The sequence below is a fragment of the Muscardinus avellanarius genome, assembly GCF_963383645.1.
Source record: "Muscardinus avellanarius genome assembly, chromosome: 4".
NCBI classification, from domain to species: Eukaryota; Metazoa; Chordata; class Mammalia; order Rodentia; family Gliridae; genus Muscardinus; species Muscardinus avellanarius.
In genome coordinates, this window is record NC_137789.1 from 102,272,305 (window position 1) to 102,344,393 (window position 72,089).

At 41.1% G+C, this 72,089-nt stretch overlaps 1 protein-coding gene across 1 annotated transcript; it reads right to left on the reverse strand.

Moving 5' to 3' along the window:
- Positions 1 to 11,390: 11,390 nt before the first annotated feature.
- Positions 11,391 to 53,101, reverse strand: GLUD1 (glutamate dehydrogenase 1; the record flags this gene model as incomplete). The annotated part of the gene is made up of 13 exons (XM_080695156.1): positions 11,391 to 11,510; positions 13,115 to 13,177; positions 19,814 to 19,905; positions 21,006 to 21,129; positions 22,452 to 22,532; positions 24,076 to 24,213; positions 24,597 to 24,734; positions 25,861 to 26,040; positions 29,319 to 29,413; positions 32,844 to 32,907; positions 36,624 to 36,679; positions 38,842 to 38,922; positions 52,657 to 53,101. The coding sequence occupies 13 exons, from the start codon at positions 53,099 to 53,101 to the stop codon at positions 11,391 to 11,393; spliced, it is 1,677 nt and encodes a 558-aa protein (XP_080551282.1).
- Between the last annotated feature and the right edge of the window lie 18,988 nt (positions 53,102 to 72,089).

The following is a 72,089-nucleotide window of genomic DNA, read 5'->3' on the forward strand; positions in this document are numbered from 1 at the left end:
CTCCTGTAAGCCCGGTACTTGGGAGGCTGAGACAGGAGGGTCACAGGTTTGAGGACCACCTCAACAAGTAGTGAGACTCTCATCAACATAGAAAGACCTTGTTTCAAAATAAAAATGAAATAGGACTGGGGGGAATAGCTCAGAGGTAGAATGCCCCTGGGTTCAATACTCAGTAAAAATACAAAACAAAAACAAAACGGATGTATACAATAAAAATTGGCTGATGGAGGGGTGGGGGGGTGAGAGGAGGAAGGGCCTAAGTTGTGGAGGGCCTTGCTAAATTGCAGAGGCTTGCCTCAATCCTGGGATCCTCCTGTTACAGCCTCTTAAATACTGGGATTATGGCATGTGCTACCCACAGCTAGCTTGAAAGTTATTCTTTTAGTTATCTGTTCTTAGATATTGAGTTAAAAGGTGTTTTGAGGAGGATGTGGTGGCGCACGCTTGTAATCCCAGCATTTGGGAGGCTGAGACAGGAGAATCGGGTTTGCAGGCAGCTTCAGCTACTTAGGCCCTTTGCAACTCAGAGAGACCCTGTTTCAAAATAAAGACTATAAAAGTAGGGCTGAGGATGTCACTCGAAGGTAGAATACCCCTGGGTTCCATCTCCAGCACTGCAAATAAATAAATAAACAAACAAAAATAAATAAAAGGTGTTTTGATTAAAAAATGAGTTAGCTAAAAAAGAAAAGAATGAGTGTGTTGCTTACTATGTTTCTAGGTTTTCTGGAATTGGCCTCACAAAATTCTAAATAGCCCAGGAATATTCAGTGTCCCGGCTTTGGAATATCTACCACTGTCCAGCTAGAGCTGGACCTTGTATCTTGGTTTGGTTCCTGATGACTTTTGACTCCTCTCATCCACACCTAGGTCCAGAGAGCTGAGAACACTGGGTGGCAGAGTAAATTGGAACACCGCTGGATGGCAAGTCTTCTACTTTTCTTCTTGAGGTGTGAGCAGAAACATACAGGTGCCCAAAGGGCAAAACTACAGATTTATTGTAACATGTTTGCAACAGGAAGTTGCTGAAAACAACCTAAAATACTAATCAGATGTCATTTTAATGGCAAGTTTTGTTCTGCTTATTAGGTTTGCCACACAGTATGGAGTTAACACCTATTACTTCTATTGCATTATTAACTCCTTAGCTAGAAAAATAGAAACTCTGACTGCATGGTCTCTAATAGGGACTGGCTAACAAGTACTATATATATGAAATGGAATATGCCATGGCTATCAAGAATGAGGGAGCTGGGCGTGGTGGTGCACGCTTGCAATCCCAGCATTTGGGAGGCGGAGGCCAGAGGATCATGGTTAACCGACAGCTTCAGCTACTACTTAGCGAGGCCCTTTGCAACTCAGAGAGACCCTGTTTCAAAATAAAGAATAAAAAATAGGGCTGGGGGTGTTGCTTGGAGGTAGAATGCCCTGTGGTTCCATCTCCAGTGTTCGGTGCCACAGCAAAACTGTACCAGTGTGAGATGTAGCCGCAGGTTCTGTTCTTATTTATTTTAGGAAATAATAGCCAGAACTCTTTTTTGCTGTAAGCTTAAGCTATTTTATTATTACAAAGGCAGAAAGAAGGGACAGACTTTATAAAGCACTATGTCATGAAGAGAGTGACATAGTCAAGTGACTTGAAAATAAGTCACTGAAGTTTTGAACATTAGAACAGTTTTTATATGGATTATCTCCTCTTTCCCATCCTGCTTAGCCAATGGTCTTTTTACCTCCCCCTGACCTAACGCAGGCACAGGCTGCACATTATCTCCATGGTGTTACCGTTTCTTGTTAGATTTATGACCAAGATATACAAGATGGCTAACAAGGTCAGGAGTTATTTGGTATGTGCCCACTTCGGAGGAGGCCTGTACTATCCACCCATGTCCTTGGGAAGTTTTCAGCCTCTTTTTTAAAATCTCTATCTGCTAGAAATTATTTATTATGTTGAAAACTTGTCTTTACAGTATGGAGGCTTTGGGATATAACTCTTTGTGTACTTGGTAATTGGTATAGGTTCTCTTAACCTTAAACTACTGTGAGAATTTAGTGTTTGTTTTAACATTCTATGTTTAGCTGGGCTAACAGCTAACTTTTAGCTGACCAAGGTCAGTATTGGCTGCAGCTCTTGGCTAACAGCTTAGAGGCAGAGAAAAGAATTTTATTGTTTTGCCTAAGTATGAAAGCATATTCTTATTAGCAATTAATACAGCTCTTCTTTTTTTTGTGGTATTGGGGTTCCTGGAAGCCCTCCTTCCTCCGGGTTACACTCCCAGACCTATTTTATATTTTTGAAACAGGGTCTCTTAAGTCAGCACGGCTGGCTTCGAACCTGCACGATCCTCCTGTCTCCGCCTCCCAAGCGCGGGGATTACAAGTGTGCGCCACCACGCCCGGCTTAATACAGCTCTTATTAACAATCAATATAGGCTCAATCTTCATCACCCAGTATCACACACACAAAAACAGGGAAATGTACATATATCTTATTAGAACATGTCCAGATGTCAGCCAGGTGTAGTGGCGAATGCTTGTAATCCCAGTACTTGGGAGGCTGAGATAGGAAGATTCCAGATTTGAGACAGCTTCTGTAACTGAGTGAGATCTTGTTTCAAAATAAAATATAAAAAGGGCAGGGGGTGTATCTTAAAGGTAGAATGCTCCTGAGTTCAGTGACCATTGCCCGCACCTCCAGGGGAGGGATCAGTGGAGGATTCTTGCTGAACAGGGTGTAGAACAGTTGTGTTGTTGAACTTGCCTGGCCAGTTGCATGTGAACTAGGTGCCATGGAAAAGGCCACATGCTATGATTTAGACAAAGTGTTCCTTCTCCACGGAGGATTGGAGAAGCACGGCCACATCCCTAACTTTAGTTCGTAAGCTGCTGTCCCTACAAAGAACTTCCTTCCATCTCTCACATTCTTTATTGCCTGTGTATTCCGTAATGAGGGGCAGGAACTCAACCTCAGACAAACTCAATGCATGTTATAAAAAGCAACAGAGAGATCCAGGTGTGGTGGCACATGCTTGTAATCCCAAGACTTGGGAGGCTGAGACAGAAGGATCACAGCCTCCCAAATGCTGGGATTACAAGTGTGCACCACCACACCCAGCTTTTATTTTTGCTTTGAAACAGGTTCTCACTAGGTTTCTGAGAGTTCTCAGCTAGGTTTTCAACTACATTGTGGAGCCTCAGAGAGGCTCAGAGACTTAGCGGAGCCCATCTGCAACTTAGTGAGACCCTGTTTGAAAATAAACAGGGTTGCCGGGCGTGGTGGCGCACGCTTGTAATCCCCGCGCTTGGGAGGCAGAGACAGGAGGATCGCGCAGGTTCGAAGCCAGCCGCGCGCTGGCTTAGGAGACCCTGTTCCCAAAATGAAAATGTAAAAATAGGTCTGGGAGTGTAGCCCCGAGGTAGAAGGGCTTCCAGGAACCCCAGTACCACCAAAAAAAAAAAAAAGAAAAAAAAAAAAAGAAAATAAACACGGTAAAATGGAGCTGGAGCTGGAGCTTGGAGGTAGAATGCCCCTGGGTTCCATTTCCAGTAAAACACACATGCACGTGCGCGCACACACACACAGCAACAGAGAGTTGGGCATGGTGGTGCATGCCTATAATTCCAGCACTGGAGGCTGAGACGGGAGGATCCCAGGTTTTGGGACAGCCTCCACAATGTAGTTGAAAACTTAGCTGAGAACCCTCAGAAACCTAGTGAGAACCTGTTTAAAAACAAAAATAAAAGCTGGGTGTGGTGGCGCACGCTTGTAACCCCAGCATTTGGGAGGCTGAGACAGGAGGATTGCACAGGTTTGAAGCCAGCCTCAGCTACTAGGTGAGGCCCTTTGCAACTGAGAATCTGTTTGAAAATAAAGAATAAAAAAATAGGGCTGGGGGTATCGCTTAGAGGTAGAATGCCCCTAGGTTCCATCCCCAGTACCACAAACAAAACAAAACAAAACAAAACAAAAATAAAAGAAGGGGCTGGAGGTGAATGTAGCCCTGAGGTAGAATGCCCCTGGGTTTAATCCCCAGTACCACACACACACACAAATTTTTTTTGGTGTTGGAGATTGAACCCAGGGGTATTCTACCTCCGAGCTATACCCCCAGCACTATTTTATTCTTTATTTTGAAATAGGATCTAAGTTGTGGAGGGCCTTAACAAGTTGCTGAGGCTGGCTACGAACCTGCAATCCTCTGTCTCAGCCTCCTACTTACTGGGATTACAAGCGTGCACCGCCACTATGCCCAGCCCCAACACCAAAAACTTAAAAACAAAGGAAAGCAAGAGAGAGTGGTGTTAGCAACAATGGTGGAATAAGGATCTCCAAAAACCCTTCACTGAGGAACTCTGTAGGCAGAGCACCCTCAGACCTGACTGAGGCCTGGGACCCCAACATCCTAGACTTCTGAAAGGTCTGCTTAACTGTAGCCCAGGAATGTCCCAGCAGCACTGCCACCTATCACCATAGGCATCTTCAGTAACTCCAGGAATGTCTTCTACTCTTGAGTTGCCTAGTAACAGAAACTAAAGATGGCATGTGGAAAGACAGAACATCTCTAGCATTTCCATTTCCAGAATGGGAGGTGGTCAGTGGACATGGTCACCTTTCTCCTATGTCAGCACTCACAGATTGAATTCACTTGGCCATCAGTATTATAAATACATTGTAAACATTATTTATAGCTACCTGTATATAAAGTTTTAGTGGCTCAGCTTCCAGAGGCCTTTATGTTCCTTTTTTTTTTTTTTTCCTTGCAGTACTGGGTATTGAACCCAGGGGCATTCTACCTCTGAGCTACAGCTCCAGCCCTATTTTATATTCCTTATTTTGAAAAAGGGTCTAAGTTGCAGAGAGTCTCACTAAGTAGCTGAAGTTGGCTGCAAACCTGCGACCTTCCTGTCTCAGCCTCCCAAGTACTGGGATCACAAACCAGGCCCAGCTTTCCTGATATAATGTTCCCTATCTGAAAATTTTTAGGACTAAAGTCAGTACCTTACTATTCTCATGGGAATGAAGCAGGGTAAGGTGGCATTCTGTGTTAGCTTTCTGTCACTGTGACAAAATACCCGAGAGAATCAACTTATGAGGAAGAAAGGTTCTCTTTGGACCACAGTTTCAGAGGTTTCAGTCCATGGTTGGTCGGTCCCACTGCTGTTGGGCCTGTGGAGAGGCAGTGCATCATGGCAGGAGTGCGTGTGGTAGAGGAAACTGCTCACTTTATTGTAGCCTGGAAGCTACTAAGAGAAAAGAGGTGGGGCCCAGTGCCCTCTTCAAGAAGGGCATGCCTGAATTACCTAACTTCCTTCTACTAGGTCCCACCTCCAAAAGGTGCCTCTATCTCCCAATAGTACCAAGCTTACACCATGTTGAGTGTAACAGTCAACATCCAAACTAAATGATAGTGCACCCCAAAGGTCTTAGTTATTTTTGAGTAGTACCCAAGGGCATTCTATCTTCAAGCTACACTCTCAGCTCCATTCTTTATTTTGGTACTAGAGATTGAACCCAGGGGCATTCTACCTCCAAGCCACACCCCCAGCCTTATTTTTTATTCTTATAGTTTGAATCAGGGTCTCACCAAGTTGCAGAAGGCCTAAGTAGCTGAGGCTGACCATGAACCTATGATCCTCCTGTCTCAGCCTCCCAAGTACTGGGATTACAAGTGTGCACCACTACGTTCAGCTTCTGTTTTTTAATTTTTATTTATTTCTTTCTATAGTACTGGGGATTGAACCCAGGGGCATTGTACCTTCAAGCTACAACTCCAGCCCTATTTTATTTTATTTATTTTTGTGGGTCTGGGGATGGAACCCAGGGGTTTTCTATCTCCAAGCTATACCCCAAGCCCTATTTTTTTTTTTTTTTTTTGAAACAGGGTCTCACTGAGTTGCAAAGGGCCTCACTAAATAGCTGAGGCTGTCTGTGAGCTGTGATTCTCCTGTCTCAGCCTCCCAAATGCTGGGGTTACAAGCATGAGCCACCAAGCATGGCTTCCAGCATTAGTATTTGTTTTGAAACAAGGTCTAAGTTACCAAGAGCCTCACTAAGTATCTGAGGCTGGCCATGAACCTGGGATGCTCCTGTCTCAGCCTCTCAAGTACTGGAATTACAAGCATGTGCCACTATGCCAGGCTCCCAGCCCCTATTTTACTTTCATTTTGAAACAGGATCTTGCTAGGTTGATGATAGTCTCACTAGTTGCTGAGGCTGTCCTCAAACCTGCAATCCCGTCGTGGCCATACTGGTATTACAGGCATATGCCACAGCATCTGGTTGGCTACTTTTTCCTTTTGTAACAAATAATTTGTAGTGAGATATTTTGAGATGATCTTTGCCACTAAACATCCATTCATTTTATTATCAGTGGAGACCATTTCTTGGCTTTGTAGCTAGCATGCTGCTATACAAAATTTCTCTTCTGCACTGATTCATTTATTTAGTTATATTAGCATGGAGCCTTTTTTTGTGGTACTGGAGATTGAACCTCTGAGCTACATCCCAAGACCTTTTTTTTATTCTTTATTTTTAGTTTTGATTTTGCAGTACTGGGGATTGAATACAGGGGCATTCTACCTCCAAGCTACACCGTCAGCCCTATTATTTTCTTTATTTTGAAACAGGGTCTAAGTCACAGAGTGCCTAAGTAGCTGAGGCTGGCCAAGAACCTGTGAACCTGTCTCAGCTTCACAAGTACTGGGATCACAAGTGTGTGTGCCACACACCCAGTTTATTTTCATTTTGAATCAGGTTCTTGCTAAATTGCTGAGACTTCAAAGTTGCGCAGGCTGGCCATAGACTTGAGATCCTTCTGTCTCAGCCTCCCAAGTACTGGGATTACAAGTGTGAGCCACCACACACTGGCTGCCATTAATTCTTTATTGGTGAGTTATCTTAGAAGTTAACAGTTTATCTTTGTGAGCTTGGATTATACCTCAAACAGAGCAACCAAAGGCGGGGGGGGGGGGAATTGGACTTTTATGCGCTACTGGGGATTGAAACCAAGGGTACTTTACCACTGAGCTGTCTCCAGGCCTATTTATTTACTTATGAACACACTTTTATGAACACTATCAAGAAAGTGAAAAGAGACTGAGAGAAAATATGTCTATATCTGATAAAGGTCAAGTATCTAAAAGAACCGTGATAATTCAACAGTAGAGACAACTCAATTAAACATGCTGGCCGTGGACCGCAGGTTTGTGGCTAGCCTCAGCAACTTAGTGAGGCCCTCCGCAATTTAGTGAGACCCTGTAGGACTAGGGGTGTACCTCAGACCCTGTGTTCAATCCCTAATACCAGCTGGGGCGGGGGCGGGGAGAGCAGCCAGGCGTGGTGGCACAGAGACAGGACTACAGGTTCACGGCTAGACCCTACAACTTAGTGAGATCTTGTTTTAAAAGAATCAAATAGGGGCCGGGCGTGGTGGTGCACACTTTTAATCCCCGCGCTTGGGAGGCAGAGACAGGAGGATCGCACAGGTTCGAAGCCAGCCGCGCTGGCTTAGGAGACCCTGTTTCCAAAAATAAAATAGGTCTGGGAGTGTAGCCCGGAGATAGACGGGCTTCCAGGAACCCCAGTACCACCAAAAAAAAAAAAAAAAAAAAGAATCAAATAGGGCTGGAGTTCTTTGATTGGTGGAATGATATTCTGTAAGGCTTTTCAAGTAAAAATTTTATGATTATAAAAATAGTCTCTCCCCATTCGAATGTCATACTGTAATCTTTAAGGCTGAAATCTACATATACTCTCTGGGATAGTTTATTTGATTGGAGGATTGATATTTTGTAAAGCTTTTCAAGTAAAAATTTTATGATTATATAAAAAAGGGTATAGCTTAGGGATAGAATGGCCCTGGGTTCTACCCCTAGTACCGCAAAACAAACAAACAAAAAAAACCCCAAAACAAATCCTACTGGGTGTGGTGGTGCATGCCTGTAATCCTAGTACTTAGGAGGCAGACAGGAGGCTCTGTTATTTATGGAAAAAAAAAAAAAAAAAAGCTCAGTACCTGTGGATTCAATCATCACATACAAAAAAAGTTTTTTTTTTTTTTTTTTAACAAATCCTAATACTACAAAACAACAAAAAGCTCTCTTTTCCATAAGGTCCACAATACCATGCTGCATGCTGACTGCTATAATGAATAAATGAATAGCAGGGCTTAGGAAGCCTGCCAGGGACGGTGAGAGAATATGGAATTTACTTGCTTGTGAGTTAAGATGCCAGGCTCTTAAAAAAAAATCAATCAGAACTGGGCGTGGTGGTGCATGCCTGTAATCCCTGCACTTGGGAGGCTGAGACAGGAGGATGGCAAGTTCAAGGATAGACCCAGCTAGTAGTGAGACTCTCATCAACCTAGCGAGACCCTGTTTTAAAATAAAATAGAGCTGGGGTGTAGCTGAGAGGAAGAATGCCCCTGAGTTCAACCCTCAGGATCACACACACACAAGAATTAATCGCCAATCATAGTAACTTACCTGCCGGGTGCGGTGGCGCACGCTTGTAATCCTAGCATTCGGGAGGCTGAGATCTGAGGATTGAGGTTCACAGACAGACTCAGCTACTTAGTGAGGCCCTCTGCAACTCAGTGAGACCATTTCAAAATAAAATTGGGGTGGGGGATAGAGCTTGGAGGTAGAATGCTCCTGGGGTTCCATCCCCAGTATCAAAATATGAATAAAAGCAAATCAAAACAAACAAAAAACCCCCCAACCATTTACTTTTCACCTAATCAGGGTAATTAGGATACCTTGTAGTATAAAGTTCATAAGCAACCATTATTTTCTTGGTGCTACTAAAGTCATCTATGACTTTAGAAGAAATTAGCTTTAGAGTTTCAGGTGTAAGTTTTAAAAATAATCATTAAAAAAATAAGAAAATTAGTTGCTAAGTAACTGACCAGAATGATGTGTGTGTGTGTGTGTGTGTGTGTGTGTGTATGCGTGAGTGACTGGGGATTGAGCCTAGAGGCAGTCAATCTTCAGATTACACTCCCAGCTCTATTTTATTTTGAAACAGGGTCTCACTGGGTAGATGAGAATCTCACTACTTGCTGAGGCTGGTCTTGAGCCTCCCAAGTACTAGGATTTATAGGCATGTCCCATCATGCCCTGCTTGACAAGAACTTTCTAACTCCAGGAACTAAAGTACTGACACTAATGCCATCTCATCAATACTTCATTCCTAAGATAATAGGTTTTCTAACATCAGTAACACAGTTTAGCATTGATCTTTGTGTGTGTGTGGTACTAGGAACTGAACTCAGGCGTGTTCCACCTCTGAGCTATACTCCCAGACCTATTTAACTTTTATTTTTATTTTGAAACAGGGTCTCACTAGGTTGATGAATTTCACTATTTGCTAAGGTTGTCCTCGAAGCTGTGATCCTCTCAGCCTTGCCAAGTACTGGGATTACAGGTGTGTACTAGTATTGTCTTAAATACCATTTTACATTCTACATCTAAATTATTTGAAACAAAACTCCCTTTTATTTATTGTTTTGTTTTTGTGGTACTGAGACCTGAAAGTAGGGACATTCTACCTCTGAGCTACACCCCAGCCCTAATTTGAGAGGAGAGTTGCAGAGGCCCTCACTAAGTTTGTGAGGTTGGCTGTGAACCTGAGATCCTCCTGTCTCAGCCTCCCAAGTATGGGATTACAGATGCGTGGCACCACGCCTGGACTGCCCCCCCCCTTGTTTAAAAAGGCACTAGAATTGCTTTAGAACCTCCCCCAAACAGCAGCCATTAATTATTTAATAAAGTAAAATGCAAAATAATTCAGGAATAAAATTTGAGCAGCTCACAATATAATAAAAGGAATGTTATATGGGCAGTTTAAAAAAGTTCCAAATTCCAGTTATAGTTTTTATCATTTACTAAAAAAGACTATCAAATATAGAAACACAAAAAAGAAACATGAACTTTGGAAAAGGTAGACTTTTAATAACTGCTTTTTATCACCAGGTTAAGTCATGCAGTTACAAAGTAGTTAGAAATTTCTGAAAGGGCATTATTGTTTTTTTAAAAAAAGCGTTCATTCATATATAAATAATACCTAATACTTCACTGGGACACTACTATTCAAAAGGCCCTGGCCCCAAAACTCCCCAAACAAAACACTTGACCCCAGGTTGTTTCAGCCTGCTGTTCCTGAAGCCCAGTGAATAAAGCAAAGCCTCTAAGAGGAGAGGGCACATGGCCAGGCTGAACCCAGCCACCAGCAGCTCTCTGAGGCAGCCAGGGAGCCCAGCAGATTTTTTCTGGGACATTATTTGAACTATGCTTTAGTCAGTACGACAAAACAAATCTTTATTATTTGGCACTGGGGATTGAAACCAGGAGCATTCTAATTTTAAGTTACACCCCCAGCTCTTTTTAAACTTTTTTTGTTTTGAAACAGAGTCTTGTTAGTTTGCTCAGAGTATCATTAAATTGATACATCTGGTCTTGAACCTGTGATCTTTGTTTCAGTCTCCCAAGTACTGGGATTACAGGCATGCATTACTATGCCCAGCTCATAGCGGATCTTTAAAAGGCAGGAATAATTAATTAACATGATAAAGTTATAATATTCTTTGGACTATGTGTCATAATTGTAGTTAGCAAATTCTGATAGCCTGAACAACAATAACAACAACAAAATAACCTCCATCATTTCTAGGTATGAAGACAGATATCCCTTGGGCCTTTTGTTTTTGCTGGAGAGGAATACATGACTGATAAGCTATAAATGATACTGTTTTGTATTATAAAAATACTAGCTTTCTTCAGGTATTAGGTTTATACGCATTCCCTGCTTGAGTTAAGGTGAGGCTTGTTAAATGATTAAAGGCAATTTTATTACAGCAGCAGGTACTTATTTTATTCTAGTAGAATAAAATGCAAAAGAGAGACAGCCTTTATTTTTGTTTGCAACTTATAAAACTGAGTTATTTTACTGATGTAAAATACCAATAACTCACTTGAGGACCATGCCACCTACTGAAAATGCCATAAGCCTGCTTCTACACGTGTCAAAGTTACAGCATAAACCAGGCTCGTTCAGAGTAAGTGAGCAGCGATGCCTTGACTGCTTTTTCTGGCAACAGCTGACTGTTGGGAAATCCCTGGAGCAGGCGGTACAGCCAGGCAGAAGTGGCTTTTTTTAAAGGCAAAATACCTAAATGGCTCTTGGTGTAGGTGATTTCTACCTTCACACTCATCAGCTCGTACATGATCCCCTAACCTTAATTTCATTCTTCTTAAGGGGCTGATTCGTATTGACTTGAGAACAGTGTCCATTATCTAATGAGTCATGAGAGAGATCTCTGTGGGTACATGTAAACTTGTGATAGGTCTGTAGAAGTGACAGGTGAGGAGGGTGGTGAGGAGTCGGCAGAGATCATCTAGGTGAAGGTCACACCGGCTTCGTTGTACACTTTGAAGACTTTCTCAATGGCATTGACATAGGCAGCTGTTCTCAGGTCCAAGCCCAGGTTATACTTCATGGCTGTGCGCATAATTTGCTGGAAGGAAGGACAAAAGGCAGTGAAGACAACCTGACTCCAGCAGCTGGGCCAGGAACACACCAGGCACGTGTGATCTCACCCAGTGCAGGACTCTGGCTGCCAAACACAATCTCATCTGGAAGCAGGGCAACCCCTATGCAGGAATTAACATGACCAGTTATTGTGCAAGCAGTAGAAGAGGGGCAGCTTTCAGAACTGCAGATATGAATGGTCTCTCTCCCCTTAGACATCTTTTTATCTGAAATGAGTTCATACCATGTACTTTGTGATTAAATTAACCAAGATTGGTTGGGTGTGGCAGTGTATACCTGTAATCCCAGTACTCAGGAGGATTGCAGGTTTGAGGCCAGCCTCAGCAACCTAGTGAGACTGTTTCAAAACAAGAAAGAAAATGGGGCTGGGGATGTAGTTCTGAGCTAGAGTGCCCCAGTACCAAAAACCAAACAAATAAAAAACAACCAAGACTGGGGTAATGGAAATATTCTAGAATTTCAGAGGTAATGGCCACAAAGTGAATATACTAAAGGCTGCTGAATTGCATACTTTAATACTAAAAACCACCTTTGGCAGTATGTGTTCATGCTGCTTCAAATTAGGAACTCAAATGCACGGAATCTGAGCTGAAGAACAAATTGGGAGTTGAGCATGATTGTGGTTTGTGAACAGCCTCAGCTACTCAGTGCGGCCCTCTGCAACTTAGTGATACCCTGTTTCAAAATAAAAAATAGGGCCAGGGGTATATCTCAGAGGTAGAATGCCCCTGGGTTCCATCCCCAGTACTGAAGGTTAAAAAAAGAAAAGAACAAATTAATGTTGGGCATGATGGCACATGCCTGTAGTTCCAATACGTTAGACTGAGACAGGAGGATCAAAGGTTCAAGGACAGCCTCAGGAAGTAGAGAGACTCTCATCAACCTAGTGAGATCCTGTTTAAAAAATAGGGTTGGGGGTGTAACTCCCGGGTTCAATCTCTAAGAATGCGTGCGTGCGCGCGTGCGTGCGCGCGCACACACACACACACACACACACACACACACACACACACACACAGAAAAAAGAAAAAGAACAAATTAGGAAAACAGGACTCAACTGTGCATAGCACATTGCCTGAATCAGGGATTAAGCAGTCAAAAATCTTATTCATACCAAATACGCCAGCAAGGTAATCGTTATGTAGCTGCTTTTGGGTGGGGGGGTTGTACTGGGGACTGAACTCAAGAGGCATTCTACCTCTAAGCTACACCCCTATCCTATTTCATTCTTTTGAAACAGGGCCTCGCTAAGTTGCTGAGGCTGGGCTAGAACCTGTGATTCTCCTGTCTCAGTTTCCCAAGTACTAGGATTATAAGCATGTGTCACCATACCTTGCTTCCTGTAGCTATAATGCAGGGAAACATTTAGCCAACTGCCGATCACTCCCTCCTAACTTTCAAAGCCTGGTAAATGTACTGAAGACGGAAAACCCTGCTTATCAGCTGAGGATAAAAAACCATGTTTCACTGCACACAGAGGAGGACCATGTAACAGATGCTACTTCCTCACCACACACACAGCCTGGCTGCTGATATGACACAGCAAAGCAGACAGATTTGTACACGTACCCTGGCTGAACGCTCCATCGTGTAGGCTAAGCCAGAGTGCACAATGTCTTTCTCCGATGCACCCTGTAGGAAAAAAAAATAATGAGTTCAACAAAACCATACAAAGAAGTGCACTGTGTCTCTAGAAAAGTCCAATCAATTCTTAAGTCAATGTACAGTACAGCCAGACAGGATTGTTTCATCTTTCTGTAAAGTATCAAGAGATAGTACTTCCTATTTATTTGCAGTACTGAGTACTGAACCCAGAATCTCACAAATGCTAGACAAGTGTTTTACCACTGAGCTACATTTCCAGGTCTTCCAATTTTTATTTTGAGGCAGTGTCTTGCTAAATTGTCTGGGTTGGCCTCAAACATGTTATCCTTCTGCCTTAGCATTCAAAGTGGTTGGATAACAGGTGTACATCACCATGCATGGTTGGTACCTTTTTGTGTGTGATGCTTGCAGGGTCTTACACATACTAGATATGTTTTATCACTGAGCTACACTCCCAACCCAAGGTACAGTACACCTTGATGATTTTTACAGTAGTTGCATTTTAACTACAATTTTGTTTTTTTTCTTTGAGGGTCTGGGGATGGAACCCAGAGGCATTTGACCTCCGAGCTACACCCCCTGCCCTATTTTTTATTCTTTATTTTGAAACAGGGTCTTACTGAGTTGCAGAGGGCCTCACTAAGTAGCTGAGGCTGTCTGCAAACCGCGATCCTCTGGTCTCAGCCTCCCAAATGCCAGAATTACAAGCATGTGCCACCATGTCCAGCTTACAATTTTGTTTTAATTATATATAACAGCAACAAATACTCATAAGATCACAGTAAAACAATGAACAAAGAAAAGTATGGACCAAGAAACCTGAGGGCAAGAGTGAGATTAGCACCCTCCACTTAGACATGCAAAAGCAACATATTACATTATTTATTCATATTGTTTTGTGGTACTGCAATTTAACCCAGGAGTGTTCTACCTCTGAGCCACACCCCTAGCCCTTCCGATTTTGAAACAGGGTCTTGCTAGGTTTCTGAGTGTCCCTAAGTTGTTAAGGCTGTTCTCAAACCTGAGCTCTTCCTGTCTCAGCCTCCTAAGTACTGGGACCACAGGATACACCACCTGGCAACAAGTTACATTAGTGATTCCATGGCATGTTGCTCTCAGTTCTCTAGGTGAAGAGGGATACCAGACAGGACAGAGAGAGTAATCTGGTTAAAGCTGATAGCAGCTCTGGAGTAAAATCCTGCCTGTGGATTTAGTAGGATATCATCTTTAAGGCTGGATGGATCTTAGCTGCTCTTCAATTTTATTGATGAGGAAGCTGAAGACCAGAGAAATTAAGATATCTAGTTATCGTGTCTCTTTCCTAAACCAGTCACCTCTATGAGTCACTTTGCTTAATCGCCTGCTCTGTAGACATTGTTTCTTGTAATGCTTTTTATCTACTCCTAGAGTGACAGATATAGCTATACAACACAACCCTGATGTGTCAAATAATAGCTTAAAGTGGGCCAACCACAAAAGTTATCTGATGAGCATTGCCCATTTCATACTGTATTGATTAACTTGTATTTCCTATATTTAACATTTATATTGATAAGGAAACTTCCAGGTCAAACTTTGTTTTGTTCTATCGAGTTAAGAAAAATCAAACTTGTTTTGAAGGCAGAATGCTGCCCTTTCTTTCATCTTGTCATTCACAAAACAATTCCTGAGTACCTACTAGCTGCTTAGCAACCTTCTAGGTACTGGTGGTGGCAAATGCTTGTAACCCCAGTTCTTGGGAGGCTGAGACAGGAGGATCGCAGGTTCAAGGACAGCCTCAGCAACGTAGCGAGTCTCTCAGAAACCTAGTAAGACCCTCTTTCCAATAAAAAAATAGCATAACTTGGAGACAGACTGCCTCTGGATTCAATCCTCAGTATTAAACAAAATCAGGCTGGGGTATGACTCAGAAGTAGACTGTTAGCCTGGCGTGGTGGCACATGCTTGTAATCCCAGCATATGGGAGGCTGAGACTGGAGGATCGTGGTTCATGGACAGCCTCAGCTACTTAGTGAGGCCCTCTGCAACTTAGTGAGACCCTGTTTCAACATAAAGAATAAAAAATGAGGCAGGGGGTGTAGCTCGGAGGTCAAATGCCTCTGGGTTCCATCCCCAGACCCATCAAAACAAACAAACAAACAAACAAACAAACAAACAAACAAACAAAAATGTTCCTGAGATCAATCCCCAGAACCACTGTGAGGTAGGATGGGGGGTGGGGGTGGGAATAGGGTCTCACTTAAGTTGCTGAGGATGGCCACAAATCTGTGGTCCTCCTGTCTCAGCCTCCCAAGCACTGGGATTACAGACATATGTCACCACACCCAGAAAGATGTGTCTCTTTGTAATAGCATTTGGTGCACTAAGAGGAATGACTAAGGAGAGAGAAAACTAATGTTGCTGTTGCAGGAGAGGGCAAGAATTGTCAGCACAGTGTATCTGAGAAGCTGGGGGCAGGCCATGCGAGCACAACTGTGTGGAGGTGGAAGAATAAAGCTATCACAGGAGAGAGACAGGGCAGGGGAGGGACCAGGAGTTGGGCAGGTGTGCAAGTTCTCAGACTGCTTCAATCTTTTCTGTGACTATACACCAGCTAATGGGCTGGAATGCAGGGGAGTTGAGGAGAAAATACAACACAACACAACCACTCAGGGGAGGGGGAGAATGAATGGACCAGTGGAAAGTAGTGTGACTGGGGTCAGCCTGAAGGTCACCAAGGTTAGAGGTCAGGATAAACTTCCAGCAGGGCTGCTAGTTGCGTGGGCATAAGGAGGAGTTTTGTAGGTATTAACAAAAGGGGGCTGTTAGCCGGGCGTGGTGGCACATGCTTGTCATCCCAGCATTGGGAGGCTGAGACAGGAGGATCGTGGTTCATGGACAGCCTCAGCTACTTAGTGAGGCCCTCTGCAACTCAGTGAGACCCAGTTTCAAAATAAAGAATAAAAAAATAGGGCAGCTGGTATAGCCTGGAGGTTGAATGCCTCTGGGTTCCATCCCCAGACCCGCAAAAAAGGGGGGGAGATGTGAAGAAGCAAAACAGAATGAGGAAATGATTGTACTTATGGAGTGTGGGCCTTCAGAAGTGATATAAGGAGAAGCAAGGACATTGGTGGGGATGAAGGACAGCGGAAAGATGGCCTCACGGGCCAGTGAGGGAGGTCCTGGTGGAGCCAAAGTTGGGCTGGGGAGGGGGAACTACAAGAAGAGATGGAGAAAACTGGTTTTCAAATGACATATCATAAGACTCCTGGTAGTAAGTAACTCAATGAGAGGAGACAAGAAGCATCAAAGCTAAAATTAGCAGCACTGGCCGGACACAGTGAAGCACACCTGTAATCCCTGTACTTGGAAGGCTGAGTCAGAAAGATTACAGGTTTGAAGACTGCCTCAGCAAGTAATGAGACTCTCAACCAGGCAAGACCCAGTTTTCAAATAAGTAATAAAATCCAAAGTACCCATCAAAGAAAATTAGCAGCACTGAAAACAGCTAAAAACTAGACGGCAAATATGTTAAGCACAAAAATTCTGTTAAAAAGTAAAGAAACTAGAGGTGGTGGTGCATGCTTGTAATCCCAGTACTTGGGAGGCTGAGAAATGAAGAGCGCAGGTTCAAAGCCAGCCTCAGCCATTAGTGAGGTTCTCAGCAACATATGAGACCCTGTTTCCAAATAAGACATAAAATTGGACTGGGGTGTAGCTTGGAGGTAGAATGCCTCTGGGTTCAATCCTCCAGTAACCCCCAGTACAAAGAGCTGGATGTGATAGTATATTATCTGTAATCCCAGTACTTGGGAGGCTGAGACAGGAGGACCCCATGTTCAAGGATAGCCCTAGCAATCTAGTGAGACTTTCAAAATAAATATAAAAAAGGGCTGGGAATGTAGCTTGGAGGTAGAATGTCCCTGGGTTTACCCAGATATCACAAATAACACAAAACATCCCCAACAGCAACAACAAGAGAAACCTCACATATAAACACTCATAGCTCTGTCTTCGTAACTAACCACATGGTTGTCCTCTGTGTTGCTTCTGAAGTGCAATCTGAGTGATCACCATATGCCAGGCATATACCAGGTAGGGAGACCACTACGGGTAAGTGACCCACCCAGTGTGCTGGAGGTCACTCATGATGGAAAGATGTCTGAAATTCTGATCCAGAGGGGACTTTCAGAGAAGCCACAGAGCTGTGTGAGGTATTCCAGCCAGAGAGACTGGAACAAGGACAGATGTGGCTCTGAGAAAGAGGAAGGGTTACGGAGAAAACAATACTGAGAGCAAAAGGCAGCTTTCTACCTTCAAAACAAAAATGTTCTTCACTTTTTTTTGTGTGTGTGTGGTACTGGGAATTAAATGCAGGGGTATTATACCTCTGAGTTACACCCCCGACCTATTTTATTTTTTATTTTGAAACAGGGTCTCACTAAGTTATGGATGACCTTACTAAGTTGCTGAGACTGGCCATGAACCTGTGATATTCCTGTCTTGGACTCCCAAGTATATGGATTACAAATTTGTGTCACAATGCCCAGCTCAACTGTTCCCCATTTTGCAATATCGTTGTTTTTTTTTTCTTTTTCAGCACTGGGGATGAAACCCAGGGCATTCTACCTCTAAGATACACCCCCAGCTGCACTTTTTATTCTTTATTTTTGAAACAGGGTCTCACTGAGTTGCAAAGGGCCATATTAAGTAGCTGAAGCTGTCCACAAACCTCAATCCTCCTGTCTCAGCCTCTTAAATACTGGGAATACAAGCGTGCACCACCATACCCGGCTTTGCAATTTAATTTTATGTTCCAGGACTGAATATCTCATTCAGAAGCTATATTACAACTTAGCCATTTCTGTCATCTCACTCTTAAGTCAAACCTAACCTAAAAACTGATATAAGTATTTCAATGACACCAGTAAGCATGGAGTCATTCTCTGTTGGGATTCCTTTCTTTGCAGTAATAGGTATTGAACCCAAGGCCTTGCATGTACTAGGCAAGCGCTGAGCTGAACACCCATCCCTGAGACAGGTTCTTGCTGCACTGCTTAGGGTGGCCTTCAACTTGCAATGCTCCTGTCTCAGCCCCTCCAGTAGCTGGAATTACAGATGTGTGTAATCATGCCTGGTTTCTTTTCTTTTTTGGTACTAGGGTTATAACTCCGGATCTTTTTACTTAGGCTATCCCCAAACCAGCAAGCTTCCTGTCTCAGCCTCCCAAGTACTGGAATTACAAGTGAGTGCCACCACACCTGGCTCCTAGCTTCATTTTGAATTATTTTCTTAGAGTAGTTTCCAGAGTAGAGATTAATATAGTGTCAAAAGGCAAAAAATACTTTTATTATTTTCCAAAATTTCCAAAGAGCTACACTAATTTTTACTGTCATTGGAATAGAGGCACATTTTTATTTTTATTTTTTGTGGTACTGGGGGTGGAACCCAGGGGCTTTTCTACCTTTGTGAAATACTTACAGACCTATTTTATACTTTATTTGGAAACAGGGTCTCATTAAGTTGCTGAGAGCCTCACTAAGTACTGAGGCTGGCTTCGAATCTATGTGATCCTCCTGTCTCAGACTCCCAAGCGCTGGGATTACAAGCGCATGCCACCGTGCCTGGCTAGGCACAAAAGTTTTACCATAGACATGGTTAAGTATTAAGATATAGTCATTGGGCTGGTTGTGGTGGTACACACTTGTGATCCCAGCATTTGGGAGGCTGAGACAGGAGGATGTGGGTTCACAGCCAGCCTCAGCTACTTAGCGAAGCCCTTTGCAACTCAGTGAGTCCTTGTTTCAAAATAAAAGAATAGGGCTGGGAGTGAAGCTCTGAGGTAGAATGCCCCTGGGTTCCATAACAAGTACTGAAAAAAAAAAAAAAAAAAAAGATAAAGTCATTGGGGCTGGGAGTGTGGCTCAGTGGTAGAGCACTTGCCCTAGCACCCATGAGGTACTAGGTTCAATCCCCAGCATCTTAAAACAGGGAGGACAAATGTGTTTTCCAGGCATACACAGCCAAGTCTCCTGCTGTGTTCTGGAAAGTTAATACATCCTGTCAACAGCTGGTTGGTATAAAACCTTTCACAACTTTTCTTTAATTCTCTTGCATCCATATAGCAATTCTAAATTTTTGTATAGCTCAGTGCAACACTTTTTTTTTTTTTTTTTTTGGTACTGAGGTGGAACCCAGGGGCTTTTCTACCTCTGGGCTATACTCCCAGACCTATTTTATACTTTATTTGGAAACAGGATCTCACTAAGTTGTTGAGAGCCTACTAAGTAGCTGAGGCTGGCTTCGAACCTGTGTGATCCTCCTGTCTCAGCCTCTCAAGTGGTGGGATTACAAGGATGTGCCACCATGCCCAGCTCACAACACTTACTTCTTAATTCTATTTCCTGGAAGCTTAAAAGGGTTTTTATTAATAACAAATCTTCATAATAATGTTGAATCACTAAGCTGTCTATATTTTAAAAAGTAACAAAAGTAGAAGAGCAATTATTTATTTTATACTTTTTGTTAGTCACCAGGATTCTTACTCCATTTTCAGAATGGAATAAAAGAAATACAAAACATACGAGTCATGTGACTATTGTCATGCTGGTCACCACCTCACCCACCTGCTTGGTGGACAGGGCAGAAACATGTGTAAAGTGTGGTTTGTGGTACCATACTCACCGATATCCTGTCCTGAAATTCTGCTGTGGGTACAACAGGAATCGTTCCCCCATGCTTTCCAAATTTTCTTTCTAAACTCTCTTGAACAGACACTATAAAAAGCCAAGAAATCAATATAAGATGTTGCTAGTAGAAGAAAAAAGAAAGGGGAGGGAGGAGCCAGGCGTGGTGGTGCATTCCTGTAATCCCAGCATCAGGAGGCAGAGACCAGAGGACTGTGGTTCCTCGACAACCTCAGCTACTTGGCGAGGCCCTTCACAACTCAGTGAGACCCTGTTTCAAAAAATAAACAGACCAAAAAATAGGGCTGGGGGTGTAGCTTGGAGGTATAATGCCCCTGGGTTCCATCCTCAGTACCGCAAGAAGAAAAACAAAAAAAAAAAAAAAAAAAAAAAAAACCCAAACAAATAGGGTGGGGGGAGGAAAGAACCAAAAGTAACCCCAAACTATAGCCACACCCCCCAAAACTAATTGTTTTAGAAATCTTCAACATTAATGACATAAAAGGGTTAATCATTAAAAACTCAGTTAAAAAGGAACACAAAACTCTGCCAAATTCCTAAATAAATGTGAATTTAGGTCACTGCTCTGTTTCCATAACACCCATTACCAGGGTTTTTCCTTGGCTCTATTAAAAGGAAACTGCTGAGTAAAAAAGAAAAGGAAATAGATGAACACTTCACCCAGATTCTCAGAGTAGCTGAGTACAGGAGCTCAGCTGGAGGTCTTGGTTTTATTTCAGCCTGATGAGAAATTCTACTCTTACTGTGTGGCTTACTCTAGTCAAACAAAAAAAAAGTATTCTCATCAGAACATTAAAAAAATTCTCTACACTGGATAAACCTTTACTAAGAGCAACCAGAGACAGAAATGGATGAGTGTCAACAATGGGGTTCATGATTTTAAATAATGCATTTTATTCAATTAGAGACTTATAAATTATGTTCTGGGAATATGACAACATAAAGTAAAAAACTGAATATAAATGAGACAGTTAATCCACTGAATACTTATTAAGAAAGTGTGTATTATTGGTCTAATCCTCATGAGACAGAACAATATAGTTTCTGCTCTAAGATGAAAAGTCTGTAGAATTACCAAAGAAAAAGGCTTCCTAAGCATATATTTGCTTTCTCTAGCATTTTAGCTGGTCTAAGAATTATTTCTGGAGAACAAGATTATCAAAACTTACTGAGTAAGTGGTAGTTAGAGTCCCTTTCATATTTGAAGGTCAAACGGCCATAGCTGACATGATTTAGATTCTTCAGCCACTCAAAGTAAGACACTGTCACTCCTCCGGCATTCAAGTAAAGATCCTATACACAAATTAAGATAGGAAGACACCAAAGAAATTAAAAGATGATTTTAGCAGCCGGGTGTGGTGGTACATGCTTGCAATCCCAGCATTTGGGAGGCTGGAATGGGAGGATTGCGGTTCGAGAATAGCCTCAGCTACTACTTAGTGAGGCCCTTTGGAATTCAGTGAGACCTGTTTCATAATAAAGAATAAAAAATAGGGCTGCGAGCGGGTAGCTCGGAGTTAGAATACCCCTGGGTTTCATCCCCAGTCCCCCCCCCCCCAAAAAAAAAGATTTTAGCAAAAGCTGAAAATGAACATACATAAGAACTCCTTTCTTTTGGGAGGCTGAGACAGGTGGGTCACAGGTTTGAAACCAGCCTTGGCAGTTTAGCAAGGCTCTAAGCAACTCTATGAGACACTTTTTCCAAACCAAAAATAAAACAGGGTTAGGGGTATAGCTCAAAGTTATAATGAACCTGGGTTCTATCCCCAACACCAAAAAAATTAAAAATACATTCCAAATCCAGAGTAATTTCAATAACCTTTTGGTATAGAGCCATCATGCGTATCCACTGAAAAACCTAAGCATGTATTCTTCAAAGTAGTTTTTACAGCAATGCAGGAAGGGACACTTGAAATGAATATAATTAGGAATCACGTAGATGGATCTTCAGAGTTAGGATATTTCTAGTCCAACTGGGTATGGTGGTGCACACTTGTAATCCCAGCATTTGGGAGACTGAGACAGGAGGCACTTTGCAACTCAGTGAGACCCTGTTTAAAAAAAAAAAAAAAAAAAAAAGCTGGGCGTGGTGGCGCACGCTTGTAATCCCCGCGCTTGGGAGGCTGAGACAGGAGGATCGCATGGGTTCGAAGCCAGCCTCAGCTACTTAGTGAGGCTCTCAGCAACTTAGTGAGACCCTGTTTCCAAATAAAATAGAAAATAGGTCTGGGAGTATAGCCTGGAGGTAGAAAGCTTCTGGGTTCCACCCCTAGTACCACCAAAAAAAAAAAAAAAGGGGGGGGGCTAAGGGTGTAGCTTTAAAGTAGCATGCCCCTGAGTTCCATTCCCAGTACTGGGAAAAAAAAAAAAAAAAAAAATTCTAGTCTCCTATAGATTTATATAACTAGATTATCAGCAGGCTAAACACATACTCAAGAATTTCAAGAACCAGAAGCAAGATTAAGTGCTCAGGTCAAAATGAAAAGTGACCGTCATACTAACCAATGATTTCACCACAGCTTGGGAAATGAGTAAGTCCTCTTTTCCCAATCCCCTGCAAAAGTCAATTATGACGCCAAGTATGTATAGTATCTGACAAATATATGATGACTTACTGGAATCACCATGATATTCCTCTCTAGGAAAATCTTATCAGCTTCTGGAGTGGTCGGTCCATTGGCACCTTCAGCAATGATCTGCAAGAGTGAGGAACACATAGAAATGTGAAGAACCCTTCACAGGGCAAGAGATGTGTGTATACAGGGAGGGAGTTGAAAGAAGAGCATCATTTCTGTTAAACTTCAAGTCAAGTGTGGTAGTGCACATCTGTAATCTTTGTTACTCAGGCAGATCACAAGTTCAAGGCCAGCCTGGGCAACTTAGTGAGACTGTCTCAAAAAGGTTATATAAAGTTATCTTGATCTACAAAGCATATAAAGCTATCTTTTACCTCTCTATTTCCCACTATGACTGCTCCCAAGTTTTCCTAACTATATTTCAGAAGATTGGTAATAGTTGCACATTCTGTGCATACATTTAGATGTTGTTATATATTTATTTATTTCATATATAGATATATAATAAGTGGGGCATGGTAGCGCATGCTTGCAATCCCAGTATTTGGGAGGCTGAGACAGAAGAATCGCAGGTTCATGGCAAGCCTCAGTGACTTAGTGAGGCCCTATCAAGCAGGGGGATTACAAGCATGCGCCACCATGCCCTTAAATTATTTATTTATTTATTTTGGTAGTACTGGGGATGGAACCCAGGGGCTTTTTTACCTCTGGGATATATGCCCAGACCTATTTTATATTTTATTGGAAACAGGGTCTCACTAAGTTGCTGAGAGCCTCACTAAGTAGCTGAGGCTGGCTTTGAACTTGTGTGATCCTCCTGTCTCAGCCTCCCAAGTGCAGGGATTACAAGCATGTGCCACCACGCCTGGCTTAAGTTATATTCTTTAAATGAGTGAAATTTAGCCAGGCATGGTGGTATATGCTTATAATCCCTGTACTTGAGAGGCTGAGAAAAAAGGATAACAGGTTCTTGGCCAGCCTCAGCAACTTAGTGAGATGCTGTTCCAAAATAAAAAATAAGGCTGAGGGTATAGCCTGGAGGTATAAGGCCCCTGGGTTCTACCCCTAGTACCACAAGAAAGAGTAAAATTTCACTCCTACTGCATATAGCATACATAATCTATATCTATATCTATATATCTGACTTTGCTAAATTCATTCTTTTTTTGTGGTAATGGGGATTAACTCAGGGACATTAAACCTCTGAACAAATCCTCAGTCCTATTTTTTTGTTCTTTATTTTTGAAACAGGGTCTTACCAAGTCGCAAAGGGGCTCACTAAATAGCAGAGGCTGGGTGCGAATACACAATCCTCCTTTCTCAGCCTCCCAAGTACTGAGATTACAAGAATGCGCCACTACACCTGGCTAACACTCGATCTTATTATAGGTGATAAACTATGTTGATGGGAACCTTCAGAGAAACCATAGAAGATAAATGAGATCCTAAAACTCTGGGACATGATTTTGAAAAAATATTTTATATCATCATTGGGCAGTGGGCATAAAGTATGCCAGGCTAAGAACACAATATCCCAGAACATGGGAATTTACTTAATGGTATATAAATTATGTGGTGATAGAGTCATTAAAAGCAATCAATCAGACTTTCCTATGACCTCCCTAATGACACTCTGTATTGGTAATGCTGATTCTGGCTTTACCTTTGCTTTGACCCGGGGTGCATTGGATTTGGTCAATTGCTTCTCGCTGGCAGCAGGGATCAATATGTCACAGTCAGCCTCCAAGATGCTTCCTTCATAGACCTTTGCCTTGGGAAAGCCGAGAATCGATCCATGTTGCTGTAATTGATTACAAATCAGAATAAGTGCCTATGACATGAAAATTTAGTTATTAAGAGCTCTTTTGAGTTACATTAAAAAAAAAAAAAGGCATGGTGGTGCATGCTTGTAATCCCAGCATTTGGGTGGTCAAGACCAGAGGATCGTGGTTTGTGGCCAGCCTCAGCTACTTAGTGAGGCCCTCTGCAACTTAGTGAGACCCTGTTTCAAAATAAAGAATAAAAATTAGGGCAGGGGATGTAGCTTGGAGGTTGAATGCCCCTGGGTTCCATCCTCAACCCCCCCCTCCCCACACAAAAGCAACAGAAATAGATTTAAATAAGACTATTTCAACTTTATAAGGTTCAAAGTAGTAAAACTGTTCAGATATCAGGTTAACATACCAATTTGAAATCTTCCAGTTCCTTTGGATCAATACCATCTGGATTCCATATACTCCCATCAGATTCACCAACACCAACACATTTAGCACCAAAACGATGTAAATATCTCATAGAATGCAGACCAACATTACCAAATCCCTGTGGAGAATAATTATGCATGAAGGAAAAATTATAAGTCCTGGTATAGATGTTAAGAGTCATATTTTGATAAACGTAAATCTATATTCTATTAGTTTAGAGAAATTCTCAAAATCATTTGCCAAAAGAACCAATATATTAAATGTCTTCTCTTCAACAATAAAGTCCCATGTTTAAGGATGTGTAACCCAACCCTGAGTTGTCTGAGAACACATCCTGAAGAGGATTAGTTAGGCACAAACTCCTGGTGCCACCAGAGGTCTGATGGTTATAAAACGGTATATGATATCTTGTGTGGAGGAATGCAAACTCTTTCTTAAATACAAACTCTATTTTAAACTAATGTTCAAGTAATTTTGATGCTCCTAGATAAAACTGATATTAACACAAGTTTGGGTCAATGTGCAATTTTTTTTGCATACCCACAAAAGTTTAGAAAATTATGAGAGCATTCTGGATATAATTAGGTTTAAATAGGGACCAAATAAGTTGATGAAGTTGATTGTCTTCCATGTATCTGAGACATTAAATCCGTTCTAGTTACACATATAAAAAATAAAGGATTACTCTGAGAACCACTCTAAAAACTTGAAATTCAATAGAATGAAAAAAATTTTTTTTTCCCCTGTGGTACCAGAGACTGAACCCACGTGCATTCCACCCCTGAGCTACACCCTCAGCCCTATTTTTTACTTTTGAAACAGGGTCTCACTAAGTTGTGGAGGACCTCATTAAGTAGCTGAGGTTGGCTAAACCTACAATCCTCCTGTCTCAGTCTCCCAAGTACTGGGATTACAAGTGTGCATAACCACACCTGGCTCAGAATCAAATTTTAAAAGTGCAAATATAAAGCCGGGTGTAGTGGTGCATACTTGTAATCCCAGCATTTGGGAGGCTGAGATTGGAGGATTGTGGATTGTGGACAGCCTCAGCTACTTAGTGAGACACTGTTTCAAAATAAAGGATAAAAAAAAAATAGGGCAGGAGGTATAGCTTGGAGGTTGAATGCCCCTGGGTTACATCCCCAGACCTGCCAAAAAAAAAAAGTGTAAATATAAAAACATTAATAAAGTAATGTATATCAGTTATTAACAAAATAACATTTTTCTTTTTTTTTTTTTGTTACCTGAACAACAAATGTCTTATCTCCAAACCCTGGTGTCATTCCTAAAATGCTCATGTAAGAAGCTTCATTGATGAAGTTTTCAATCCCATGGAAAACACCACGACCAGTAGCAGAGATTCGTCCATGGATGCCTCCTTGACTGATGGGTTTACCAGTTACGCAAGCATGCGCATTAATATCCTGCAAGAGGAATTGGTTTAAAGCAGGAAATGACCAATATAACGAGTTAAAGAACATTCTCACTTGACTAAAAATATTATCAGAAGTGTATAAACCCAAGGGTTGTGTATTTTTAAGTACACTTAAGGTTTTCAGCCAGAGGGACAAACCACACTTTAACTTTTGTTTTTACAAAATGTAATAAATTATATTTCCAGATGGGAGAAGCAGAGAGCTTAGGAATTTAGCATCAACTACAAATAAATCATAAAAGTGAAGATTATTCATTCATCTTAAAGCTATTCAACAGGTATAAGCCCCACGAAGGCAGATACACAACCTATCCATAATAGTTTAAAATATGAGTTGAACATGTCACCAAGATAGAGCCCAAGACAGGAAAAGATGTCACAATTTTCTTCTTTGGTAAGACTCTATAAAATACCGTTTGTTTATTCGGTTCTGGGGATAGAACCTGGGGCCTTCTACCTCTAGGCTATATCACTAGTCTTGTTTCACTTTTTATTTTCAAATAGGTTCTTACTAAGTTGCAGAGGACCTCACAAAGTTGCTGAGGCTGGCTGTGAACCTAGGATTCTCCTGTCTCAGCCTACCATATTTTTTGTGGTACTGGGATTGAGCCCCAGGGCATTATACTTCTGCGCTATACCCCCAGACCGATTTTATTTTTATTCTGAAACAGGGTCTCACTAGGCTGATGAGAGTCTCACTACTTGCTGAGGCTGTCCTTGAACCTACAATACTCTTGTCTCAGCCTCCAAAGTACAGGGATACAGACATGTGCCACCATACCTGGTGATGAATGAATATTTAAGCCGGATATGATGGTACATACTTGTGATACTAGAATTTGGGAGGCTGAGACAGAAGGATCACAGATTTGCAGTCAGTTTCAGCAAATCAGTGATGCCTTGTTTCAAATAAAAAATAAAATAGGGCTCAAGGTGTAACTCAGAGAGAGAATGCTCCTAGGTTTAATTTCTGGTACCACACACAAAAAAAATTAAAACAAGCCAGGTGTGTGGTGCATGCTTGTAATCCCAGTACTTGGGAGGCTGAAACAGGAGGATTGCAGGTTCATGGCCAGCCTCAGCTACTTAGTGAGGCCCTCTGCAACTTAGACCCTGTTTCAAAATGAAGAATTAAAAAAAAAAAAAAATAGGGCTGGGGTTGTAGCTCAAGAGGTAGATGCCCCTGGATTTCATCCCCAGTACAACAAACAAACAAACAAACAAACAAACAAACAAACAAACAAACAAACAAACAAACTGCCAGGCCTGTGCAGGCAAGACAGGGGCCTTTGCCTATGTGTGCATAGAGCACTCTGGTAACAACACTATCTCTGTGCGGTGTATTTGAGGAAAGCTCACCATTCACTTTCCACCCTTTTATGTTAAGGAAGTGCATGCCCTCTTGTTGAGAAACTAATGTAACTAGAAAAAAGGGGGTTGGGAGGGCTTTCCTCCCAAGGTGTCAACTATACAGAAGACATGACAACCACAATATTGTGGGACTGATCATGCAAGGCAGTCTGATTACATGCAGAATATCAGTTACAAAAACATGGAGGCAATTTGTTATCCATGTCAACAAACTAAAGCATCTTAGTTCACACAACATATCCTTGTCTTCAATGTTACAGTTGGAAGAGTTAAAGAGTGACCTGTTCTTTTTCCATATTGTTTAAGTAGTTTTACAAAGAGAACTTAGAACTGCATTATAAATAAAAAATGAAAGCATCAGCAAGTAGTGAGACTCTCATCAACCTAATGAGATTCTGTTTCAAAATAATAAAATAGGGTTGGGGTATGTAGCTTGGAGGTAGAATGCTCCTGGGTTATACACAAAAACCCAAAAAGCAGTCTTGTAAAGCAAAGCAGAATCAGTAGCTTTCCCACAGTTTTCTTTCATGAATAATTAACACTATGAATACAGAATTGTAAACATGGGGCCAAATGCTTCTCAATAGTGAAAATGCAAATGTTGGAGCTGAAGGAAATACTGTCTGAGGTCAGGCCTGGAGCCAACTGCCAGGCTCCCCAGCATACCTAATGGTCCTGGAGCCCAGAGGAGTTAAAATGGAAAAGAACACTCTCCCCCAACACAGCACTGCCAGGTGGCGTGGGACAAAGGGCCCTGAGTTCCATCTACAAATGAATAACAAAAACTATGGCTCTCTTAACCCAAGCCTGGACTTTGGATTTCCTATAACCTGAAGCTGCTGGGTGATGAGGACATGTGCTACCATTTAGGTTACTCTTCCTAAGGAAGGGTGGCAACAAAGTCTCTCCATTGATTATCAAGTATAACCAACAAGCCTGGCGTGGTGGTGTATGCTTGTAATCCCAATACTTGAGAGTCTGAAACTGAAGGATCGCAGGTTCTTGGCCAGCCTCAGCTACTGAGGCCTGGGGGTGTAGCACAGAGGTAGAATGCCTCTGGGTTCAATTTCTAGTACCGCCAAAAAAAAAAAAAAAAAAAAAAAAAAAAATATATATATATATATATATATGTATATGTATGTATATTACAGTCAGGGTTTCATTACTGTTGTGGTTTACTTTCACTTGCCTCTTCACATATACCTTCAGCTACCCTTATTGATGCCTTAGCTCTACTGTTTATCCTTCTCTTAGTGCCAAACTTCAGATGTTCAAATTCTGACTATTTTCAAGTCTAGCTCAAATCTCTTTTCCAGAAAATCTTTTTTCACAAACTATAACTCTTTACTTTTGTATTATATCATTTCCATATCTTATCTGCTCATGAACCTTAGCTCCTCTTCAAATGAAAGCTCTTTGAGACAGACTTGGCAGTACACACCTATAATCCAAGTCCTTGAGAACTAGCCTTGGTAATTTAGAAAGACCGTTTCCAAACTAAACAAATAAAATAGGGTTGGAAGGTAGAAAGTCCCTGTGCTCAATCCTTAGCACTATGCTCACACATGTGTATGTGTACAAACACATACACACACACACTTTCTCTCTCTCTCTGAAGAGAAATCAAAACTGAATGTCTCTTCACTTACTTTCTAGTGTCTTAGCAGTGTGCCCCTATGTGCAGTATAGGGTGGCACATAAGTGAAAGCTCAACTCATGTTCACTATATTTATAGTTTAATAGAGAAAGAGGAACAAAATACTACGCATATCAAGTTAAATGACTGAAAGGAAAGAATAAAGCCTAGTAATTCTCAACTTCTCATATTATTAATTGAATTGTATTTCTTGTGCACAGCAAATGCAGAAAGCCTCCAGGCTTGCAATGTATACTCACATAGTGCCCGATGGTGCTAGCATAGGTATCAGCGATCCAGGACATCTCTCGCTCACCTGTGCTCATGTCCGGGGCAGGAACATCAATGCCAGGACCTGGGAGCACAGGGAAAGGGCAGTTTTTTTTTTTTTTTTTTTTTTTTTTTGTGGTACTGGGGCTGGAACCCAGAGGCATTCTACCTTTGAGCTATATCCCCAGCCCTATTTTTTATTTTTACTTTGAAACAGAGTCTCACTGAGTTGTAAAGGGCCTCACTAAGTAGCTGAGGCTGCCCGCAAACCGAAATCCTGTCTCAGCCTCCCAAATGCTGAGATTACAAGCATGTACCACTGCGCCTGGCCAGGAAAGGACAGTTTTTAAAACCACTTTTTAAGACAAACTCATTCCAAATATAAAGATCCTTATAATTCTCTAAAAATCACCACAGCTAGAAAACTTTAGATTACAGAGCAACTTCTCCCACTGGCATTTACTTGCCATGTGTCTGTAAGTTAGCAATGCACAGGAGAGGTAATCCACTCCATGGAACTTCTAGGTGTGACCATGAGAAAATGAGTTTGGTCTCCTGACTTCAGTTACCTAAACTTCAGTTAAAGGTAACAATACCATGTTGCCTGACATGAACAGAATACAGCAAGGGAACAGGCATGTATAAAATAGTATAGCAAAAAAAAAAAAAAAAAAAAAAAAAAAGTATAGCAATATGCTACTTTCTGGCTTAGAGGAGAAAGTCATAGTGCTAAAGCAACTTTGTTAAAGCCTGTAATACTTTTACTCATGGAAGAATGCTGCTCTGACCTATTATCCAGTGCTTAGTGTACATAAAATTTTAGGTCTTAACTTTTAATTCCTCAGATCACAGCAAATTAAAGTTTAATAACAAGATATTGGGTCATAGTAGCACAGGTACCACTGATGGCTCCAATACCGAGGTCCAGTGAACTCACTGAGGAAAAAGTGCTCAGTGATGCTCACTCCAATCTGTAAGGGCAGAAATATACAGAAACACTTCTCCCAAAAAAGCAAATATTGAAAACCATAGTCCAGTATATCAGTAAAATAAAATATGGAATACCTATATAAAGAAGTGCTAAACCACCATTAAAAATGATTTACTTAGCTGGGCATGGTGGTGCACCCTTGTAATCCCCATGCTTGGGAGGCAGAGACAGGAGGATTGCGCAGGTTCGAAGCCAGCTGTGCTGGCTTAAGAGACCCTGTTTCCAAATAAAAATATAAAAAAAAATAGGTCTGGGAGTGTAGCCCGGAAGTAGAAGGGCTTCCAAGAACCCCAGTACCACCAAAAAAATAAAAAAATAAAAAAAATAAAATGATTTACTTATCCAACATGTAGAAGAGGGCAGCAGATTTCACTTATAAATACATAAAATTCTTTTTGTCCCTTTTTCTTTCCTCTTTAATTCCATGTATGTATATGAATGCAGAAGTTTGGAAAAATATGTACAAACTTGTTCACTGTGTTCTCTTTAGATATCAGTCTTGGACTTTCTATATTATTTCAACTGTATCATAAAAATTCATTGTCCTTATTAAAAAAATGTCTTTAAGAATGGTTATTAAGTCCCCTCTAGAAAAGTTTTTCTCAGCTCTTCATTGTGATACATGCATATAATCCTAGTATGTGGGAGGCTAATACAAGAAGACTGAGCATATATTTGAGGCCTGTGCATGTAACCATAGTGAGACCCTGTTTCAAAATGAAAAATAAAAAAGAGGCAGTAGGGGTGTAGCTAAGGATAGAGTGTCCTTGGTTTTAACCTCAGTACTTAAAAAGTTTTTCTAAGGTCAGTACCCAAGTTTTTCCTATAATCTTCACTTTTTAATCAACAGAGTAAGAACATTTTCCTATTTTCTATATAACCTAGGGGCCCAGATCCTAAATAATGTAATTTTCTGAACAAGCTGTGATATAATGGATTTAGGAGCGGCAGAAGACAACTTAAAATGGCCAAGGTTTGCTTTTTGCATCCTCACCCAAATTGTCATTTTATGTCCCTTCCCCAAACCAACTTTCACTCCACACACTCTCTTCTCTCCTACTTGAAGGATAAATGCCATGTTTTACTCATCCAATGACAAAAGGGCTCTCACTGCTCTTATTTGCTCATTTCCCCTTTCTTGGGAGTAATATACTTCAGTTGCAGATTAGAACAAATTTGCATAACCATATTTCTTTTTGAAAGTACAAATTACTGTTGAATCTTTCTAGATGTTTCTATAAAAGTAATATATATATATATATATATATATGTATATATATATATATATATATATATATATATCAACATTAAGTGCTAAATAATAAACTTGTTACCCTGATAACAACTCTGTATTTCAGGTCTGGTCTGAGGTATGCAGTTTTTTTTTTTTTTTTTTTTTGCAGGTCTGGGGATAAAACCTAGGGGCATTTGACCTCTGAGCTACACCCCCTGCCCTATTTTTTATTCTTTATTTTGAAACAGGGTCTAAATTATGGAGTGTCTCACTAAGTAGCTGAGGCTGTCCACGAACCATGATCCTCTGGTCTTGACCTCCCAAATGCTGGGATCACAGGCATGCGCCACCACGCCTGGCTAAGGTACACAGTTTGTAAGTCAGAAATGTATATTGATAAACTGCTTCTTAAAAACATCAGTATAGCCGGGCGTGGTGGCACATGCTTATAATCCCCGCGCTTGGGAGGTGGAGACAGGAGGATTGTGCAGGTTTGAAGCCAGTTGTGCTGGCTTAGGAGACCCTGTTTCCAAAAATAAAATAGGTCAAAATAGGTCTGGGAGTGTAGCCCGGAGATAGACGGGCTTCCAGGAACCCCAGTACCACCAAAACAACAACAACAACAAAAAACATCAGTCTAAGCTGGGTGGAATGTCTCTGGGTTCAATCCCCAGTACCTCCCCTCTTCTCCTAAAACACCAAAGGTTAGCATTCTTAGAAATTTAGTGTGTTTGGTAAAAGCTCCTATATCAACAGGAATTCTTGTAGATACAGTGATGGTGAAGTGTTAACATTAACCTCAGTGCTTGTTACACTACTTTAATGGGGCAAGTATGCCTGTCTAAAAAGCTCTAGTTCACCGGGTGTGGTGGCGTATGCTTGTAATCCCCGCCCTTGGGAGGCAGAGACAGGAGGACTGCGCAGGTTCGAAGCCATATATATATATATCTAGCTCAAACAAAAACATTTTTTACATATTAAAAATGTCTTAAATTCAGATATTATTCAGTGCCTCGAAATAAGGCTATTTATTTAAATGTCTCAGTAGAGAAGGCACAATGTGATCTGTGCACACTCTTACCAAGAAAAGAGGTCTCTCTGGTGTTCACATTGTAGACTTAGAATCTAAATGTTTCTACTAGAGATGTGACACAAAAAGGCCCAGTTATGTCCATGAATCCATTGCAAACGCAACTGTGTTCAGGTATGTATAAAGGCAAGAGTTTAATATAAGACAATTACATTTTAGGTGTAGCCATTTTATGAAGAAATCTACATGAACATACATACCAATAAAACCCTTCTTTGCTAGCTCCATGGTGAACCTTCTTGTGATCTTTTCCAATTCATTATCCTATAAAGGAAAAAAACCCAAAACACATAAAAATTTTTTTTTTGATATAAAAGTAAGCATTTCCATTTTCTTTTTTAGTGGTTCTGGGGATTTAACCCAGGGGCATTCTACCTCTGAGCTATACCCCCAGCCCTATTTATTCTTTTTTTATTTTTGAAACAGGGTCTCACTAAGCTGAGGTTGGCTATGAACCTGCAATCCCCGTCTCAGCTTTCCAGTACTGGGATTACAAGTATGCGCTGGGCCTGGCTTAGGCATTTCCATTTTAAAGATCAAAAATTAGGTTACATGGGATGGTAATGTAGCTTAGCAGTAGAACATGTGCTTAGCATGCGCAAAGCTCTGGGTCTAATCCCTAGTCCAAAAAAAAAAAAAAAAAAAAAAGACAAAAGACATAAGTCCCAATTCTTTTTTATATTAATTCCTTATTTAAAAATTACTAGTTCTGGTGCACGCTTGTAACCCCAGCATTTGGAAGGCTGAGATAGGAGGACTGCTGTTTGCGGACAGCTTCAGTTATTTGGTGAGGACCTCCGCAACTTAGTGAGACCCTGTTTCAAAAAAAAGAATAAAAAAATGGGGCTGGGGTGTAGCTCGAAGGTAGAATACCCCTGGGTTCCATCCCCAGTAAAAACACACACACACACACACACACACACACACACACACCCAAAAAAAGACTAGTTCTGCCAGTAATGGTGATGTACGCTTGTAATCCCAGTAGTTGGAAAGCTGGGACAAGATCAGAGGTTTAAGGTCAGCCGCAGCAATTTATAATCTGTTTGTAAACAACATAAAAATGAGGGAGATAAAACTATACCAAAGCCGGGCGTGATGGCGCACGCCTGTAATCCCTGCTTGTAATCTCCACACTTGGGAGGCTGAGACAGGAGGATCGCGCAGGTTTGAAGCCAGCCTCTGCTGGCTTAAGAGAACCCGTTTCCAAATAAAAAATATAAAATAGGTCTGGGAGTGTAGCCCGGAGGTAGAAGGACCCTGGGCTCCATCCCCAATACCACCAAAAAACCCCACAAAACCCCAAAACAAAACAACAACAAAAACCTATACTGAGATTCCATCTAACCCCCCGCCCCACAGACACACAATCAGTATGGCAAGCATAAAGAAGTCAAATAACAATAAATGTTGGTGAAGATGTGAAGATGTGGGGAAATAGAAACTCTTCTATATTGTTGGTGGAAGTACAAACTAGTTCAGCCAATATGGAAATCAGTGTGGAGATTCCTTAGAAGACTGAGAATGAACCCACTATATGATCCAGCTATACCACTACTGGGTATTTTCCAAAGGGGTTAAAAACCAGAGAACTACAGTAACATATCCATGCCCATGTTCACAGCAGCATAATTCACAATAGCTAAATTATGGAACCAACCTAAGTATATTATGGGATATGCACTAAATGGAATTCTACTCAGCAATAAAGTACAAAATTACATCATTTCTAAGAAGATGGAAGGACATGGAGAACATTATATTAAGTGAGATTAGCCAAGCACAGAAAGAGAGAAACATGTTTTCTCTAATATGCTTGGGCTAGGGAGTATTTGGGATACCAGAGGGACTCCAGATAACGGAGATCCTCAGTGGAGCCAAGGAGTAAGGGGAAGGGAGGAGGAAGGCTGAGGTTGATTAATGGAAATACTACTACTGACTATGTGTATACATGTGAATATAAAATCAATGTATATACAATTCCTATGTCAATCTGGACACTTGGTATTGGGAAGGAGAGAAATAAGGAGGTGGGGCAACAAGTATTATGTGCATGTATGCCATTTTCTTTTTCTTTCTTTCTTTTTTTGGTGGTACTGGGGTTCCTGGAAACTCTTCTACCTCCGGGCTACACTCCCAGACCTATTTTATACTTTTTTATTTATTTGGAAACAGGGTCTCTTAAGCCAGCGAAGCTGGCTTCGAATCTGCGCGATCCTTTTGTCTCCGCCTCCCAAGCGCGGGTATTACAAGCGTGCGCCACCATGCCCAGCTTTATGCCATTTTCAATGATCTATAATATGATGTGAGACTATTAAAGCAAAGATAAAATTAAAAAAAAAAAAAAAAAAAACGAAAAGGACTGGGGGTATAGGTCAGAGGTAGAGTGCCCCTAGGCTGAATCCCCAGTGGTTTCCCCAAGAAGACTAAATTTTATAACTAAAAAATGATACGAGCATATTAACAGGTACTCTATGAGCCATGCCCACACATATTTTCACTTAAATGGTGAATACTTTCTGTTTCTTGTGGTACTGGGATTAAGCCCTGGGGCATTCTACTTCTGAGCTACATGCACAGCCCTATTTTATTTTTAAACAGGGTTTCACTAGATTGATGAGGCTCCTAACTTGCTGAAGCTGTACTTGAACCTGAGAGCTGAGGTTCCTCCTGATCCTCCTGTCTCAGCCTCTCAAGTACTGAGATTCCAGGGATGCATAACCATGCCTGAATAAATGGTGAGTTTTAATTAACTGAGTTATTTATTTTTGGTACTAGGGATTGAACCCAGAGACATTCTACCTCTGATCTACACCCCAGCCCTACTTTTTATTCTTTATTTTGAAATAGTCTAAGTTGTGGAGGGTCCCACTAAGTAGATGAGGCTGGCTGTGATCCTTCTATCTCAGTTTCCCAAGTATTGAGATTATAAGTGTGTATTACCCTGCCTGGCTCTAAATGGTGAATTTTTAAAGAAAATGAAATCATAAGCTGTGCATGGTGGTGCATGTCTGTAATTCCAGTATATGGGAGGCTGAGACAGGAGTATTGCAGGTTCAAGGCCAGCCTCGGCAATGTAGTAAGACTCTCCACAACTCAGGAAGACCATGTTTCAACATAAAAAAGAAAAAGGAGTGAGTGTAGCATGGAGGTTGAACATCCCTAGGTTCAATCGCCCCCCGAAAATATTGTATGTATTTATTATGTTTGTGTACAGATCATTAATATTATGAAGAGCTTTTCTTTTTTGTGGTGCTGGGGAATGAACTCAGGGGCATTCTCAGCCCCATATTATTTTTATATGAAAACAGGATCTTGGCAGGTTATGGAAAGCCTCACTAAGTTGCTGAGGCTGGCTTTGAAATTGCGATCTTCCTGTCTTATAGGCATGTGGCGCCATGTCTGGCTCTATGTAGAGATTTCTAACAGTTTTAATTAACTGATAAATAACATGATTTTTACTGGATTAGTTAAGATATCCATCATTAGAACAAGATCCCTACATTACAACTTCAGATCAGCCAGGCAGAGTGGTGCGTGTTTATAATCCTAGTACTTGGGAGGCTGAGATAGGAGGATTGTAGTTCAAAGCCAGCCTCAGCAACTTAGTGAGACCCTGTTTCCAAATAATGAAATAAAGAGGGCTGTAGGTAGCTTAGAGGTAGAATATCCCCAAGCTCAATCCCCAGTACCACAAAAATAAATAAATAAATAAATAAATAAATGTTCAGATGAGAGTAATTTTCAAGCATGGATATAAATGTCTAACAATATGAAAGTCTTAATTTCCTTTTATCAAGTTTAAAAAAAAGAAAAAAAAAGATGTTAGCAGGTGACCTTTTCTATGGCAACATAGTCAATGAATTAAAAAGCAATGAAGACCATTAAACTCAATGCTAGGAAGGACACACTAGAAGTCCAGGAATTTCAAGTTGTTTGGAAAAATGCACTGTGTATACAGACACTACTTTGTTACTTACCGTGTAGTTCTTGGGATTGATCTTAACACCTGCTTTAGCTCCCCCAAATGGCACATCTAACAGGAGAGATAAAACTGTCATTCCATGTAAAAATTCAAAAAATAAAAATTCAGAAAGTATTATCTAATATAGTTTGAATATTCCTTATATAAACAATGTTTCAGAAGTATTTTGGAATATTTGCAGATACATGACATATATTGGAGACAAGACCCAAGTCTAAACATGAAATTCATTTATGTTTCATAAACACATAACCTGAGGGTGATTTTGTACCATATTTTAGTGTGTCTCCATTTTGACTGAGACCCATCTCATGAGACTGAGTGTGATATTTTCTACTTGTGGCATACTGATATTCAGATTTTTGGATTATAGATGTTCAACCTGTATTACAAAAATGTGTAGCCGGCTGTGGTGGCGCACACTTGTAATTCCAGCATTCGGGAGGCTGAGACCAGAGGATCGCAGTTCGAGGACAGCCTCAGCTACTTAGTGAGGCTCTTTGCAACTCAGTGAGACCCTGTTTCTAAATAAACAATAAAAAATAGGGCAGGGGGTGTAGCTCGGAGGTAGAATGCCCCTGGGTTCCATCCCCAGACCCTCAAAAAAAAAAAAAAAAAAAAAAAGTATAATGCTTTAAGTTTTGATTTTAGAAAATTCAGGAAGTAAACTCACATTGATTTCACTTATTTCTCTTTGGTGAGGGAATTGAACCCAGGGGTGCTCTACTATTGAGCTGCATCCTTAGCCCTAACTTTATTTATTTTGAGACAATTTGCTAAATTTGGCCTCAAATATGTGATCTTCCTGTCTTAGTCTTCCAAGACCAGGGAACAGTGACACGGAGCATCATGCGCAGCTGCACACTCACAAAATGCTGTACTTTACTTATTTACTTTTTTTTTTTTTTTTGGTGGTACTGGGGTTCCTGGAAGCCCTTCTACCTCTAGGCTACACTCCCAAACCTATTATATATATATATATATATATATATATATATATATATATGTGTATATATATATATATATATATATATATATATATATTTTTTTTTTTGGTGGTACTGGGGTTCCTGGAAGCCCTTCTACCTCCGGGCTACACTCCCAGACCTATTTTTTATACTTTTTTATTTGGAAACAGGGTCTCCTAAGCCAGCGCGCGCGGCTGGCTTCGAACCTGCGCGATACTCCTGTCTCTGCCTCCCAAGCACGGGGATTACAAGCGTGCGCCACCACGCCCGGCCTATTTTATATTTTTTAAACAGGGTCTCTTAAGCCAGAGCGGCTAGCTTTGAACCTGCGCAATCCTCGTCTCCGCCTCCCAAGCGCAGGGATTACAAGCGTGCTCCACCATGCCCAGCTTAAAATGCTGTACTTTAAATAAAATTTTATTGAACAGAAACTATAAGGCTAGCTATTATAGTGTATATCTACTAGTGGTCTTTATTACTGAGATTACAAGTGTGTGTCACTACATCCGGTGCTTTACTATTTCTAAAAGAACATTGTATTTACTTTCCTTCTATGACAGACTTATTTACAGTGTATGGACAGGGATTTATTTATTTATTTTTTGCCATACTGGGGATGGAACCCAGGGGCATTCTACCTCCCAGCTACACACCCCACCCTATTTTTATATTCTTTATTTTGAAAGAGGGTCTCACTGAGTTGCAAACGGCCTCACTAAGTAGCTGAGGCTGTCCTGAACCATGATCCTCCTGTCTCAGCCTCCCAAATGCTGGGTTTACAAATATGCACCACCACACCCAGCTCTGGACAGGGATTTAAAACAAAGATTTCCTTTCAAAGAAAAATCCAATTAGCTTTTATAAAAAAAAATTACATTCAGGCTGGACTAAGTTTAAAATGATATAATCCTTAAAGAATACAATTTATTTTTTTGTGTGGTACTAGGGGTGGAACCCAGGGACTTTCTACCTCCAGGCTATATTTCCAGACCTATTTTATAGTTTATTGGAAACAGGGTCTCACTAAGTTGCTGAGAGCCTCACTAAGTAGCTGAGGCTGGCTTTGAACCTGCGAGATCCGCCTGTCTCAGTCTCCCAAGTGCTGGGATTACAAGTGTGCGCCACCATGCCCAGCTAAAGAGTACAATTTTTAAAAATTAGTTCTGATAATATTTCTATAGCATCTTAAAAGTAAGCAAGTGGTTAACAAAGAGTTATAACACAGCAATAAAGGTGATCACTTACCAACCACTGCACACTTGTATGTCATCAGAGAAGCCAATGCTTTTACTTCATCTACACTCACATCAGTGCTGTAACGGATACCTGGTAGTGTTTTAAATGGGGGAGGAGAGAGGAGATATTAGAACCAACTTCTGGTAAGTTAAAACAACAACAAAAAAAGAGGCTATAATGGAAAATGTCCACATTTTATTTTACACTCAGGCTATTTTCAAGGATACCTGAAATACTTTACGTATCAGAACACCATAAAAAGTAAAATAAAGCAGGGCATGTGACACACACCTATAATAGCAGGCTGACAGAAAAATTTCAGGTTCAAGGCCAGTCTCAGCAATTTGACAAGTTTTAAAACAAAAGTAAATAAAAGCCAGGTGTGGTGATACAAGCTTGTAATTCCAGTACATGGGAGCTGAGATGGAAGAATTACAAGTTCCAGGCAAGTTTCAGCAAATTAGCAAGGCCTTTTACAACTTAGTGAGACACTTTTTCCAAATAAAAGATATAATAGGGCTGGGGGATATAGCTTGAAGATAGAATGTCCCTGGGTTTGATCCTCAGTACCATTAAGAAATAAAATAAAGCCGGGCATGGTGGTGCACGCTTGTAATCCCTGCACTTGGGAGGCAGAGACAGGAGGATCACGCAGGTTCCAAGCCAGCCGTGCTGGCTTAAGAGACTCTGTTTCCAAATAAAAATATAAAAAAATAGGTCTGGGAGTGTAGCCCGGAGGTAGAAGGGCTTCCAGGAACCCCAGTACACCACACACACACACACACACACACACACACACACACACACACACACACACACACATTAATTAATTAAAATAAAACAAAAAGGGCTGGGGTATAGCTCAGAGCTTTCAATCTCCAGTACCAAAAAACAAAGTAAAACAAATATAGAAAGAAAAAGCTAATTATACATGCAGAAAGATTTATAAAATGAGCAATAAATTAGGTTTAAAGTATATTGAGCCAGGCATGGTTGTGCATGCTTGTAATGTCCCAGTATTTGGGAGGCTGAGACAGGATGATCACAGGTTTGTGGCCATCCTCAGCTACTTAGTGAGGCCCTCTGCAACTTAGTAAGACCCTGTTTCAAAATAAAGAATAAAAACTAGGGCTGGGGGTATAGTTCAGAGGTAGAATACCCTGGGTTCAATCCCCAGTACCATAAAAAAAGTATTTTGGTAGCAAAGAGAAAGTGGTGTTAAAGTCAAATTTTTCCTTTCTGGTTAAGAGGGTGAGGTGGGGTCCTTAGAAATTATAGCCTTTCCCTTAAGGGACTTACAATCCAGTGAGAATCAACAACTGATGTCACAATACAAAAAAAAAAAAAAAAAAAAAATCTCTAAATCAATGTCTTCTTCACTTCCCAGAAGGCAACTAACTCATTGGAGGATTTTCCTCCCGTTTTTTGCAGTACTGGAGATTGAAACCAGGGACATTCTACCTCTGAGCTATATCCCCACGCCCTATTTTTTATCTTTTATTTTGAAACAGGGTCTCACTACATTACAGAGGGCTGAGACAAGATTACAGGCATGCATCACTGTGCATGGCTAAGGTTAATTTTTTTTTTAAATTTTTTATTTTTGTGGGTCTGGGGATAGAACCCAGGGGCATTTGACCTCCAAGCTATACCCCCTGCCCTATTTTTTTATTCTTTATTTTGAAACAGGGTCTCACTAAGTTGCAGAGGACCTCACTAATTAGCTGAGATTGTCCACAAACCATGATCCTCTGGTCTCAGTCTCCTGAATGTTAGGATTACAAGCATGCACCACCATGCCCGGCCTTAAGGTTAATTTTTAAATTAATAATATGTAAATGTTTTTACTTTAGGAAATTGGCAAGCATACTATTATATGGTTAAACTGTTAAAACAAACAAACAAAAAAAACCCCTCAAAGTACACCCTTAAATAAAATACTCTGTTATACAACAAAGATAGCAAAAGGAAGGTGTTCTGTGCTTTTTATAAATCTGGTAGATCAGGAGAAATTAGGAGAGTCTGCAAAGGACAAAATGATGCGACATACTTCAAAGTTCAGAAAGGAGAGGAAAAATCAAGCTTGTGTGTGTGTGTGTGTGTGTGTGTGTGTGTGTGTGTGTGTGTGTGTGTGTTTACCGGGGATGGAATTTAGGGGCTTTCTAACTCTGGGATATACTCCCAGACCTATTTTTTATATTTTATTTGGAAACAGGGTCTTACTAAGTTACTGAGAGCCTCCCTAAGAAGCTGAGGCTGGTTTCAAACCTGCACGATTCTCCTGTCTCAGCCTCCCAAGTACTGGGATTATAAGCATGTGCCACCATGCCCAGCTAAAACCAGGCATTTTTAAATCGATATATTTTAAGAATTCCCAGTGAGGCATGGAGGGACATGCCTGTAATCCCAAAACTAGAAAGACTGAGACAGGCTGTTTACAGGTAGTCAACCTAGGCAATTAACTGAGATTTAGCATGTTTGTGAGATCTTACTTCCAAATAAAAATATAGAAAACTAGCCAGGCGTGGTAGCACACACTTGTAATCCCAGCATTCGGGAGGCTGAGACAGGAGGATCATGGGTTCATGGACAGCCTCAGCTACTACTTAGAAAGGTCCTTTGAAACTCAGTGAGACCCTGTTTCAAAATAAAGAATAAAAAATAGGGCTGAGAGTGTAGCTTATAGGTAGAACGCCCCTGAGTTCCATCACCAGTACTGGGGGAAAAAAAAATTTGGCCTACAAATAAAATTCTTCCTTTTGATTTATGAAGCTTTTTTTTTTTTTTCCCCCCCCGGTACTGGGGATGGAACCCAGGGGCATTCTACCTATGAACGACACTCCAGCCCTATTTTTTATTCTTTATTTTAAAACAGGGTCTCATTGAGTTGCAAAGGGCCTCAAAAAGTAGCTGGGGCTGTTTACTAACTGCCTCCTATCTTGGTCTCTCAAATGATTACAACAAGCGTGCGCCACCATGTCTGCTATTTTCTCACTTTTAATAAAATCAAGGTTCTCCTTTTCTCTCTGGGACATATGTGGCAGAGAAGTCTAAAATAAATAGGAAAAAAAGAAAAAGAATGGGGGGAGGGGTAGAAAGGAGAAAAACATACATTTATTCCAGAAATGGAGGGAGATAAATTATGATTTTTTGAGCCTAGTGTGGTGGTGCAATCTTGTAATCTCGGTACTTGGGAGGCTGAGATAGGAGGATCACAGGTTCGAGGACAGCCTCAGCAAGTAGTAAAACCAACTTAGTAAGACCCTGTTTCAAATTAAGAATATAATAGGGCTGGAGGTGTAGCTTGGAGGTCGAATACCTCTGGGTTCAATCCCAGTAACACTAAAACACACACACACAAAGATTTTTTTTTTTTCATCCTAAAGTCTTAGGGCATTACCTGTTATCCCTCACGAGACTAGTATTATTAGTGTTTGGGAAACAAATACTTGGATCTTTGGGTAATAGTGCTAACAGGCATACGGGATTATCACTCCAAGAGAAATGGACACAGATAATCAAAGAGCAGAGACCCACAGTTGGCTAAACTAAAAAGTGAATAAGTTTATCCTCTCATATGCAGAAGCTAGGGAGTAATGGGATACCAGAGAGACTTCAGATACTGGAGGAGCCAGGGAGGTGGCTTAGGGGGAGGAAGGAGAGGATCAATGAAGGAAACGCTTCCAAAGACATTATGTACAAGTGTGAGAATACAATGTCAATCTCAGCACCCCACAGGGGAAGGAGGCGGTGGGGAGAAATAGCCGGGGAAAGCCCAAGTGCTGAGTGCATGTGCGCCCTATCACTATGAACTGCATTGTGACGTGAGACGATACTGCACCAATAAATATATATAAAAAAAAAACCTAGGTCAATTAGGCCAGTTAATAATGTTTAACTAACTTGAAATATTAAATTGAGTATATATAGATAGGCATAGTAATTTTCAAAATTAAACATGAGGGCCTCAGCTACTTAGTGAGACCCTGTTTCTACATAAAGAATTAAAAATAAGGCTGGGGGTGTAGCTCAGAGGTAGTCTGTCCCTGGGTTCAATTCCCAGTACCGCAAAAGAGAAAAAAAAGAAAGTTAATGAGTTTATCAAAGGTGTGGATCTTAGAACAGATATCATTACAAAGGAGGTCTAAAATCAAGTACCACATTCTACTTGCTGATGAAACTGACTACATGGGTTATTCTGAGTTAAGTGCTAGCCCAATTCTTTTTTTGGCAGGTCCCAGGGAAGGAACGCAAGGCCTCAGGCATGCTGGTGAAGTACTCTACCACTTGAGCTACATTCCCAGCCCCCGGATATTTCAAGAGAACACTAATGAAATGGAAACACCTGCAAGCTATATACAGTCTAAAGCATTATTATGCTTTTTAATTTAATTGCCAGGATATATCTTGAAATACTTAAGAGTCTAATGACTGGAGCATACTAAGTTTTTCTGGGAAAAATAAAATCAAAAGCAAAAACTAGCTGGAGTTGCCATAGTGATGGAGAAAACAAGCCATCTCATTACTTTAAAGATTCAGTGAAAACCACAACTAGCTAGTTTGAATTTTTCTTTCTTTCCCTACCTAACTCAAAACCACAACCGCCTAGCAACCATTGCTTTGATGAATCATTAACTAAACATTTATGAAAATACAAAAATATTTTTGAGGTTCTGAAAATTGAACCCAGGGCCTCTGTTGTGCTAGGCGATGGCACTAGCACTACCACTCAAGTAGTTTTTTTTTTTTTGTACTGGGGATGGAACCCAGGGGATTCTACTTCAGCGCTATACCCCTAGCCCTATTTTTTATTCTATATTTTGTAACAGAGTCTCACTGAGTTGCAAAGGGCCTCACTAAGTAGCTGAGGCTGTCTGCAAACTGCGATCCTCCTGTCTCAGCCTCCCAAATGCTGGGATTACAAGCGTGCGCCACCATATCTGGCTTCAAGTAGTCTCAGTTTCTCAAGTACTGGGATTATAAGAATGTGTCACCATGCCTGGCAATTTATAATTTTTAATGAAAACTATTTTTCCATTATCAGCTAAACATTTGCTTCCTAGGAAGCTTCAATTTTTTTATTCACAATTTTTCATTAAAATTTTTTAATTGACAGGCGTAGTGGCACATTCTTGTAATCCCAGTACTTGGGAGGCTGAGACAGAGAATATTCAGCAACTTAGTGAGACCCTGTTTCCAAATAAAAAATAAAATAGGGATGAGGGTAGCTCAGAGGTAGAATGCTTCTGGGTTCAATTTCCAGTAAACACACACACACACACACACACACACACACACACACACACACGATTCCTTATTTTGACAATAACTAACAAGACTTAACTACACCTTCATCTTAGACAGGTATTGAAAATTATACTAACTCCCGAGTATTAAGTTGGTTAACTTTTAGCAAAAGATAACAGTAACTTGTTATAAAAAGTTTCAGAGGGATAAGGACTTGAAACCTCAGATATCCAGTTTCATATAAATTATTTAAAAGTCTAGGTGGTATTTGAGATGAGACCCATCTCAACCTTTTCAGAGAGGAAATGAATTATTGGAAGGGAGGCAAGGTGTAGATGGGTGCTGCAGGCAGAGGAACTGACTATAGAAGGGCACGAATGAGGAAAATACGTGCCGGCTTTCTTTTTCTTTTCAGTACTGAGGACTGAACCTCTAATGCACACCAGGCAAATTGCTCTACCAGAAAGCTATATTGTCAGCCTTTTAAAAAATTTTGAGATAGGTTCTCCCACAGTTGTCCAGGATGGCCTTGAACTTGCGATCCTCCTGCTTCAGCCTCTGCAGTAGTTGGGGTTACACAGCTGTGAGCCACATCTGACAAAAGCCTTTGTACCTAAAGATCATTTTACAACATTCTCCTTATTTCAAAACAAAATCCTCTTTCCCAACACTGTAGTCTCCCTTATGCATGAGGGATATTTTTAGGACCCATTGTGATAACCAAGAGCCAGAATAGTACTAGACCCTGTGTATACTGTTTTCCCCCTAGACAGTTGCACCTATGGCAAACTTAGGAAACATTATGTCTTCTCTTTGGAATATCCAAGTCATCAGCTTAACTCCTCTTGTGTACTGGGACCATTAAGTACAGTAACAGTTACTTGAACATCAGCATCCAGAGTACCAAGAGGGCTACTAGGCGACTAATGGGGCAGGTAGCATATACAGCACTGGTATACTAGACAATGAGATGATTCCTGACAGGGCAGGATGACATGGAATTCCACACTACTCAGAATGGTGCACAAACTAAAACTATTAATTGCTTAGCTGGGTGAGGTGGCATACACTTGTAATCCCAGCATTCGGGAGGCTGAGACTGGAGGATCGTGGTTGGTGGACAGCCTCAGCTACTTAGTGAGGCCCTCCGCATCTTAGTGAGACCCTGTTTCAAAATAAAGAATAAAAAATAGGGCAGGGGGTGTAGCTCGGAGGTCGAATGCCCCTGGGTTCCCCCCAGACCCGCAAAAAAAAAAAAAAAAAAAAAAAAAAAAAAAAAAAAAAAAAAAAAAACCACCACCAAAAAAAGAACACAAAACCATTAACTGCTTAATTCTGGAATTTTCCATTTAATATTTTTGGACTGTAGCTGATTGTGAGTAATTGAAACTGCAGAAAGTAAAATCACAGGTTTTACTATACTACAGCCCTTTCTTATTTTTGATACGGTGATTTCTTTCCTACCAGTCTCTAGACTAGAAATTTTATAGTTACACCTTTGACTCTTCCTTCCTTTGTCCTGTATGTACCTGTTGGGGAGAATTATCCTGGCTCCTTTTCATTCCTTGTTATTTATCATCAGTTTCATTCTCAGCTCTAATGCTGCCTAGTTTTCTGTGTCTTCTGGTTTTATCATTATCCATCCAACATACCTAAAGAAAAATTACCCATACATTTCTAACAGTAAATGAATGGGTTTTCTAATTTGCTGCAGACACCAACTGGGTGTTCTACAATTCAATTCTGACACCAATTACCTGCAGTTTGTGCCGACTCCACAGGTTAGGGCTCAGTCACACAAGATTGCTCCCTACTTTACATACTACTACACACTTGATCTAAGCTAGCTATAAATCAGGGGTTCTTACTCCTCCCTCCTCAGGTTTAATAATTGGCTGTCATGCCTCACAGCTCTCAGGAAAACATGTTACTCTTGTGAGGGTCCCCACAGCAGGAGCTTCCATGTCTATGGAGCTGTGCATACAGCTGTCTCCTGACACCTGGATGCAAGCACTAACTGGGAAGCTCTCTGAAACTTCTGTCATCATTTAGTTTTTTTCTTCCTGGAGGCTCTGTTATATAAGCATAATTGAGGATCATTGACCATTGGTGATTAACCTTAATCTTCTCTACATCCTCTCTACTCCCTTTGAGGTTGACAGATGGGGCTAAAAGTTCCAAATTTCTAATTTGGCTGGTCTTTCTGGTTACCAGTTCCTATCCTGAAGCTATCTAGGATACCACCAAGGACATTTCAATTACCTAGAAAATTCCTCCAGGACTTTACGGGCTGTGTCAGGAACTGAGACCAAATTTATTACTTTCCAATTTTTTTCTCTTAAATTGGGCATGGTGATGTATGCATGTAATCCCAGTACTTGGGAGGCTGAGAAAGGAGGATCACAGGTTCAAGGACTGGCTTCAAACCTTCAATACTCCTATCTCAGACTCCCAAATATTGAGATTATAGGCATGCATCATCACACCCAGCTATAATCTTAGTTTTTAATATAGAGATATGTGGTAAAAAGCACTGTTCAAATAAAATCTCTTGCCGGGAGTGGTGGTGCACGCTTGTAATCCCTGTGCTTGGGAGGCTGAGACAGGAGGCTTGCACAGTTTGGAAGCCAGCCTCAGCAACTTAGACCCTGTTTCAAATAAAGAATAAAAAAAATAGGGCAGGAGGTATAACTCGGAGGTTGAATGCTTCTGGGTTCCATCCCCAGACTTACCAAAAAAAGAAAAAAAAGAAAAGAAAAAAGGACAGCCACATGCATTCTGCCTTCACAAAGGCCAGCAGCAAGGCAAGGATAACAGTTCTAGCTAACATTTAAAGCTCTACCTATGCCAGGCACTGTGCTGAGGACTTTTCGTGCATCATCACTTTGATGCCTTATAACACTATATGCAAGAACTTTCTTAAATCATTGCTTTTATGCTTCATTGAAATAAACTGTTGTCCCAATTTTCAAGTGCAGTTAAGGCTAAAAAGAGTGATGTGTCCTTTGGCAAGGTGACACAGCCAGTACAGTGAAGTCCAGATTCCACCACCACCTTTTTAATTATTGTTGTCTGGGATTTGTTGGTGTAAAAAGTTAAGCACTGATTGAGAACCATGTCATGTAATGACAATGATTTCTTGCAGTTTGTATCATGTATACCATTCAAATCTGTGAGAAACTAATAAAAGACTTACCTTCTTCTTGGAAAATAATGGATGTTCAAACAACTTTGCATATGAAGTTTCTCAGAAATTATATCTTTAGTTGTCTAAATATTCTTAAAGCAATAGGATATATATGTATGTATGTGTGTGTGTGTGTGCGTGTGTGTGTATGTGGTAATTAGGGTGGAACCCAGGGGCTTTTCTACCTCCCAGCTATACTCCCAGACCTATTTTATACTGTGTTTAGAAACAGGGTCTCACTAAGTTGCTGAGAGCCTCACTAAGTAGCTGAGGCTGGCTTTGAACTTGTGCGATCCTCCTGGGATCCTCCTGGGATTAAAAGCATATGCCACCACGCCCAGCTCAAAATAGAATATTTTAAAGAGAGTTTTTCACTGAAAGAAGTTTGAAACTTTTATTGTTTAATGGATTACTGTGTTAGAACAGCCAGGCACGGTGAACACTTGTAACCCTAGTACTTGGGAGGGTGAGAACAGGAGGATCCAGGTTCAAGGGCAACCTCAGCAATTTAGTGAGGCTCTCAGTAACCTTGTGAAACTCTCTTTTCAAATAAAAAATAAAATTGGCCTGGGGTATAGCTTGGGGGTAGAATGGCTCTGAGTTCAATTCCCACTACCACCAAAAAATAAAAATAAAAAATAAAAAATAACACTTTAGAACAATCCATTTCTACTAAAGTGTGACTGTACTTATCTTCAAGAGATTTCTTTCTTTTCTTTTTTTCCCCCTGTGGTACTGGGGGTGAAACCCAGGGACTTTTCTACCTTTAGGCTATACTATTTTATATTTTATTTGGAAACAGGATCTCACTAAGTTGCTGAGGCTGTCCATAAACCGTGATCCTCCTGTCTCAGCCTCTGGAATGCTGGTTGCAACCTCCAGTACTAAAACAAACCACCACCAGAATAATGCCTAGGATTTTTTCCAACATTACTAAGTTAGTCTTTATTGGTTCCAGGCAGAACCCTCAACACGCGCGCGCGCGCGCACACACACACACACACACACACACACACACACACACACGATGGAATCCAGGGGCATTGTACCTCTGAGCTACACTCCCAACCCTATTTTTTAGGGCTTTTTAAATTTTTGAAACAGGGATTCACTGAGTTGCGAAAGGCCTTGCTATTCCATCTGCCTCCCGAATGCTGGGATTACAACCATGGGCCACAACGCCCACCTCAACCCTCAATACTTTTTTTTTTTTTTGTGGTACTGGGGTTCTTGGAAGCCCTTCTACCTCTGGGCTACACTCCCAGACATATTTTATATTTTTATTTGGAAACAGGGTCTCTTTTAAGCCAGCATGGCTGGCTTCGAACCTGCACAATCCTGTCTCTGCCTCCCAAGCACGGGGATTACAAGTGTGCGCCACCATGCCCGGCAACCCTCAATATTTTTAACATTAGGGGATAAAAACTGATTTTCCAAAGCAATCCAAATTATTAGCAAGAGTGATAAATCCAATTTCTTCCCACTACAAGTTAGAAAGCTTAATTTTTAATTTATACTCAAAAGTTAAACACTACCAGTTTTATTAGAATTTAATATATACTGGTGTTTAGTCTCCAACTTGTGATATCTCAATTCTTACGAGTACTTTGCATGAGTGAGCAGTGTTGGTTTTCCTGCATATGAGGTTTTTATTGCCAGAACAAACTTGCTAAATGGATTCAAACACAGATGAGAAGATTGAGTGATAATATGATAAACATGTTGCATCATAGGTGTGTGTGTGAGTGTTACTGGGGATTGAACCCAGAGGCATTTTATCTCTTAGCTACACCTGCAGCCCGCTTTTTAAATTTTTATTTTGAAACAGAGTCTCCCTAGGTTAATGACTCTCAACTGCTTGCTGAGGCTGTCCTTGAACCTGGGATCCTCTTGTTTCAGCTTCCCAAGTACTGGGGTTATAGGTATCAAGTTTTGATGATTGTCAATTCAGGACAACACAGAGGCCAGAAACATTTTCCCCCTAAGTGAAGACAGTATATCTCACTGCCTTATTTTTTGGTACTGAGGATTGAACCCAGAGGCATTCTACTTCCAAACTATACCCTCAGCCCTTTTTTGGCTTGAAACTGGGTCTATCCACAAACCTGTGATCCTCCTGTCTCGGCCTCCCAAGTACTGTGAATACAGACAGGCATTACAATATCTGCCAATATATTTGATGAAAAAAATTTTGGGGGTATTGGGTTTATTTTTTGAGGCAGAATCTCACTAAGGCTGGTCTTGAACTTGTGATCCTCTTAACTCAGCCTCCAGAGTAGAGTAGCTTTTGCAAATCCGTAACAGGCAAATTGATTGGCCTCAGTTAAATATGTTATTTGGAAAAAGTAAAAAACAATGTGCTACTACATATATACACACTGGAATAAAGTACTCATCAGTTACTCGAAGGTCTTTGCTTGTATAGAGATATCTAGAGTGCTGCTTTGCTTCAATTTTGAGGATTCTATTTTAGGAAACTCAGGTATAAGGTTGCTGTGGAGGAAAGATTAGATATAAAAAGCTGAGGGTTGGGAAAAGGATGACAGGGACCTGATGAAGTTTTTCCTTTTGCAAAGAACAGTGAGAGAGAGGACAGTTTAGCTTGGGCCTGGAGAAAGTGGTTAATAATTTATAAGGGAAAAAGTCCATTAATTTATAAGTCCATAGGGATTACCCAAAGGAATATAATCCGCATTTCTAAGACCACAGTAGGACCAAGAAAGTTAGCAATGCTTTTATTTTTTTCTTTTTAATTTAAGAGAGAGGGTCTCCCTTGTTGCCCAGACTCTCAAACTCCTGGGCTCTAGGGATCTTCTTGCCTCAACCTTCAGAGCAACCGGAAACAAAGGCATATGCTACAGCACTTGCCCCTTAACAACTTGCTTGTATGCCAAAAAGGCTTTAAGTGTTTAAGGGGAGAAAAAGCCCTATAGAACATGAGTCCCCTCTACAACACACTTTCTCTGCAATCAAACAAGGGTGATGGGTGCTCACCAAGATCCTGAATGTACTGAAAGCAAAGCATGAAAGTCTATGGTATTCACATATTGACAGTCATCTATTCAGCATACTGTTTATTATCTTAATAGCATACTAAACATTCTTTGTATAATGCTAGGGATTGAAATCAGGGCCATTCTACCTTTGATCTACATTGCTAGCCCCCCCCCCTTTTTAAAGTTTGGAAACAGGGTCTCCCTAAGTTGGTGAGGCTGGTATTGAACCCGTGCTCCTCTCTCAGTCTTCCAAGTACTGCGATTACAGGCATGTGTTGCCAATTAAAGACTTTCACAGCTATATGTATGACTACCACTACAGTCCCACTATAGTCTTTAAAATTCTTGAAGATATTAAGTAAATTTATCACTTTTTAGAGATCAATTTTATTTCATGCTGTCATTTACAATGCTTGCTAATGCTTAGTAGTTACTAATCATTTTCTCTATATCTATATGCCAAGAGTTAATAGCAATTTCCTTTCTTGTAAATGGGATAAACAGAACAGAACTGTATCTTACTCTCTACAAGCAAGTGCTACACAAACAGCGCTCTGGTGTGACTGCTGCAGTTTGTTGCTAGGTTCAATATTTTGGCATTAAAACTGCTGTGGCAACAGGACTGAAATGATGGTGAATGTGAGTTGCTTTAATGAGTTTGTGGAGCTGCAACTTATAAAGAGAGGAAAGGACTTGGAGCTTGCAAAAACAGAAACAAAGAACTTCAAGCCTGGCATGGTGGTGCGTACTTATAATTCCAGTACTTAGGAGGCTGAGACAGAAGGATGCAGGTTGGTGGTCAGCCTCAACAACTTGATGAGCCCTCTGCAGCTTAAGTGTTTTAAATAAAAGATAAAATAGGGCTGGGGGGTTGTAGCTCAGAGACAGAATACCCTTGGGTTCAATTCCCAAACCAACCAAACACAAACAACAAAAAAGAAGTTCCATGAGAACAAATCAGATTCTCAGGAAAATATACTAGCTAATGCGTCTATCATTTAAAAGATTGGAAAATGCTGTTAACAACAGTGAAATAAGCTTGGTGTCCATTTTAAAGAAATGCTGCAACTTAGTACTTGCTGTATGTTGCCTCTCCTTCCAACATCCTTGTTTGCTTTTCACGGGAGCTTGATTTTGTTCCTGGTTCAGAGAAGGGAGTGGTAGAAAAAAAGGCAATATAGGAGAACGACAGTGTCTTTTTACATAATTTTGGAGCTAGAAGGAAAATTAGAGGTCAAAGCGGTCCTAACAGCTTGTAGCAGAGGAAAATACAATTAGCTCCAAAGGTAGAGAGAAGTAGGTGGGGCCAATGCAAATTTAGTAAAACATTAAACCCTTGGCGGCAACCTTTGCTCCCCTGCAGGGAACACTGTTGGCTTAAGTTTTTCTGGTAGAGAAAGGATTTCTAAAAATTGTTCTTAAGAGCAAGCTGGTAACAGGAAGAGCAATGATACCAAGGTTGGGCAAAGGGTCTAGCCCAACCTCCTAAGTGCTTATTAACCAATCCACTTCCAGCACGATCCCCCAAGGTGGCTTTATCCTTTTTATTTTTGGTTACTTTTAAGCACCTTTAAAGATATATTGTTGCAATGATGTAATAGGGGAGAGTGGAAGAAAGCAGTATCATCTACAGAAACCTCAAAAACCTCAAAATTAAAACTACAGGATACTTTGCTGCTTATGGAACTGTAACTACCTCACCTCTTTTCTTCGCCTACTTCATCTTTCCCCAAGCTCAAACCTGGTGCTAGCCAGGACCAGCACACACCCCCAGGGCTATTTCATTCCATTGGCTGGCAGGCCGTTCTGCAGTCGACACCCTCTAGACTTAATGTCAGGACACCGGTGTTTATTTGTCGGAGATGTTACACTACCCTATTTTTTTTTTTTGTACAAAACAGAAGCTGTCAAGAGTAGAAAAATAACTTAATTTACAAGATTAACATGTGCTTAGTAAACGCCTTTGGTTAACAAAACTGGCTAGATTTCAAGCCTAGAAGGCAAGTCTTTTCTTCTAGACCGTGTATCGCCGTTGTTACCAAAAAAAAAAAAAAATTCCATCGTTCGCATTCGGGGGATGAAAACTCTCAAGGTTTTATCGGATGGACCTGCCATTGCCTCCTTTAGAGGCGCATTTCGGCAGAGCCCACCCTGGGTGACAAACACTGGGGTGTCTGCTTGGCATAAGGTACCAACATATATGCAGAGGGCCGGTAATGGCTCCCGGGGGAAAGAGACAGCCCGACTCGGTGGTGATTTTAGGGCGGAAAAATCAGTATCCTCCAAGCCTGCCACACCCGAGGCGGGAAGCCAGAGAGGGGAACCCTGCCCGCCCCATCTGGGCCGAGCCAGGCAGCGGCCGGAGGAAGGGCGGCCGCGGCGCCGGGCACTCACCTCCTTTGCAGGGCGTGCGGTGCTGGCTGTGCTGGGCCCGGTAGCCCTCGATGACTTCCCAGGAGCCGTCGTCGCGCCGGATGGGGAAGGAGAGGCTCAGCACATGGTTGCAGGGCTTGATGATCCGGAGGATGCCGCGTACCCGGTTCCGCTTCTGCTCCTCGCTTTCTCGGGTCCTCAGGTCCTCCACCAACTTGTCCTCCACGATGCTGGCGCCGCGGTCGAAGAAGCCCTCCACCATCTTGAAGAAGTTGGGGTCGTCCTCACGGTCGGCCGCCGCCTCGCTGTAGTGGCGCCGGGCGAGCGGTGTGAGCCCGGGCTGCGGGGCGGCGGCGGGCAGCCCGCGGGCCCAGCCCAGCAGCGAGGCCGAGTCGGCGGCCGCCGAGCCCAGGGCGGCGGGCCCGGCGCGGGACAGCAGCAGCGCTTCGCCCAGGCAGCGGTACATGGCGCCGGCGGGAGGGAGCGGCCGCGGAGAGGTGCCTCGGAGGCCTGCGCCCGGGGAGGAGCGGGCTGGGCGCGGGCGGCCCTTTTAAGCCGCAGCTTCCTGCCGGCCGGGCTGTCCCCTCCCCTCGCCGGCTCGTCGCCGAACGCGGAGGACGGGCTCTCGGGGCTGCGCGCCGCCCAGGGCGCCCGGCCTCCGCCTCCGCCGCGGCCTCGCCCGGCCTCCCAGGCGGCGGCGCGCGAGTGCGCATGCTCACCGGCCGGCGGGCGGGGGCGGGGCTCTACCCAGAACGCCCCGGGCTCCTGCGGGCTGGCAGGTGTGTGCCGCGGGGGAGGGGGTCCGGGCCCCGGGCGGTGCCGGGGGCCGAGTAGCGGAGCTGGGGCCGGGTGAGGCCGGCTGGCTGGCCAGGGGCCCTGGCGCTTGGGTCCCCGCGCACCTCCTTTTCGCCCAAGGCCCTGAGGAGGGGCGGCCTGGGCCGGAGCCGAGTGTGCGGGGCCCTGGCGCGGCCCGGAACCGAGTGTGCGGGGTCTTGGCGCGGCCCGGAGCGCGAGGCCCGAGGCCCGGGCCGGCCCGGCTCTGCGGGGCGGTGGGCGTTTGGACTCCTCCGAGTCCGGCCGTGGGGTAACTGGGAAGGAGAAAGCCCGCGGCCGGGAGTCCCAGACCCGTGGTTCCTGCACTCTGGTTTCTAGTTTGTCCCACTCAGCTTCTCAGCAGCGTCCGGTCGAGTTGTGCCCAGCACTGTAGTCTCCCTCCAGTTTGCCGACCGTGCTTCCTCCTTTCCACAGTTAGGTTCTTGAAATAGCCGAAAGCAAAATAAGCGAACTGTAGAATGTGAGAACGACCTCGGAATTCTCAGGAGTATTTTATGTATTTGTTAAATGGTCCAGGATGGTGTGTGAACTTTTAAAAATAAAACTTGAAGCAATATATTTTTTAATACTCGATGGGAATTGCTAGCGCTCACACCTGTGGATAAGACAGGGGCCCGGAGTCATCTTAACGACATGCATTAAGGCAAGCCAGCAATGCCACATTATCAGCGCTTAGCGGTCCTAAAGAAGTTTAGCGACTTTTTTTTTGGGGGGGGGGCAGGTCTGGGCTGGAACCTAGGAGCATTTGACCTCTGAGCCACACCCCTTGCCTTGTTTTTTTATTCTTTATTTTGAAACAGGGTCTCACTAAGTTACGGAGGGCCTCACTAAGTAGCTGAGGCTGTTTGTGAACCGCGATCCTCCGGGCTCATCTTCCCGAATGCTGGGATTACAAGCGTGTGCCACCACACCCAGCTTAGTTTAGCGGGTTTAAAATGGCGCCTTTTTGTACTTCCTGACATGATTCATCTATTAGATGACTTTATTCGTCTATTAGATAATGGAAGAGAAAGTACTTAATTCTCACAATAGTTTGTGAAGTATAAAGTGACACCCTGTATCAATCAAATTACATTCACCAATCTCTATTCTGAAAGCAAAGTTTATCTTTTCTTTTAGATGGAGCTTATATTTTACTTCATTTGGTAAACAAATGTAGCCATTAATCATATTTGTATTTTTTTTTTTTTAGCTAAAAAGAGTCTCTGACCCGCGTCTTGAATTTGTCTTGATAGTCAAAAGATTAAGGTACTATATTTCTTTTTCACTTGATAGTATCATTTTACCATTTTACATTGTGCAAAACACTCTCAAATTTGAAGTTTTAGCGTAACGTAAGTGTTAGTAAGTATATGGAAATGTTTTTCTTTTCAGGTCAAATTCTTTAGAAGAAAGTGGTTTCAGTGCTTAGTTTTATTGCTTTCCATGATAACCATATCCTTCAGAAAAAATAAATGTTTAACTTTGCTATTTTATGATGTATTCCCATGAATTCAAGAAGCTTTAGAAGGAATGAGGAATACAGCTGTGGGAATTATATTTTATTGAGCCTGCCCTGTGTGGGGGTATCTTACAAAATGACTTCATGGGAACCTTATGAAGTAAATATACTAGCTGGGTATGGTGACACGCACCTGTAATCCCAGTACTTGGGAGGCTGAACAGGAAGAGTGCAGGTTCCAAACCAGCCTCAGCAACTTAGTGAGACTCAACCTAGCAAGGCTCTATCTAAAAACAAAAATTAAAAAATGGGCTGAGAATGTAGCTTGGAGGTAGAATACCTCTGGGTTCAAGCCCCAGTACATCCCCCGCCAAAAAGAAAATTGCAGTGATATGAAGTCAGTGAGTTTCAGCTTTACATTTATGATTGCTTTTGTAAAACATATGAATAATTTTCAAAATGAAGTTTAATTGTTCAAAAAGGTAGTAGAATTTAACTTAAAGGGTATTTTGGTTATTTGATGGCATTCAACAAAGACTAATTTTTTGTCTTTGAAGTTTATATGGTGTTTCTTAGCTGTTTTAAAATTCCAGATCTGTTTTCCTTGATTCATAGTGTGCTTTTGTGCTTCAAAAAATATTTTAGAAGAAGAATAGAGTTTAGAAAGATACAGTGTATAGCCGGGTGTGTGGTGGTGCATGCCTGTTATCCTTGTACTTGAAAGGCTAAGACAGACAGATTGCAGGTTTGAAAGCCAGCCCAGGCAAATTAGCAAAGTGAAGTTTTTGAGACTCTGTTTTCAAATAAAAAATAAAATAGGGTTGGGTATAGATTAAAGGTAGAATGCTCCTGGGTTCCATCCTAGCACACCCCTCCACCCCACACATTATATAAATACATGACAAAAGCTGCGTGTGGTAAGCATGCCTTTAATTCTTTTAATTCTAGTACTTGGTAAGCTGAGACAGGAGGATTGGCAGACAGCCTCAGAAACTTAGTGAGACTCTCAGTAACTAATGAGATGCTAGTTCAAAACAAAATAAAGTAATAATAATAAAAAGGATGTGGTGTATAGCTGGAAGGTAGAATGCTCCTGTATTCAGTCCCCTGTATCTATCTATCTATCTCTCTCTCTCTCTCTCTCTCCCTCTCTTCCTCTCTCTCTCTCTTTCTCTCACACACGCACACACACACATTTTTACCCATATTTTCCTCCTAAAGTTTTAGAGTTTCAGATTTACATGCAGGTGTTTAATCGTGTGTGTGTGATTGTGTGTGTGTGGTACTGGGTATTGAATCTAGGAACATTGTACTTCTGAGCTACACCCCTATCCCTATTTGATTATTATTTTTTTAAACAGAGTTTTGCTTGGTTGATGATAGTCTCCTTATTTGCTGGGGCTATCCTCAAATCTTCAATTCTCCTGGCTCAGCCTCCCAAGTACTGAGATTGTAGGAATGCACTACTATGCCCTGCTTTTGATTTTTTTTTATTTATTTATTTATTTATTTATTTATTTATTTATTATTAATTTTTTGTGGTGCTTGGGATTTAACCCTGGGGCATTCTACCTCCGTGCTACATCCCAGCCCTGTTTCATTTTTATTTGGAAACAAGGTCTCACTAGGTTGAAGAGTCTCACTACTTGCTGAGGTATCCTCAAACCTGTGATCTTCCTGTTTTAGCCTCCTAAGTATAAGGATTACAGGCATGCGCCACCACTCCCAGCTTTTGATCCATTTTTTCTTACTATTTTATTTTATTTTATTTTATTTTTGTGTTACTGGATATTGAACTCTGAGGCACACTACCTTCATGCTATACCCCCCAGCCTATTTTTATTTTGAAACATGGTCTCACTAAGTTGTGGGGGGCACCTCACAAGTTGCTGAGGGTGGCCGCAAACTTGCCATTCTTGTCTCAGCCTCCCAAGTACTGGGATTGCAAGTGTGTTCCACCACGCCTGGCTTTGAGTGAACTTTTGTATATGGTGTGAAGAAAAGGTTCAGCTACATTCATTGCATGTGGTTATCTAGTTGTCTCAGCATCATTTGATTTCTTTCCTATTGAATTGCCTTCACACCCTCAATGGAAAATATATGGGCCTGAATGTGAGTGTTTATCTTTCTATTCCATTCATCCATATGTCTTTCCTTATGCCAGTACCATATGTTTGATTACTATAGCTTTGTAGTAAGCTTTGAAATTGGGAATGTGATCCTCCAACTTTGTTCTTTTTCAAGATTGCTTGGTCATTGTATGTCACTTGAGGTTCCACATCAATTGTAGGATCTTGTTGATTTATGCAAAGAAGACAACTGGAGTTCCGATGGGAATTATGTTGAATCTATTAACTTTTTTTTAAACAGTATTGCATCTTTCAGTTTGTGAGCATGGGATGTTTTATTTATTTATTTTATTTATTTATTTTTTTTGTGGTACTAAGGATTGAACCCAGGGGCATTCTACCTCTGAGCTACACCCCAGCCCTATTTTATTCTTTATTTTGAAACAGGTTCTCAATAAGTTGTTGGAGGGTCTTATTAAGTAGCTGAGGCTGGCCACAAACCTGCTATCCTCATATCACAGCCTCCCAAGTCCTAGGATTACAAGCATGTGCCATGAAGCCTGGCTGGGATGTTTTTATATTTAGGTCTTTCCCTGTTTTTCTCAGCAGCATTTTGTCATTTTTATTTTATATTTGCAGTACTGGGGATTGAATCCAGAGGCATTCTACCTCTGAGCTACAACCCCAGCCCAATTTTAACTCTTTATTTTGAAATAGTGTGTTACTGGGAATTGGTTCCAGTGGCATTCTACCTCTCAGCTACAATCCCAGACCTATTTTCTTTTTCTTTTTTAGTTTGAAATGGGGTCTTGCTAGGTTGCAGAGAACATCAATAAGTTGCTAAGGCTAGTTGTGAACCTGTGATCCTCCTGTCACGGCCATCTAAATACTGGGATTACAGCCAGGTGCCACCATGCCCAGCTTGTATGTCTTAAATGTTTCAGGAGATTTAAGGGGTCAGTTTGTGATTTATAAATAAAATATATAATATACCAATAGGAATAAAACTGATATTTCACTAGTCAAATTTCTTACTAAGTATTTTATTATTTTTCTTTTTATTTATTTTTTGATACTAGGGGTTGAAACCAGGGCTGTTCTACTGCCAGGCTATACACTCAGTCCTATTTTTTATTTTGAAACAGGATCTCACTAAGTTAAGAGTCTTCCTAAGTTTCTGGGGCTGGCCCTGAACCTGTAGTCCTCCTGTCTCAGCCTTCCAAGTGCTGGTATTACAGGCCTGCACCACCATGCTGGGCATTTTATCCTTTTTTAATGCTGTTATAAGTGGAATTGTTTTCTGAACTTCATTTTCAGATTGTTCATTGCAGGTGTGTAGGAATTCAATTGTTTATGGAATGCTGATCTTATATACTTCACCTTTCCTGAGTTCCTTTATTATTCTAATAGATATTTAGTAGATTCTTTGGGATCTTCTTTGTACAACATCCTATCATCTGCAAATAGAGATGGCTTCATTGTTTTCAATTTGATGCTTCCTCCCTTAGTTCATAATTTAATTTGTGTATACACAAATGAATACAATTTTAGGTTTAAGGACTGTGTTCCATCCTCCCCACTAGCACAGTAAACATACTCTCCATGGAGGCAACTTTGTTGTGTTTCTCAGCTCTCAAAAATAACATCAATTAGTAGGCATATCCCAGCAGAAAAAACAGACATTGCCTATAAATAATCATTCAGTAAACTTATGAAATGCCTAAAACATAAAAGCTTATTACTTATAACATTTTCCTTGAAAAATAGCAATTATCATAATAGTAGTAATAATTAACTATCATTTATTGACACTTATTATATTTCAGCAACCCAATGCATTTTATTCTATTTTCTTGCTTAATGTTTCTCATTCTTCTTTACTGTTGCCTAGAATTTCATTGTTTGTATTTATCATAATTATTTTTTCCAAAGCTTGCACATACTTTCCAAAGTACATGCCTGTAATCCCAGTACTTGGGAGGCTGAGACAGGTGGGTTGCAGTTCAAGGCCAGCCTCAGCTAGTAATGAGACGCTCATCCACCTAGTGAGAACTTCTTTCAAATTAAAAGATAGGACTGGGAGTGTAGTTTAAAGATAGAATGCCTCTGGGTTTAATCCCCAGTATCATACACACACAAACACACAAAAAATTCTAGTCTCTCATTAATGGAAATGTAAGGTAGTCTCCAATCTCTAGCTGTAACAGTTCTCAAATTATTTGGTTCCTTTATTTTATTTTTATAGTACTGGGATTGAACTTGGAGAGATTCTATCTCTGAGTTACACCCCCAGTCCTTTTTATTTTTTATTTGAAGCACAGTCTCACCAAGTTGCTGAGAGTCTCGCTGTGTTGCTGAGGTTGTCCTGGAACCTGCAGCCTCCTGTTTCAGCCTCTCAAGTACTAAGATTATAGGGGTACACCACCATGCCCAGCTGGGTCTCTATAATGCACAAGTTCTGACTTTGGACTAAGAATTTAATTAACATCAGAATTTTATTTTTCTAAAATGTTGCTTAGTTCATATTTGACCTTAATTGTTACTTCTTTTCTTTCTTTTTTTTTTTTTTTTGGTGGTGCTGGGGATTGAACCCAGGGGCATTCTACCTTCTAGTTATACCTCCAGTTCTTTTATTTTTTGTTTTGAAATAGAGGCTGGTCTTGAACCTGTGATCATCCTGTCTCAGCCTCCCAAATACTGTGATTACAGTCACATGTCACCACACCCAGCTCCTGTCTAGGATTTTAAATGTACTGTAATAAAACCAAATAATATAAGTCAAATAATTAGCTTTTTCAACAGGGTTTATCAGGCTCACATTCCTTATTTTTATAGGTTTTAGCTCATAAGTTCTAATTACTACTTCATTAACCAGTGAGATGAAAGTGGGGATAAAAAGGGACTCTGATTGGGCATCCAAATAAAAATTCAGGTCAGCTATAAAACACAGAACCAAACAAGAATGAGGTATCACTGAACATATAGGTGTCAATGTGAAGGGGCAGATATGTATTGAGAAGCAGCAGCGGCACTCTTCACAGAATGAGAAGTTTGTTATGAGAGACTCACTTTAAAGCAAATGTCTATTTCTGACCATATTTTTTTTTCTAGGTTAGTTATTATTACTGTAGCCAAAAATATGGAATTATTTTGAATAACACTTTCTTTTTTTTGCTGGTTTGGGGATGGAACCCAGGGGCATTTGACCTCCGAGCTACACCCTCTGCCCTATTTTTTATTCTTTATTTTGAAACCAGGTCTCACTGAGTTGCAAAGGGCCTCACTAAGTAGCTGAGGCTGTCTGTGAACCATGATTCTCTGGTCTCAGCCTCCTGAATGCTGGGATTACAAGCGTGCGCCACCACGCCCGGTTTGAATAACATTTCTGACATATTTTTATAAGTTGGCTCTAGGGAATTACAGAATTTGGCTATTTTATTCATCTTAATTTCATTCCTTTTTGCTTCTTTTTATGGTACATAAATCCAAAAAAGTGAACAAAGACACATTAGAAGTAAAAACATAATTTGCTTTTTAAATTAATTAGAAAAAGTTAAATAGAACAGAGTAAAAAAGTTGAGCCCTGAGAAATTCTTTTGATCCTTGCCTTTCATAGATTTCATTTAATACTTTCTTAAGGAAAAATTAAAATGTGTACAAGTGAGCTGGGTGTGGTGGTGTACACCAATAATCCCAGGCTGAGACTGGAGGATTGCAGATTCAAAGCTAACATCAGCAATTTAATGAAGTTTCCAAATAAAAATAAGGCTGGGTGTATAGCTTGGAGGTAGAATGTCCCTTAGTTTAGTTCCTAGCACCACACATGCACACAAAAAAGTATTCAAACGATAATAACAGACTATCCATGATAACTGCATTAGGGGGCATTCTACTTCCGAGTTGCACTCCCAGTCTGTTTTATGTTTTTTTTGTGTGTGTGTGGTACTGGGGGTGGAACCCAGAGGCTTTCTACCTTCGGCTATACTCCCAGACCTATTTTATATTTTATTTGGAAACAGGGTCTCACTAAGTTGCTGAGAGCCTCACTAAGTAGCTGAGGCTGGCTTCAAACCTGTGAGATCCTCCTGTCTCAGCCTCCCAAGAACGGGAACTACAAGCGTGTAGCACCACGCCTGGCTTGTTTTTGTTTTGAAACAAGGTTTTACTAGGTTGCTGAGAGCCTCACTAAATTGCTAAGGCTGACTTTGAACCTATGATCCTCCTGTCCCGGCCTCTACTTCCCAAGTACCGGGATTACAGGCATTTGCCTCCAACACCTGGCTTTTTCATTATTATTATTATTATTATTATTATTATTATTATTATTGTTATTATTATTATTTAGCAGCCATTTTATTTAGTGATGGCAATCTCTGTTGTTTCTCAAAGTTTCTTCTTTTTTGTTTGTCTTTTAATTTTTTTGATACTGAGGACTGAACCCTCTGATCAACACACCCAGCCCTTTTTAAATTTATTTAAATAGCTGGGCGTGGTGGCACATGCTTATAATCCCCACACTTGGGAGGCAGAGACAGGAGGATCACGCAGGTTCGAAGCCAGCCGCGCGCGCTGGCTTAGGAGACCCTGTTTCCAAATAAAAATGTAAAACATAGGTCTGGGAGTGTAGCCCGGAGGTAGAAAGGCTTCCAGGAACCCCAGTACCACCAATCAATAAATAAATAAATAAATTTATTTATTTAAATATATTATGTATTTATATATTATATATATTATATATTATTATATATAATTTTTTCGCAATACTGGGGATGGAACCCAGGGGCATTCTACCTCTGGGCCAAACCCCCAGCCCTATTTTTTTATTCTTTATTTTGAAACATGACCTCATTAAGTTGCAGAAGGCCTCACTAAGTAGCTGAGGCTGTCTACAAGCTGTGATCCTCCTATTTTAGCCTCCCAAGTATTGGGATTACAAGTGAGGGCCACTACGCTTGGTCCCCCCAACCCTTTTTATTTGTGAAACAGGGTCCTGCTAAATTGTTGAGGCTGACTTCAAACCTGTGATTCTCCTGTCTCAGCCTCCCAAGTTGCTAAGGCATTTCCTTCCTTCCTTCCTTCCTTCCTTCCTTCCTTCCTTCCTTCCTTCCTTCCTTCCTTTTAGTTACTGGAGATTGAACCCAGGGGCATTCTACCTCTAAGCTATACCCCCAGCAGCCCTTTAAAATTTTCATTCATTTATTCATTCATTGTGGTACCAGGGATTAAACCAAGAAGTATTCTACCTCTGAGCTACCCCTCTAGCCCCATTTTATGTTTTATTTTGAAACAGAGTTTCACTAAGTTGCTGAGGCTGGCCTCAAACCTTGACTCTCTCTGTCTCAGCCTCCCAAGTACTGGAGTACAGGTGTTTGCCACCATGCCTAGCTTATTTTGTTGTTTTGAAACAGGGTCTTAAGACAGGAGGATCTCAGGTTCATGGCCAGCCTCAGCTACTTAGTGAGACTCTGTTTCAAAATGAAGTAGAACGGGGTGTATCTTGGAGGTAGAATGCCCCTGCGTGGTTACAAGTGTGCACTACCATGCATGATTTAGCAACCAGTCTTTTTAAGAGCTTTCTGGGAAGAAGTGGGGTTTCTTTAATATGTTTGGGAAACTGAACACTGTATCTTCTCCCCTACTTGGTGATTCACAGTGAATATCAAATTATATTAGATTCAAGCTGAGAGTGGTGGTATATGCCTGTAATCCCAGTAGTTTGGAGGCTGAGACAGGAGCATCACAGGGTCAAGGCCAGCCTTGGAAATTTAGGAAATCCTCAGGAATTTAACAAGACCCTGTTGCCATATAAAAAATGAAAAGCTGGGAGTAGTGGTGCATGCTTGTAACCCTAGTACCTGGGAAGCTGAGTTAGGAGAATCACAGGTTTTAGTCCAGCCTCAGCAATTTGTGAGGCCCTCTGCAACTTAGTGAGATCCTGTTTCAAAATAAAGAATAAAATAGGGCTGGGGGTATAGTTCAGAGGTAGAATGTCCTAGGTTTCATCCCAAGTACACACACACACACACACACACACACACACACACACACACACATAAATAAATGCATACAAAATGAAAATGTCTGGGTGTGTCTCAGAGGTAGAATGCCCCTGGGTTCAATCCCCAGTACCAACAAAACAAAAAACTCAAAAAACAAAACCCTCCAAAACAAACAAACAAACACAAAAATACATATATTAGGTTGATAAAGGCCCCAGAAAATGTAATTACTAACAATGTAATATTTATCAGGCATTTTTGTTTTGTAGTACTGGGGATTGAACCCAGAGGCATTCTGTTTCTTTTTTTCTTTTTTTGCAGGTCTGGGGATAAAACCCAGGGGCATTCGACGTCCGAGCTATATGCCGTGTCCTATTTTTCATTTATTTTGAAGCAGGGTCTCACTAATTTGCAGAGGGCCTCACTAAGTAGCTGAGGCTGTCCATGAACCTCTATCTTCCAGTCTCAGCCTCTGAAATGCTGGGATTACAAGCGTGCGCCACCACACCCAGCGGCATTCTGCTTCTTGAGTTCCACCCCTAGCCCTTTAGTTATTTTTTATTTTCAAACAGAGTCTTACTAGATTGCAGAGTCTTACTAAACTGCTGAGGCTGATCTTGAGCCTCTGATCCTCCTGTTTCCGTTTCCCAAGTGTTTACAAGTGTGGACTGCTACATCTACTTTTTTTTGGTACTGGAGATTGAACCCAGAGGCATTTAAACTCTGAGCTACACTCCCATCCCTATTTCTATTTTATTTTTATTTGAAACGGGGTCTCACAGAGTTGCTGAGATTCTCACCACTTGTTGAGGCTGCCCTCAAATTTATGATCCTCCTGTCTCAGGTTCCAAGAGCTGTGATTACAGGAGTGCGCCTCCCTGCTCAGCTTTCTAGTAAGACTTTCACATGCATTAATCTTCCTAATCTTTACAACACCTCTTATCTTTTATAAGTCACAAGGCTAAACTGCAGTGGAAGACTGGGATTCAAACCCAGGAAGAATGGCTCCATGGGCTCTCAAGTCCATTGTACTACCTGCAGCCAGTAAAGAAGCGGGGTTGATATCATCCAGCATTTCTCAAGCTTATTTGATTATAGAACATTATTATCTTTCAGAATTGATTCAGGGATTATCCTTCTGTGAAATAGACCCTGGGAAATCCTGCCCAAACCAGACCAGCCTGGTGACAGCAGTCTTTACACTGCACTGAGTATAGTGTTGTCTAACTAGATTCCCTGTTGAGAACACACTTGCATATATTTATTTGGTAAGTTTTCTACTTGAAACCATTTTATGCTAGTTCTCTCAATAACATTCGGATGAGTCTAAAAGATTAACATCAAGAAGCCAGGTGTGGTGGTGCATGCTTATAATCCCAGTACTTGTGAGGCGGAGACAGGAGGATAGTGCAAGTTCAAAGCCAGCCTCAGCTACTTAGTGAGGCTCTCAGCAACTTAGTAGTGAGACCCTGTTTCCAAATAAAGCATAAAATAGGTCTGGGATGTACCCCGGGGGTAGAAGGCCCTTGGGTTTCATCCCCAGTACCATGAATGAATGAATGAATGAATGAATGAATGAATGATTAACATCACTATGTACATAGCACATTGTTAGTACATTTGAGATACTAAAATTTTCTTAATCCAAATTGCTATTTTACCCAGCTTTCCCTGCTCTGATATTATATTCTCATAAAGTTTTAATGTTTGGGATCACAGAGATGATCTGGTTCATCTCCCTTATGTTATTTAATTTTTTTGCAGGTTAAGAATATGATAACTATTTAGTACTGTGAACATGAGGTGATTTATAAATTACATTGGCTCTGCCTCTTTATTAGATATGTTACCTTAGAAAAGTTACTTCATTTCCCCCAAATTCTGTTTCTTTCTCTAAAAGATAATACTATCTTGCAAAGTGCCTGTGGGAATTTAATAAAAAATTTCATAGCCAGGCATAGTGGCACATTCTTGTAATTCCAGTACCTGGGAGGCCAAGATAGGAAGATCACAGGTTCAAAGACAGCTTCAGCAAGTAGTGAGACTCTCATCAACATAGTGAGACCTTTTTTTTCCAAATAAAAATAAAATAGTGCTGGAGGTGCAGCTCAGAGGTAGAATGCCCTTGAGTTCAATGAACCACAGTACCACACACACACACAAAAATAATTTATATAATATCTGGCACATCGAAAGTTCTTAGTGTTAATTACCTTCCCCTCCCTCCTTTCCCTCTAAGGAGATAGTCTCATATTTATATCATAAATGAATTTTGAAACTGCTGGAAAGGAAAGAACAGTTTTAAAGGTGAACTATCTCAGTTTTATGCTTACATCAGCTACATTTCTGATAAAGTGGTGGTGTCATGATACAGGTTGCATGGGAGTTAAAACCAGTTTCCTTCTGGCTTTCCAACTCTCATAATAAGCAAAACCTGACTGGATAAACATAGACCTATTTATTAGCTCACTTATTATTAATGCTAAACTAGCTTTGGTGCTGACTTCTCCTGTTCTTTTTGAAATTTCACTGTTGTCATTTAAAATCTGACACACCTTCAGAAGTTTCATAGAATGCTTAATGATTTAAATCATCCTCTATGACATACACAGTATCCTTTTCTAAAGTGGTGTCGGGTCTGGCAGAATACTCAAACTTATGCATAGAGGACAGAATTTCCCATTGACTGCTTGTTCCAGTTTCATTGCAGTCTGCAGCTGGGGTTAACCAGCAATACTAACCCAAGTATGTAACCTAAGCATGAAGAGTCATTTTTAAAACAGGCTTTTGTTTTTCTCAGTACTGAGAATTGAACCCAGGGCATTAAACCTCTGAGATACATCCCCAGCCCTATTTTTTATTCTTTACTTGAAACAGGGTCTCACTAAATTGTGGAGGGCCTCACTAAATAGCTGAGGCTGGCTGTGAACCTGCCATCCTCCTGTCTCAGCCTCCCAAGAGGATTACAAGCATATGCCACCATGTCCAGCCTAAAAAGAAAACTATTAAAAGAGAAATCTTTAGGGATTTTTTTTGTTTGTTTCACACCTTACTCCCAGAGACGGGGCAGGGGGGCGGGTTTGTGAAGCTGAGCGTCCTGGCACATACCTGTAATCCCAGTACTTGGGAGGTTGAGACAGGAGGATCACAGGTTCAAAGCCAGCATTAGCACTTAGTGAGGCTCTCATCAATTTAGGAGACCCTGTTTCCAAATAATAAATAAATAAATAAATAGGGTTGAAGGTGTAGCCCAGAGATAGAATGCCCCTGGTTTCATTTCTAGGATCATTAAAAAAAGGAGGAAGAGCCAGGCATGGTGGCACACGCTTGTAATCCCAGCATTTGGGAGGCTGAGACCGGAGGACTGCGGTTTGCGGACAGCCTCAGCTACTTAGTGAGGCCCTTTGCAACTTAGCGAGACCCTGTTTCAAAATAAAGAATAAAAAAATAGGGCAGGGGATGTAGCTCGAACGTCAAATGCCCCTGGGTTCCATCTCCAGACCTGAAAAAAAAAAAAAAAAAAAGGAAAAGGAAAAGAAAATGAGTTCAAGAACCAGTTGTGGTGATACCTGTAATCTACTTGAACCCAGCAGTTCAGACCAGCATGGGCAATATAGTGAGGCCGTTTTCAGAGAGGCTGAGGGAGGATAGACATGTCACATTGCAGACACATAATGTTTCTCTTAGACACCTCACTACATTTTTCAGTAGTTTTTTTTTTTTTTTTTTTTTGCTGTACTGGGGCTCCTGGAAGCCCTTCTACCCTCTGGGCTACACTCCCAGACCTACTTTATATTTTTATTTGGAAATAGGGTCTCTTAAGCCAGCTTGGCTGGCTTCGAACCTGGAACCTGCGCGATCCTCCTGTCTCTGTCTCCCAAGGGCGGGGATTACAAGCGTGTGCCACCACGCTCAGCTCAGTAGTGTTCTTTTGAAGCACATTTCTCTTTCTCATTCCCTAAATATCTAGAAACTGTATTCAAGAGCAAAGGTGATTGTTTAGCAGTTAAACTGAAAATATATTTCTTCACAGCTCACCCTTAGAATTCTTTAGCAAGAATGATTTTATTTCTGTGTGTGTGTGGGGGGGGGGTACTGAGGATGGAATCCAGGGGCATTCTACCTCCGAGCTACACCCCCAGCGCTAATTTTATACTTTATTCTTAAACAGGGTTTCACTGAGTTGCAAAAGGCCTCACTAAGTAGCTGAGGCTGTCCACAAACCTCGATCCTCCTGTCTCAGCCTCCCAAAGGGTGAGTAAACAAGCATGATTTTATTTCTTATAGACCTTGATTTGAATCTTTGCTTACCAGTGTACTAGTGTCATAGCTTTAGACAAGTTACCTAATCTATTTGTAAAAGTATTATGTGACCAAAATGAGTAATAATATATATAAGGCATCTAGTTCATTGTCTGGCTATTATAGGCCAAAATTCAAGTTATTGAAATAAGACTGTTATATTATTATTATTATTATTATTATTATTATTATTATTAGTAGTAGTAGTAGTAGTACTGGGGGTGGAATCCAGAGGTTTTTTACCTCCAGGCTGTACTCTCAGACCAATTTTATATTTTTATTTGGAAACAGGGTCTCATTACGTTGCTGAGAGCCTCACTAAGTAGCTGAGACTGGCTTTGAATCTGTGTGATCTCCTGTCTCAGCCTCCCAAGCATGGGGATTACAAGCGTGCGCCACCACGCCCGGCTTATTATTATTTTTTATGGTGCTGGGGTTTGAAGCCAGGAGCTTTTGACCCTTGAGCTATACCACCAGCCCTATTTTATTTTTTATTTTGGAAACAGAGTCTCACTAAGTTGTGAGAGCCTCACTAAATTGCTGAGGCTGGCTTTGAACCTGTGATCCTTCTGTCTCAGCCTCCCAAGTACTGGGATTATAGGCTGTGCCACCACACCTAGCAAAATTATTATTTAATCTGGTAAATTACATGGCTAAACTATTATGGCGGCACCCGCATATAATCCTAGTACTTGGGAGGCTGAGATGGGAGGATTGCAGGTTTTCAGCCAGCCTCAGTTTAGTGAAGCCCTCCACAACTTAGTAAGACCCTGTTTCAGAATACAACATAAAATAGGACTGGGGTATATCTTGAAGGTGGGATGTTCCTGAGCTCAATCCCTAGTACCACAATAAAAAAAAAAATTACATGGCTAATTCATGGACATAGTTCAAATACCATTAAGCAGGCAGAAGGTGGGCATGGTAATGCATGCTTTTAGTCTCAGTGCTTAGAAGCCTGAGACATAGAAGGTTCATAGGCTCCATACTAGCGTCAAAAATTTAGTAAGACTCTCAGCAACCTAGTGAGATCCTGATTTAAAAAAAAAAAAAAAGCTGGGTGTGGTGGTGCAGGCCTGTAATCCCAATGTTTGAGAGACTGAGACAAGAAGATCACAGGTTCAAGGCCAGCCTTAGCAATTTAGCAAGACCCTGTTTTAAAATTTTAAAATATAATATAAGGCTGGGGGATATAGCTCAGAGGTAGAATGCACCTAGGTTCAATCCCCAGTTACAAACACACACACACAAACACACACATACCCGCCCCGCCACACCCCCAAATTTACTCAGACAAAATGTTATTGGCTGCTATTTTTATGTCATATATTGATAAGAGAAATTAAGGAAATGTTGAAGGTCATGGTTTATGTTATGAAATCCCACTTTTATGATTTATGTATACTTAGAAATGGTACGAGTGATCTTAGACCACAGTGTGATTTCTAGGAGGGATAATCATTAAATAAATGGAGTATCCACATGCACTATATAGTTCTTGGTGCTCCATCTCTGGTCTAGATGCCAAGATCAAGAAACAATTTTCCTTCAGTACCATCCCCAGTATCACCAAAAAAACCCCCGAAAAAACAAAAAAACAACTGTATCTCCTAATTTTTTTATTATTTATTTATTTATTTATTTATTTATTTATTTATTTATTTTTGTGGTACTGGGGGTGGAACCCAGAGGCTTTCTACCTCCAGGCTATACTCCCAGACCTGTTTTCTATTTTATTTGGAAACAGGGTCTCAGTAGCTGAGGCTGGCTTTGAACCTGTGCAATCCTCCTGTATCAGCCTCCCAAGCGCAGGGATTACAAGCGTGCACCACCACGCCCATCTTATATTATGTTTTAAAAATAACTTTTAAGTATCAAATTATTCAGTTATCTTAATAATCCTGGAGTTTTATTTGGATGTGTACCTTGATAAAGTTTTTTTTATCTTTTTTTTGTGGTACTGGGGATGGAACTCAGGGGCATTCAACCTCTGAGGTATACCCCCAACCCTATTTTTTATTATTTATTTTGAAACAGGATCTCACTGAGTTGCAAAGCGCTTCACTAAGTAGCTGAGGCTGGCCAGAAACCTGGATACTCCTGTCTCAGCCTCCCAATTACTGGGATTACAAAATTGGATTGCAAGCTTGTGCTATCATGCCCGCTTGATAAAGTTTTATAACAAAGTATAACATAGAGAACACAATGTGTGTATAATTTAGAGACCTTACCCATTGTGCAATGGAACAATGTTTACCTCAGCATTACTGAGTTAGTGTGTGTGTGTGTATGTATATATATATATATATATATGTATGTATGTATGTATGTATGTATGTATGTATGTATATATAGCTGGTACAAAGTTTTCCATTTTAATTCTTTACTTGCTTAGTGAGAATAAATGATTGATTATGGCAACTAAAAAGTATAAGAGAAAACAGTTTTTAGGCACACTTGGTTCTTTAGTATTATAGGAATCTTTATAAATACTTTTCATTGTAAGTCTGGTATGGTGGTACACACTTGTAATCCCAGTATTTGGGAGGCTGAAACAGGAGGATCTGGGTTCGAAGTCACCCTCAGCTATTTAGTGAGGCCCTTTGCAACTTAGTGAGACCCTATTCCAAAATAAAGAATAAAATATAGGGCTGTGGGTGTAGCTTGGAGGTAGAATGTCTCCAGTTCCATTCCCAGCACCACACACACACTAAAAAAAAAATTCATTGCAGGGTGTGGTTAAGCATGCTTGTAATCCCAGTACTTGGGAGGCTGAGACAGGAGGATCTCACTAAATTGTTGAGTCTGACCATGAACCTATGTGTTCGTTCGTTCTTTCTTTCTTTCTTTCTTTCTTTCTTTCTTTCTTTCTTTCTTTCTTTGCAGTACTGGGGATGGAACCCATACCTTTGAGCTACACCCCCAACCCTATTTTTTAGTCTTTTTTTTTTTGGTGGTACTGGGGTTCCTGGAAGCCCTTCTACCTCCAGGCTACACTCCCAGACCTATTTTATACTTTTTTATTTTTGGAAACATGGTGTCTTAAGCCAGCGCGCTGGCTTCAAACCTGCGCGATCCTCCTGTCTCCGCCTCCCAAGCGTGGGGATTACAAGCCTGTGCCACCAGGACCGGCTAGTCTTTTTTTTTTTTTTTTTTTTAACAGAGTCTCATTGAGTTACTAAGGGCCTCCCTAAGTTGAGGCTGTCTGTGAACTGCCATCTTCTTGTCTCAGCCTCCCAAACACTGGGCTATGTGTCTTTTCTCATGCCCCTGAAATTTTTTTTCTAGCAAAGATAACAAAAGGATTTGATGCTGGGCATGGTGGCGCATGCTTGTAATTCCAGTACTTGGGAGGTTTGCTGCCAGCCTTAACTACTTAGTGAGGTCCTCCACAACTTAGTGAAACCCTGTTTCAAAATAAAGAATTAAAAAAAATATAAGGGCTGGGGGTGTAAATCAGAGATAGAATGCCCCTTGGTTCAACCCCCAGTTCTGGAAAGAAAAATAAAAGAATTTGATGACAAACTTGACATATGAGAAAAAATACAAGAAACAGTGATGACATGAAGGTTTCTGGCTTTGGGAACTATAGTAGGAGGTGCCATTTGCTGAGATGAATATGACTTTTTATAAAGGAATGACATGGTATTAATACAGAGCCTTTTTGTTTTGTGTTTTGATGTTTATTTTTTTCTTTTGTTTTTCTTTTGTGGTGCTGAGGGTCAGACCCAGCCTCTAACACATACTATGTGAGTGCTCTACTATTGAAATTTAAGAAATGAACTGTTTTCTTAGAGATTTATTTTAGTAGCCAATACTTCATCCTCAGTCCTGTTTTGCTTTTCATCTTTGTGGGTGGATAGAGATCATCTACCATCATGCCCAGCTTCTGTCTTGAGATCCCTAAATACGCACATTTATAATTTTTAGATATAAGTTGGCTATTGTGGCACACACTTGTCATTCTAGTACTTGGAAGGCTGAGACAGGAGGATCATGGGTTCATGGCCTGCCTCAGGTACTTAGTGAGGCCCTCTGCAACTTAGTGAAGCCCTGTTTCAAAAATAAAGAATAGCCAGTCGTGGTGGCGCAATTTGTAATCCCCGGGCTTGGGAGGTGGAGACAGGAGGATTGCACAGGTTGGAAGTCAGCTGTGCTGGCTTAAGAGACACTGTTTCCAAATAAAAAGTATAAAATAGGTCTGGGAGTGTAGCCCGGAGGTAGAAGGGCTTCCAGGAACCCCAGTACCACCAAAATAAATAAAATAGATAAATAAATAAAAATGAAGAATAAAAAATAGGGCTAGGGGTATAGCTCAGAGGTAGAATGCCCCTGGGTTCAATCCCCAGTACTGGAAAAAAAAGAAAAAATTAGGTATAATTCAATCACACTTCAAATAGTATTTGTTACATAAATATCTTAACAGGAAACTGAACAAAAAGTTTCTCAGTGGCACTTGAGTTGTTCCTAGTTCTTATAATGTTTCTGAGAAAATGTTTTATATTAAAAAAGCACTCTTCAGTAGTAGAACAAATGTTCATTTGTTGATTTGTGCATGTAGTCTTAACTAGGATGACTATTGAGAGTAAATAGAGAAACAATGGGAATAGCATGCTTAAATTAGGACTGTTCTGGGCAAGGCAGAATGTATGGTCACCCCTATTTGTAAAGCAAAAGTGAAAAAAAAAAAAAGCTGGATTAAGGTTAACTTTCTGTTTAAATGTTTGGACTTCTCTGCAAGAAGTCAAGTCCCCTGGAATGGGAGCGAGAGGGAGAAAGTCCCATTGTTTTGCAAGCAGGAGTTAGAGG